At 42.2% G+C, this 72,089-nt stretch overlaps 1 protein-coding gene across 1 annotated transcript; it reads right to left on the reverse strand.

Annotated features, from left to right (window-relative positions):
- Positions 1–8,837: 8,837 nt before the first annotated feature.
- On the reverse strand, positions 8,838–55,349 carry Emb (embigin). Its single transcript, XM_041646704.1, has 9 exons — positions 54,975–55,349; positions 44,148–44,237; positions 30,401–30,593; positions 30,106–30,194; positions 22,333–22,460; positions 19,243–19,522; positions 16,757–16,790; positions 14,364–14,418; positions 8,838–13,862 (listed from the first exon to the last, which is right to left on the reverse strand). The coding sequence occupies exons 1-9, from the start codon at positions 55,081–55,083 to the stop codon at positions 13,845–13,847; spliced, it is 996 nt and encodes a 331-aa protein (XP_041502638.1). The 5' UTR covers positions 55,084–55,349; the 3' UTR covers positions 8,838–13,844.
- Between the last annotated feature and the right edge of the window lie 16,740 nt (positions 55,350–72,089).

Raw genomic sequence — 72,089 nt, forward strand, 5'->3', positions numbered from 1 at the left:
AGAGACCCACAGCCAGACAACGCATGGAGAATGAGAGACTTTGGAGCGCTCTGTCTTAAATGGGATGTCTCCATCAAATCCCTCCCCTCACTGTTTGGGAACTCTGCATATCCGAAGGTAGAAAGATTGAAAGAGCCAACAAGGAAGGAAAACGTCAAGGAAACTGTCTTCCAGATGCAACAGCACTAATGCACCTCTTCAATTGCAAAGACCATGCACAGGGCCTGCACAGGTCTAAACCAGATGGGGTCCCAGTGCTTGATCTGGGGGTCAAGTCATAGTGAGAGATCATCTAGATTTACATTGGTACGGATGCACCTCTATGGGCAATTTTCTTGATTACTTGCCTGATGTGGGTGGTACCATTCCCTAGACAGGGCATCCTAAGCTGTTTAAGAGTAAGAAGAGTTAAATGAGCACTCCCATGCAAGTATGCATGCATGCACATTTAGCACTCTGTGACTGATTACAGACGTAAGAGGGGCAACTTCCTCATTGTCCTGCTGCTCTGACTTCCTGCTATGATGGATTGGAACCTGGAACTGTCTGCTACAACAAGCCCTTTCTCCCTGAATTACTTCTGTCAGGGCATGTTACCACAGTAACTTGAAAGGAAACAAAGACAAACATGCAAGAAATTCTGACATGCAGGAACATGGGTGAATCTGGGGACCACATGTTAAGTGAGGCAGTCACAGAAAGGCAAGTTCCAGGAGTCCTGTTTGATTCACTTATATGAAATACCCAACACAAACAATTTCTTAGCAACAGAGCTGGAGTGGAAGATAATGAGTTGCTGTTCAAAAGCTATAAATCTTCTGTTTCATAAGATGGCTAAATCACAAAGCTAGGGCACATATTGTATCTACACTGAACACTGCAATGTGCACTTGCAAATGTCTTCCACAGGACAAGATCAAGCTCAGGTCTTCTATCATCCCAAACTGAGGAGGAAAAATTGAAGCAAACCCATGAACTTTGGGTTCTCTTCACATACATAAGCATGCCAACACTGCATTTTACTCTTCAGATAAAGGCTCTTTTACTAATTCAGGACTCTCGAGAACATACTCACGAGCAGAACTAGAGTATAATTTAGTAATTCTTTTCAGAATCTTGGGGAATTTTTAAAGCATTGAACAGATTTATTGTATAGAACTGAAATGATTGCTATAGTAGTCATCATAAAATAGTCACAACCTCATCAAGTATATGTGTGCCCCCTCTCAAGCATACTGTGGGATGCTGTGGGTACCCACAAAGTGCCTCTTGCCTCTGCAAGCCACTGTGAGCCCACAGTGTCCCTGTCTCCTGTTCCACACTCTCCCTACATAATAGTTACAGAATCATGTTTAAGAAGCAAGCATGAATAGATGCAATTATGATGCGGGAGTGACATGGACGTGTATATGGATACCTATATCCTGTTGCTTTTTATGTGCAGATATATTTTTGTAGATGTGCACAGCTTGAATTCACCCGTAAGAGTTCTTTTATTTCTGAAATAAAGTAACATTTTTCTTCATTGTCAAGAGTCTATTGCAGCTGTGGCAAAGTGTGAGAAACCTAAATTATGTTATCTTCTTCTTGTATATAACTACAATAGCAGAGAATAAAAATCCTTTGCCCAGATTATTTTTACTAAATTGATACTGTCAATTATTCAATGATAAGGCGAACATTTAATGTGTTGTTTTCTTTTGCGAAGGCTAACTGGTAAGACCTCATACTCTTAATGTTTGGGACTTGCTGCTAATCCTATATTTTGCTTTCACCAATGTTTCTAGCTAATTTTTGAGGCTGATCTTCTGCCTGAAACATTAAGAAGCAAAAATTTGTATCACATTTTTCCAGTCCAGTGCTAGTTATCCAGTGCTTTAGTTACTCAGATATTTTTTAAACAGTTAGTTTTGAAATGTTACAGAATTGCAGAGATCATTCTTCTAGGTACCATGTCCTTCAGTTTGCTTTCCTATGTGGTGCTAATTTTTTTGTGCTATAAAAAAATAAAGCTTGCCTGGAGATCAGAGTGAAGAGCTAGCCACACTAGTTAGCTACAGAGGCCAGGCAGTGGGGGCACACACCTTTTAATGTCAGCACTCAGGAGACAGAGGCAGTCGGATCTCTGTGTGTTCAAGGTCATGCTGAGCTGCATTAAATTGAATCAGTCTAAAAGAGAAACAGAGCCAAGTGGTGGCAGCTCACACCTTTAATCCCAGCGCTAGGGAAGTGGAGATGGGAAGTGATCTGGCTGGGCAGAGAGAGGAACATAAGGCAGGAGGAGACAGGAGTTCAGGATTCAGACTGAGATTTTGCAGAGACGGCCTTCAGTCTGAGGACTTGTAGAGACAGGATACCCCATTCGGTCTCAGGAATTTATATAGATAAGAACTAATGGCTGCTGCTCTGTTTCTCTGATCTTTCAGCTTTCACCCATAATATCTGTCTCCGGGTTTGTTTTTTTTTTTAGTAAGACCAATTAGATTCGTGTGACATTTCTGCTTCAGTAATTATAGTTCAATATCAAAAGAAGGAAATTGGTAGAGCATTGATATAACACATGTACATAATTCTTGTGTCACACAGATTCACAAAAATCACCCAAATCTGCCACTACTCCATCAGCATAAAGATGTCCCTGTAGCTACTGTGCTGGGGTTTACGTCTGCCTCATTGCCCCGGCTTTCTTAGCCCTGGAAATCTCCTGTGGTTACAGTCTTGTCATTTTGAGAACCTCGTGTAAATACAACTGTGGCCTCTGGGATGGGCTTTCAATATTCTTGACATTTAATGTCATGTGTGTCTAAGCAATCTGTTCCCTCTCGTTGGGCAGTACACGCCGTGGGTATGCAAGTCAGGTTTCTAATAAGCACCTGAGATAACCTATTGAAAAAGGGTTCATTTTTTCCACGTAGTTTCGAAAGCTTTAGTCTTTGATTAGCTGGTCCAGCCACCTTGGGCCTGTGGCTAAATAATACAACATGGCAAAGAGGACATGATTAAACTGTTTTGTTCATGGCTATGAATGAAGAAGAAAGAAGCAGAGAATGGACTCTCACTATTGCCTTCAGGACATGGCTGTGATGAGACAGTATCCCACAAGGTACCACCTCTCAAGTCTCCGTCACCCTCAATAGGGCCAAAAGAATGAGGATCGTGCTCTTTAACATATGAGCCTTTGGGGAACATTTATATTTTAAACTCTGGCCATGTACTAGAATTTGTTTACAAGTCACCTATTTTAAGACAGTTTATTGGGGTTCTATGAACAGTCCCAAACAGCTTTTTGTGGGGGGCATGATTTCCTTTCTCTGAAAGAAATGCCCGGAAATGAGACTGCTCAGTCATCCATTGTGTTTACTGTCTTAAGAACCAGTCAGCCCACCATCCACCGTGGCCCCATCTTCCCACAAGCAGTGCGATAGAGACATAATTTCAGGGAACCCTCACTCCGTATTGATTTTTCAGTGTGTTTTCCTTGCCTTTCTGTTGTGTGTGCAATGGCTGTGATTGCTGAGATTTTAATTTTCTTTTCCTTAACAACTAGAAGGCAGAATGGCTTCACTGTATTTACACATCCTCTCCAAGTGCTTGATTACAACAGGACGATGCCAAACTCATGGCCAGGTGAAGAAAATGCATAAAACAGCTCTAACCCGCCGCTCATCAGGGTTAAGCTTAACTGACTTGAAATGTGACAGAGCACTGGCATAAGCCTAGCTGGGCAAAACCACCTACAGCAAAGTTAATACTGTGTTCTGCATGCGTGTCTGCCTGCAGGCCAGAAGAAGGCACCAGATCTCATTACAAACGGTTGTGAGCCACCATGTGGTTGCTGGAATTGAACTAAGGACCTCTGGAAGAGCACCCAGTGCTCTTAACCACTGAATTATCTCTCCAGTCCCCACGAAGCTAATTTTATAAGACCATATGACTTAATGGGCTTGCTACGCACAGTACAAAGCGTCCACTCTGGGTAGCAGAGTTGCGGCTCACTGCCCATGCTCAGTGTGGGCTGAGCACAACGCACCCTGCACCCATAGCCCCAGGAAAGAACACATCACAAAACTGCACATGCACTTTTAGACGGATGTAACCAGTTTGAGCATCACTGACAAGCATAAAAAAAAAAACAAAACTTTGACCTCAGGAATAGGGGTTTAGCTCTTGCCTGCACACGTGAGGTGCTAAATGCCAATTCCAGCATCCTGAGTGGAGACCACCTGAAGTGGTACAGCTTTCCAGTTACTTTTCGCGTGCTGTTGGGCCCTCGGTAGTCAGGCTGTGTGGTAGCTGTAAGGTTCCTATCATCTAAGTTGCTAATTTATGTTTAGGAGTTGTTTTGTAAACAACTGAGGAAAGCTGGGAGTGGGGAAGGCAGTCTTCCTCAGAAAGCTGCTTGTCAGTACCCAATGGTCAGTCCTGAAGATAAAGGCACATTATACGGACTGAGATGGCTATATTTAGGATATTTATACATATACATACATATACACACACATACCATAACAACTAGAAGTAAAAAGCAGACCATGGATTTGAAAGAGAGTGGGAGGGTAGATGGGACAGTTTAGAGGAAGGAAATGATATATTATAATCTTAAATTTTTTTTTAAAGACTTAGTTGTACTCTCTATTGTCTTTTACAACAGTATTGCCTGGTTCATCTTTGAGACATTTCTTTTATTTCATTTTTTCCTTTTCAGTCTTACTGATAGTTCTCCAATTTTATTCATCTTTATTTTTAAAATGGATTTTTATGTCATTGATTTTCTGAATGGCCTGTGTTCTCAGCTTCATTGATTTCTCTCCTTGTCTTCGTTATCTGCGTTCTTCTGCTGACTGGGACTGCCCGGCAATAGGAGAGTGTGGCCATGCCTGTCACTAGCTGGGAAAGTAAAACCAACTGTGTTGGAATATATTATTCTTTTTTAGCTTCCTAAAGGTTGATCTGAGACTTTTCCTCTTTTCTAATGAAAGACTCTAAGGCCACAAATGCCTCTCTTGATGTGGCCTTTGATGAACCTTTACAAGTTTTCCTGTCAAATGTATTTTTAAAAAATTTCCATTTAAAGTTTCTCTGTAGCTTACAGCTTTGTGTGTGTGAACACACACGTGTGGGGCTTCATATAGTCTCCCCGTTGTTTCTTTTGCTGTGTTTGTTGTTTTGAAATAGTCCTGTTCCGTAGGTCAGAATAAACTCAATTTTACAGTAATCCTCCTGTCTCAGTCTCCTGAGCTGCTGGCATTACAGGCAGCTAACTGCTGCTGTTCTCTCAATTTGTATTGAGGTTCTTGACTGAAATTGTAGATTTCCTTCAGTCCTATCAGTGACTACTGGGTCTCCGGTGTGCTTTGCACCTCCCTCATTTGGCCCGCATTTCTGGGTGCGCCGATTCTTTTTACTAGTGCCTAGTGTCCCTCCTATCTCTGGCAACTGTCTTCACAGAACACCCAGTACATTGAATATCAACATAGCTTCTCCTGCTTCCTTTCAGTTAGGTTTTTTACACATGACATACATTTCTAGGCCTTCACTTTCAGATTCTCACTGCAGAGAGTTGGGTTCTTAATTATCTATGTTCTGCAAATGTCCGTGTTGTTGATATAAAAGTCTACTGAGATTTACAGTGTTATTGATATTATTAAGGCCTGGGCTTGCAAGTTTTCTTGTCTTATGTTTCTTCTTGATGGTATTTTTTTTTTTTTCACTTGCATTACAGGGGAATAGCTAGGACATCTAGAATTGATCATTTTGTTGGTTTGGCAATTTTATCCATGTACGTTATGCATCCTGCTTATTCTCTCGCACACATCTTGCCTTATCTCCCCCATCCCATCCCCTAATAGTTTCACTGTATCTGTAAGAATTTGCCACAGGCTTTAAACAGCTTCCTGTAGCAGGTGCTCTATGGGCTATATAAGTCATCACAGGTTACATGATTTCAATCTACTATTGACATTTTACTAGCTGAAGTGCGTTATGGGAATTCTGACTTCTCGGATGTCCTTTTTCTGCTGGTAAGAACACCAAGTATTCCCTTTCCATTTGTATTGCACTGACAAGCAGGGCAAGCCTGCAATTTGTGCTTCCCCAGGCAAGCACAACAGAAACACGGAACTGTTGGTTTTATCCACGGCCACTGTTCCTGTCTACTGCTCTCCCCCTCTCCTGTTGTTCCAAGATTCCCTGTCATTCCTTTTCCCCCCAAGAGAACTTTCTCTAGACATTCTTCCCAGGCTGGCCTACTAGTGATGTAGGTGCTTAGCTGATCCTTGTTGAGCTTCAGTTGTTTCTCCTGTAGAGCTGAGGACTGAGTCCAGGGATTTTACAGCTGGCAAGTGCCCCACCGCTGAGCGTCACCCCTGTGGACTTCCACTAGAATGTCCTGCTTGCCTTGGATGGTTGAAGGATCATTTCCAGACATACAGAATTCTGAATCGACAGTGTGAACCTGATTACAACATGGTGACAATTCTGCTCGCAGGCCATGGCCTCTGACCACAAACCTGCTGTTGATCAATCTGTCCTTTCCCAAGAGCTACCAGAGAAGGCCTTGGTCCAAATGATTGTCTTGGGGCTGGAGACACGCTCGGCAGTTAAAAGTGCCTGAGGCTCTTCCCCCAAATCAGAGTTCACACGCCTTGGACAGTCCACACTCACTTGTAACTCTGGCTCCAGGGGATTCAATGTCCTGTTGGGACCATTTGGAGTCCTGGCCTCCAGCTGCTCTTCCCTGCTAGCGATCTTTACTTTCCTTCTGATTTGAGTTTCTGAAAGCTGTGTCAAAATTGTTTACCGGTTCTGCTTCAAGAACCTTGCCTTGAGGATCAGAGGGTAAGGTTTTCACCTGTCGGCCCGCCTGACTGTTGAGTATATAAGCCTCCGTGGTGCTACTGAATATAGGGCTTCTTATCAGTGACTAGAGGTCCATGTCTCTGTCTCTCTGTCTGATTATCTCTGAATTTGTGTGTTTCAACCTCCAGCCCCTTGCCCGAAGCTCGCGAACTGTATGGTAGCACAAAGAGCGCAGACTGGCGTGGTGTGCGTTGCAATGTCCACTTCTGGCCTCTGCAGGAACGTGAAAGCTCGTGCACTTACAGAATATAGACATAATAAAAAATAAGTTGTTTTGAGAGATTATGTAGATTCCATGATTTTGATTACCATGTATCCTGCTGTCTATTTCACTTATTCTGTTTGAGGTTTCCTTGTTTTGGTGAATATGTAAATCAAGACCATTGGCCGAATATGTTCAGTTTACTCACTTAAGTTGGCTTCGTTCTGTTTTGGGGAACCGGGTCTCACTGGTAGTCAAGACTGGCTTCAAACTCCCTGTTTTCTACGTCAGCTTCCTGACAGCTGGATTACAGGCACATGTTACAACTTCCAGCTTGAGAAATTATTTTAGTAGTAGCATTTGAATAAAGTGAGAATCATTTTCTTTGTTTTATAAAGCCTAAGATTATCAACTGCAATTACCAGAATAAGTAAGATATAAGTAAATATGTAATAACTAAAATATAATAGTAAAATAATAAAAATAAGCAAAATAAAAAATAGGTAAAATAAGTAAAAATATGCCTGTTCTGTATGTCTACAAGTTGACCACCAGCCATTAGCTTTTAAATTCATCATAATTTTAAATTAATCATAATTAGTCATATCCAGTAAATTGTCCCTTGTTAATTAGCTATTAATCATGCTGATATGTAGCTATTTTGATAAAGATAGGAGTCAAGTATAATATGTACTAAGCTAATTAGTGTATTGCTTAATAATCTTTTCTGTAACTATTAGTCATTAGCTTGCCCTACTTGAGATTCTCTTTCATCACATTAGATGTTTCCATAGAATGATGGTTTGAAAATTTTTAGGGAGGCAGAGGCAGGCAGATCTCTGTGAGTTCGAGACCAGCCTGGTCTACAGAGCAAGTTCCAGGACAGGCTCCAAAGCCACAGAGAAACCCTATCTCGAAAAAAACCAAAAAAAAAAAAAAAAAAAAAAAAAGAAAAGAAAGAAAAAGAAAAAAAGAAAAATGAAAATTTTTAGTTTAAAATAAAAACCTGAAGCATTTTACAATAATTTTCACTAAATCAATCTAACTTGATAATGAAAAGCTAAAAGGAAATGACTCAGGAAAACAAGCAAATTTAACCTAGTCACCAATTTCATTTTAAATGTTTTTTTAAAAATCATGCTCATAGCCGGGCGGTGGTGGCGCACGCCTTTAATCCCAGCACTCGGGAGGCAGAGGTAGGCGGATCTCTGTGAGTTCGAGACCAGCCTGGTCTACAGAGCTAGTTCCAGGAGAGGCTCCAAAGCCACAGAGAAACCCTGTCTCGAAAAAACAAAACAAAACAAAACAAAAAAAATGCTCATAGTTGTCATTGAAACTTTCAAAACATGTTTTAGTGTTTTGAAAATCGCTTTCTGGTTGACTTTCAATTTAGTGTGCTAAAACACAGACTCAGCTAAGTCTTTTTGTGTGTTAGGCTTGAGAACAATGAGTTGTTTAGTAAAACTTTTTAGGTACACAAAAATAATCAGTGTTTTCTATTCTCTAGTGCCTTTATAACCACCTTTAAATCATTAAAAATAAAAAAATATTGGGCTGGAGAAGTAGCTTGGTGTACCTAGAACTGCTTAATGCTCTCGCAGAGAACTAGAATTCAGTCTTCAGCACCCACACTGGTGGTGGCAGCTCTCAACATCCTGTAACTACTACAGCTGCAAGAGTTCCCAGGTCCTCTTCTGGTCTGCAGGCATGCGCGCGCGCACACACACAGGATTTAATCAAGTGGAAACTTTGAAAACACATTCCCCAATACTTAAAGTTTAAATCCTTAGAATACATTTTATTGAGTTTAATTGTCTATTAAATTCATAAACAACATGGAAATTTTCACAATGTTCTTGTATTGTCATTTCTGGTGTTACTTGATATAGAAAGTTGGCGATGAGAATCTAAACACACATGCAAAAGAAACACAGCTATTAAAAAAATATAATCAATGGTCCTTGATTTAAGCAAAGCTAAACATTTATTATTAAATATCTATTCTAAAAGTTAAAAATATAAGTAGCTATTCTTTTGTAACATTAAATAGCATCACAGTTAATCACATATGTAATAAATCTATTACCTTCATATCAATAAACTTTAGAAAAATAATGTGATAATTCTTCACAAATTACATATTTGTTTTAATAAAATGCTTTAAAACATTAAACACACCAGACAAAAACACTATCTTTAACCAAGACCCTAAACAGGTTTCCATAACATGCTCCCATTGAGCTGTAAAGGAACAAGGAATGCAAACCATAAATCGTTCTTGGAACTGAAAGTACTGTCTGTTCCATTCATGTGAAATTTTCAATCATTTTACGGGCAAATTTGGTTCTAAAGGATCTGCCATTCTTTGCTCACTGGATTCACACAAACATGGCTACTACCACACAGGAACCAAGGGATGCACAAATCCAAGGAACTGGCCAGTTCATCGACCCAGCAGCGCAAGCAAGATGTTCTTTGCCAACTTCTCTTACGACTCGCGCATCCATCTTCCAAATGCCAACAGACCACAGTCATCCTAAGATACTTAAAGCAATACAACTTTAAGCTGAGTAAATGATGTCATTATAGGCACTTCTCCACAGCGGCACTCACCTGACACCTACTGAAAATGGTGATTTCCCTGCATTAGCTAAAATTGGCTATTTCCTTGAAAGTTCATTTCTGTCAATCATTCCAGCTTGCTGTTGCCTCTGTGACAGAACCCACACAGAGCAGCCGCCTCCTCCCTAGGGGCTGAAGGTGAAACCAGAGGGCCTGCTTTCTCAGTGAAGTTACACATAGCATCTTTCTCGTTTTATGTCTGGTCGATACATTTCATGGTCATTCTCATGACTGACAATACAACCAGAAAAAAAAGTCTTAAGTATGTGTTGATTCCCCAGCACCTGTGTGGGGACACAGACTGACACAAAGTGGGTCCCAACTACAGTAAGATTATGGATCTTGTGCTATGACTGACCACCTAAAAGAGTGAAATTAAAAAACAAACAAAACAAAACAAGGTCACTGATAATGACCTCAATTTTTAGGACGTATACATCTAGTCATTCAGTGCTGTTGAACTGGTCAGCTAAGGCTAAATCTAGATTTCAGTTGTGATCATGTACATCATGGGTTTGTGTGGTTTTCTTACGGTCTCTGAGCTTGAGATTGTGCACTGAGGAAAATAGAGGACCATTTTTACGACATGAGTAAAATAAACAGAGAACTTCAAGGCAGATGTTAAAGTGAGTGCCTAGCACGCAATGCATTGAACAAATCAGTTAAGTACCTAAGTGTGTGTGACTTAAAGTTGCAAACCAATCAAGTCTTCCTTCCACTTTCACTCATGCCGTCAATATTTTTCTGAGTGTGGACAGCACGCAGGTCGCCATGTTGATCGATTAATACTGGAGCACTTGGACACCTTCCCGAGAGCTGAACCACTGAGCAGGGATTCCCTCATTTTTCCCCTAGATTTACTTAATTACCAAAGCTTCACTTTCCTATAGAAAGTTTAACAGAAAGCAAATAATCGAAACTGTCTCAAAGATGAGGATCAGAAAGAAAAAGGTTGAAATGAAAGGTTTTTTTCCCCCTTCTTTTGATCAATTCGACGAAAAGTATGCTTTCAGTGTTCAAAATGTAATAATAAATCTTTCTGTCACATGCTGCTGTTGATATTAAATTCTGAAGTGAATTCTGAGATGTACAAAGATGTACAAAACTTGGGGAAGTGGAACGGGTATGTTAGTGTGGTGAGCCCAAGTGCCAGCTCTCTGTGCCATACAAAGGAATCTAATTAAAATCCTGCATATTTAGGGCCAATGTGTTACCTTATTAAAGGTTTCTGTGCATACTGACCATGGGATTCTAAGTGTGACAGGAATTAACCCCATCAGAATGGGTGTAATGTACCCTATACAACTGGAGGATTTGCATAACTTGGGTTCTTCTGTAAAATATTTGCTTTGCAATTTTAACTGTCATACTTAAAATTAGTTTTCTAAACATAGGTACACACATTTTACATCACCTATAACTTTTTCCTTGTACGAAATACCGGGCACACAACTAAAGCAGGAAAACTACCCTGACAACAACATGGAGTCGTTAGCACATGGGATCGTTCCTACCTCATGGATATGTGAATTTCCTCTAAACCTTAACATACTGTAGGTTAATCTTGAGTTAGTAGGACGGGGTAAACATCAGAGACACATTCTGGGCTAATCCAAGACACTGGGAGGAGACAGGAAACTAGGTGACGTGCAGAAATGGCAACAATGTGCTGCCTAAGGTTTGGACTGAAACCTGACACATCACGTGAGTTCTTTGTGTTTAAGAAGAAAGACTGAGAAGCACTGTGAAAAATGGAGGAATGGACAATGAGGCCAAGGTAGGGAAACCTACACCATAACCTTGCAGCTGGTGAAGGTGAAGTGGAAGAGGTTCTGAGAGGATTAACGACAGTTTAAGAAAATCAAAGGAAACCAGGCGGTGGGTGGCACACACCTTTTAATTTCAGGAGGCAGCTCTGTGTGAGCTTGAGGCCAGCCTGGTCTACAAAGTTCCAGGACAGCCACCTCCAAAAAAACAATTTTAGATTCAAGCCTGAAGGACTCGCTAGCTGGGGGGAGGGATAAAAAAGATTGCAAAAGGAAATTTATATTTCAATGCAAAATTTAAGATTATCTGGACATTTTTATGGCATCATTACATCTAATTATTATATTGAAAACCCATCAACTGAAAAGATTGGTAGAGTTTTCCAGATGTCTATGACATAGTCAGGGTAGTTTTCCTGCTTTCATCTTTGGTTTTGCAGTCAGTTTACAATGGGTCCTTAGACAATCCATTCATCGTCTCTGTGAGGCGAGTTGATAGAAGCAGCCCATTTTAATCTAATAGGGATGGGACAATTTTCCAGAAGTACTCCAGAGAGACCCTGGAAGGCCAAAAGCTACTTAAAGTTACTTAGATAACTTATCTTTTATAAAAATAAATAACACATATTACCCATTAGCATTTCAAATGTATCACATAAGTATTTCAGATTATTTTACCTTTGGGTAGCTTTTTTTTCCACGTAAACTATTTCAACTTAAATACTTAGTGGTGGCAAAGCAAATGAATGAATCTTGTAAGTAAAGTTACTTGGGGTTTTGTGTGTATCCAGTCACAGTTATACTGTTGAGTGGGACTTGCTCTCTGAATTTGATGTTTAGACTAATTATATTGATTGCCATGAGCTCATTAAGAGGATCTTGTCAAATTAAGCATGAATTAAAGCAAAACAAAAGTATCACTCATGAGACTAAGGAAGAAAACAGGACATCTACTACCAAGAGGTGCATTCTAATTCAATAAAATCTACACGTACAGTTAAAATGTATTAGAAAATACTGAAATTTGTTGCATCAACAAAACAGGAAGCAGCTGCCATAATATTTTATATGTACTATTCTAGCTAGCGATACTGGTAAACATTAGCTGAGATATTACAGAATTTTCCCTATCAGAATTTGATACTTTCCTTAGCTAGTGTGCAAGGCATACACTTCGAGTTTTCAATACTAAATCAGTGGATTTAAACTGTCAATCCCCAAGAACCATGGATTTCTTTTACTACCATCCCAAGTTGTTGTCATTGTCCTTAATTCTGTTTTCAGGAAACAGTGTGTCACAAAAACCGGGCAGCACCAGGGACACCTAATCTACTACCCAAGGCACCACCCTATTATTTTATTTATTTATTTATTTATTTAATTTAAAGTCAGCGACAACTGGCTATGCCCATTCAAAGTTGAATTGATTTGGCTTTACTGAGTTTATATAAAATATCTCAGTCACGTATGTAATGAAATCCTTCCATTTCAAAAGTTAAGTCTAAGGCATTTGCAGCAACATAAATGTAGTGCACTAGCGCTCCTGCTTATCAGTCAAAGGAATTATTATTGGAAAGCAGTAATAAAGCATTTTTGTACATTTGGACAGCAATGGCATGAGAAACCAGACAGCACATCAAGGTCCCCAGGATCCACGAGCCACAATGCCATGCAAGCAGCAGTGTCGGACTGTGACCACATGGATCTGGACCCTGAAACGTCAACACCAGGAGGACAGATGAGGCCCAAATGCCGTGGCAAATAATGAGGAAAATGTCCTACTGAAGACTAAGAGACCCTTTTTCTTAGCATAGACGGTTTGTACTCCCTTAGTCGACACCATCACTCACGGAGCAAAAGTATACCTTAGCGTAGAGCCTACAGAATAGCCACCATTACCGAAAGTATAGTTCCTGTTTCCTAGGGAAAAGACTTTCAATACCACGGCAGAATACACGTCACAGAAAAGCTGTTATCAATACTTCTGTAGGTAGTCATGCATAAGCGGGGGCAACACTTGTAAGACAACAGGCAAAAGCTTTCTCTTTAATAATTCTTTGGTAATAAACACATCTTTAGTGATATTTCTTTGTGACTAGCCACTGATTTTGCTGCTGTCTGTCCCGTGCCCCTGATCTCCCAGACCAGGACGAAATTTATTATCTAGCTTACAACAGGCAGAACACACCTGAAACAATTCATCTTGCTTTAATGAAAAGCAATTACAAAATGAAAACACATCTTTAGGTAGGAGATGGCCTATATTGTTTATAAAGCTACTGCTGTGGGTGCTGAGGAAGTTTTCTGTCTTCTAAAAATCTAAAATTCACACGTTCTTGAGAGGAAGCAGGAATACAAACTCTTTGTACGTCTTCTCAAGGCGGAATACTCTTCGCTCACTGTTCCACCGACTCCTGTGTTAAACAAAGCAGAAGGCAACAGTTACTGCCGCGCGATTCTATAATAACTTCCAATTGTTTTAGCAAAGCAGAGGAGTGCACAGAAAGTGAGCTTGCCATCTACTGGCAGAGCAAGTCCTAACACTGACGAACTAAGACAGTTAAGAATTAATTAAGGAAATTATCTGTGACGGACGAATTCATCACGTCAACCATATGGAAGTCAAAGAGAATAAAATCAAAGAGTACAGAAAGTCTGAACTGAGAAATTAAAAATTACACAAAAGCTTTAATCCCAGCACCCAGGGGGATGAGAAAAGAGAAATACCACCTATTCTCTGGTAGAAAAGGATACCATTAATTTTTGCATAAGTCCATATTTTCTCCTATTACTGTGTAAATAAGTGTATTCAAGCACAGTGAACTAGGTCTTCTATAAATCTGAAAGGAGTAAAGTTTAATAGCCTGGTATATTGAATTTCGCCTTTTCCTATGGTTTAGAAGTAAGTAACTTACATTTTTTCTGAGCCTGGGGGCATTGTTTTCTATACCGTTGCTGTCATCTGATTTCCTGTGTGAAAAACGAAAAGGAGAATCACCAGAAGTCCACAATGCATAAAATTAAGTCAGTTTAAACTCTAAAATGTCAGTGCACACTCAGTTCATTCTTCCTAACAGTGTTCTATTTGCAATGTAGATTTTTCTCATGCCATTACTTAGGGAGAACCTACTGCCATGGGCTTAATAACAAAGACTTGCGTGATCTAAGCAGAGGGAAAACTGCAAGAGTAGGGTCGTGGGCATGTATACAACTGTGATCTCTCACAGTGTTCTGAAACATGCAAGGTTACAGTCAATAGGGAGCTCAGCCAATTTGTTTGAGAGAACTCACAATTTGACGGCTATTACATCAAATTAGAAGCTGCATATGACCTTTTGTTTCCAAACAAGACTATTAAGGATAGCCTTGGATTCTTCAGCACAGCTGCATGAGAAAACCATTGAGCACAGTGAATATCAGTAGAGATGTTGTGGGCAGACCCACGCTCATGAGGCTGTTTCATGAAGTAAAATCAGCCAACCAACCATGCATGTCAAAACTGAAGTGTAGAAGTCTTGGATGGTAGAACAATGATCAAATAAATGAGTCTATTCTTCATTGAGTTCCTTGAGAGAAGTCATTGCTTTTGATGGTATATACTTATTGTTATTTTTTAAATCATTTTTACCAAGAAACTACAAAAGACCAGGGTTACCAAAGCACATAAATATATGTAAAAATATACCAGTTACATAACACACGAAAATATTTTTTGTGAAAAAAATTAGTTACTAACTAAATTAACTATGCTACCTAAAATGAACTGCAACAAGGGCTGATCTGAAAGAGCTTAAAATACCATGGTTAATTTATACCTAAAATAAAACATTTTCATTGTGATGGCTGCAATGGAGCAAAAGATGGAGAACATGTATATTATTCCAATTTAAAGTAAAAGGTATAAAATAACTTTATATTATAAATTGAATAATGTTGACATTGCTTTTAAGATGTTTGGGGGGGGGGGGGCTGGAGAGATGGCTCAGAGGTTAAGAGCACTGACTGTTCTTCCGGAGGTCCTGAGTTCAATTCCCAGCACCCACATGGTGGCTCACAGCCATCTATAATGAGATCTGGTGCCCTCTTCTGGCCTGCAAGCACACATGGAAGGAATGTTGTATACATAATAAATAAATAAATCTTTAAAAATAATAAGAAAGAGGACCAATAAATAAATAAGAATTGGGGTGATTTAGACTTCAACTTATAATTCTATGTCCTTAACTTGGAAGCACATATCCTGTTGGTTTATTTTTACCTACGATGTATGAACTGGGTCCAAAAGCCTCTTTGACTATGGCTACAAGTATATGAAGGACCACACTTCCACCATCTTGTTGGGCATGGGGACTCCTTTCAAGGGCAAATTCTCAGTTGTCTTAGTCTGGTCTCTTATTCTAGTTCTCAGATTTTAGTTCCTTCCCTGGCAGGCTTTATTCTCCAGTTTGGAAGAAGCAGTCCACCATCCCCAAACCAAACTAGACCAATTGCCCTTTTATTTATCAATTGCCCAGCTATACTCAGAGTTATTCCCAGCTCTCTCTAAAGAGATCTGTAAGAGAAAAAAACATGAGTTCTCTCAAAAGTAATTCTCATAGAATCCTAGGTGAGTGATCTTTGTTGTGATAAAATCAGAACCACTGGAAAATGTTTTTAGAAAATCCAGGTTCCATACCCAACCTAAGTGGTTCTTTCTGATCTGGGGGGTCTAGTGAGGCCTGAACACTGAACTAACTATCTGTCTCTCCTCTATGGATGCTTTGCCATGGGACATGTGTGTGCACATGTCTCCAGAAGAGAACACAACAGATATCCTAGAATTGTTGCTAGAGACTGTGGTGAGCTGTCATGCAGCTGCCAGGAATTGAACCCATGTCTTCTAGAAGAGCATCAAATTCTCCTAACCACCAAGCCATCTCTCTAGCCTCAAGAACATTGTATTAAAAAGCTTCAGTAATCAAAACTACAACCAAGGTAAAGACTCATTTAAATAATAAAACATTCTGGTTACTGTGCTCCAAAGTCTGTCCCAAGTATTCATACATAAGTTATCACTAATTCAACAAATGTGTGTAGGAGCACCATCATGAACCCATCGTGCAGAGATGAAACCAGAAGCAAAGAGCAGCTATTGATGGAGGGGTAGCCTCTGGGTATCACTTCAATATCACAAAGATGTATACAGAAACAGCATGCACACCAGCATGCACGTTCTTGTTGTTCTGTTTCTAACTGTAAGCATTTTACCTAATTTCTTATTTATCTTTATTTTACCCAAGTGAGAAAAAAAATCAAAAAAACTACTTACAACTGTTCAATTTGTTCAAATTCTTTCCCATCATCTGTATAAAGACAAAGAAAAAGGATATGATATTTAAGCACGCAATGCTATGTTACATGTTCAATTCAACCTGCTCCTAACAACTTTTCCATGGAAAGGAGAGAAGTGCCACCTTTGATAGCTGTGTCTCCCTCAGTTCTCTTGTAACAGGACACCAGATGCTATCTGAATCTCTGGCACCCTGAGATTTTTTTTCCCAAAAACTATACAATAAAAATCATATATGTGTATGTATACATGCACATATATATACACACACACATACATAAACATATATATTTAAATGTCATCATATATGAAAACCATACATATATGTATGAAAATCGGAAAAGAATACAGAATACATGTTTACTGGCAGGTTTTGTGTATCAACTTGATACAAGCTAGAGTCATCAGAGAGAAAGGAACCTCGGTTGAGGCAATGCCGCCATGAGATCCAGCTGTAAGACATTTTCTCAATTATTGAACAATGCAGGAGGGCCCAGCCCCATGGTGTGTGGTGCCATCCCTGGGCTGGTGGTCCTGGGTTCTATGAGAAAGCAGGCTGAGCAAGCCAGGGGAAGCAAGTCAGTGAGTAGCACCCTCCATGACCTCTGCATCATCAGCTCCTGCCTCCAGGATCCTGCCCTGCTTGAGCTCCTGTCCTGACTTCCTCCAGTGATGGACCAGGATCTGGAAGTGTGAGCCAAATAAACCTTTTCCTCCCCAACTTGCTTTTGGTCGCAGTGTTTTTCTCATGGCAAAAGAAGCCCGAACTAACACAACGTGACAAATTCTATCACGGGTTTCTCATCCAATAGTCCAACAGACATGGGTTTAAAACAGCAACCCTAATGCCACCTGGAATTTAGGCATTGAGAATCTAAGGACTGGATAAAATACTTTTTAAATGGAGATGGGGAGAGAGCTTAGTCACAAAGTGTTTGCTGTAGAAGAATAAGGCCAGGAGCTCAATTCCCAGAATTGTAGTGGTGGGAGCGGCGGGCGGAATATGCATAAAAAGCCAGGTGTGGTGTTGTACACTTAAAAGGGAGAGGGAAACAAGACAACCCGTGGAGCTCAGTGGCTGCCGCTCATAGGTAGGCACCAGGGTAATGAAAGCCTGTTGGTCAAAAAGGAGTGGAGAGCATTCCTAAGTAAGTTTATGCTCCGACCTCCAAATACACACACACATATGAGCACCCCCACACAAAAGCAATCCCCCTTGATGCAAATGATCAAAATAAATTATCTAAATGGAAAAAAAAATCTGAGACCATTTACGTGAAAAACCCCAGTTGTTCCCTAATATTCCAATGTCAACAGACATTCTTGAACTGCCACACAGCGGCACCAAGAGAGGAAATACTTTAATTTTAACACTAATATTTTTGGGGCAGATGAAACAAAGGCTAAGAAACCAAGCTCATAGACCATAACCATCATAGTTACAAGCATAGATATTGGCCCAAATAAGAATTTTTTTACAGACCCTTTTTACTTATTTTGTGTGTGTGCATGTGTGTATGTGCATATTTATATAGCGTGGATACACGTGTGTACACTGTAGTCTGACTGTGAAGGTCACAGCATGACCTCAGGTATCTGTCAGTCTTTGGCTTCTGCGCTGATTGGGCCTTCCTGCTGGGTTCCACTGAGTATACCAGGCTAGTTGGCCTACAAGCTGCCAGGGGTCTACAGTCTTTACTTGCCTTCTCTGCACAGGGGCACTAAGATTCTAGCTGCTCATGTTATGTATCTCGCTTTACACATAGGCTCTGGAGGTTCTCACACCTGTGCAACAAATGCTTTTTCCTCAGTGAGCCGTCTCCCCAGCCCATCCCCAGAACTTGTAAGTGACTGTGTGTTAGGTCATAATACACATCCTAATGAGGTGATAATGTGGAAACAGAGGCAGAGATCCACACCTAAGCACTGGGCCGAGCTTCCGGAGATCAGGAGGAGAGGGAAGAGCAATAGTATGAACAAAGGGGTCAAGACCATGATGGGGAAACCCACAGAAACAGCTGGCCTGAGCTAGTGGGAGCTCACCGATTCCAGATTGACAGCCGGGGAACCTGCATAGGACCGACCTAGGCCTCTGATGTAGGTGAGAGTTGTGTGGCTGAGGAAGTCTGTAGGGCCACTTGCAGTGAATCAGGATTTATCCTTGCTGCTTAAACTGGTTTTTTGGAGCCCATTCTTTTTGGAGGGATACCTTGCTCAGAATAAATATGGGGGGGGGGGAAGGGGGGCTTAGTCCTGCTTCAAAGCCATGTGCCAGACTGTTGACTCCCCCATGGGAAGCCTTACCCCCTCTGAGGAGTGGATCGGGGAAGGGATGGGGGGAAGGTGAGGGAGTGGGAACTGGGTTAGGTATGTAAAATGCAAAAAGATCGTTTAAAGAAAATAAATTAATTAAAATATAAAAAATAATGAAGCGATAATGTAATAGAAAAAGTGAGACATCTTACCTGGGTCATTCTTCTTTTTCTGCGTGTACACTTCACAAAGCAGAATGATAGCCACTAGCAGAATAACTTCTGCGATTATTGCGAGGAACGGCTTGAGGGGCACCATGAAGCTCAGCACAACCAGCTCAATGTGTTCTTCGCTCTCACCTAACTGGAAGGCTGCCCGGCACCAGTAGGAGCCTCCATCTTCCTCCAAAAGATGCTTTACCTTGAGTCGTGTCTCATTAGCATAGGATCCATTTATAACATACTTATCATTCTTGTGAACATCAATAGGAACCTAATGCAAGGAGACATTAAAATCCTTACATAATGCAAAAAAGAGATACATGTCCCAAGAGATCTCATTCTGGGCAAAGCTATAAGTCAGAGTCAAGGAAGCCACTTACTGGAAAGGAGTATATTAAAATTTATGAGTCTTTGCAGGAGGTTGGTGTTCCAGCAGCAAGGGAAAAAGTCTGCTCTGCTATGTGGACTCAGCCCTGAAGGTCTGAACCTACAAATATATGTCTAGGTTGTCATTAGTAAATATTAGGTGAAAATCCAAGGCAGAAAATTTCCAACCATCCTGGCTTCCCTTTCTCATATATCACTAGCTCTTCACAAGCAGAGGCAAGCACATAAGGAAACAAAACACTTACTTCTAAAGGTATTATTCTGGTCAGTCCTCTGATAGTTGACTACCACCCTGACCACCAGAGTGCCCTACACTGAAACTACAGCTGAAATCTTCAAGGCTTCTTAGCTGATGCCCTCCAGGGATCAGCTCTCAGGTCCCAGACCCCTGTTCTTTCCTTTCATGTCCCTGTTTCTTTCTCTTAGGTAGACTGGCTTCTGGAAGCTGCTGAGTTTTCCTCCCGCTCACAAAGTCATACTGGGAAGCTGTTATACTTAATCTAAATTAAATTTTATTCTCAGGACATTTGATGTCTTCACTGTTCTATCATTCAACTGAGATGCTCAATAAATGCTAATCTGCATACAAACGTTCTCAGATGATCCAAGGACGAAGTCTCTGCAAATGTATTTGCAGGAAGGAAGGAAGGAAGGAAGGAAGGAAGGAAGGAGAATGACCATGACCTATCAATTATGTACACAGGCAGCAAGCACAGTCTGTAAAACGACACAAACCACCATGTGAATCAGAGACAATAAATCAAAGGGCTGAATTTTAAGAAAGTACAGAGCTAATTGTGATGCAGATGGTAACTTGACCTAAAATGATGACCTGTGACCCCCTCCCTGCCCCTGTCTTACAGCTGATCATGATCAGACCCAATGCTAAATGAAGAGGATAATGATTCATACAGCAAACCCAGGAAACAACTTTAATATAAAATGACTCAGGATCTAGCTTGTTTGCTAACACACATGCATGAATAAATTAGGCTACATATTCCAAACATCACAACTGGTATTTGATTTTACAATTAATATTTTAAAAACATGTGTAGATACCTGTCCTGATCACCAATAAGACAAAGGGCAGAGGAGTCACTGTTTACGCTGACAACTGCATGATCTAGAGCTCTTTTCTTGAAACATTAAAGCAACGTTAGCACAGAAATAGACGCGCTCCTTCCAAAGCCCTTCTTCCATCGTCCACAGCCCCAAATTTGTTTCAGTGGGAATCCAATCCCTCATTGAAAGACTGGTTCTGTTTCCTGTGTCCCATCTAGAATTGCAGCTTTTCTCTAATAGGACTTTAATTCAAATACTCATTAGCAGCATGGCAAGAAAGGGGCACCCCCAAGCACCATGCCCTGAGTTTCAAGCTCTTTGAAGCTCTCTGGGAAAGGACAGGACATCAGCGATAATTTATTCATTGAATACTCTTGTTTTCTTCAGATCAGCTCTGCGAAGCCAATTGTCTTAGATGTATAAGCCTTGAAATCCACTTCTTTCCAATGTGTGAAGTACAAAGGGCTGAGGACACTTAACAACTAAGACCTCAGTTTAAGGGACCAAATTTCCATTCATTGTTTCCAAATGGTGCCGAGGCATTGCCTCCCATGTCAGATATTTCAAGAGACAAACGGGAGAAAGAGCCTGGGATGTTTTCCCCCCCCTAGTTATTGACAAGAAGTAGAAGCGGGACTTTTCTGATGAAATTACTTCTAGCCTGGTCAATTAAAAATGTTTTGGTTTTGCCTCATTATGGAGTCTGGGATAACAGGGAAACCTTTATGCATGGCCTTGAAAACACAATGATCGCCAAGCTTCAGCTTCCCATCAGTCTGGGATTCCAGGCACAGGCCATTAAACCAGGTAAAAATTCTCTCTCCTTTCACTTTTACTTGTGTTGTAGCACGGCCTTGCCGTGTAACCTTGACTCTTCTGGCTTTACCTGGCACCATCTCTTTGGTGCAGGTTTACCTCAAACACATGGCAATCCTCCTCCCTCAGTTTCCTTGGTACTGGGATTACAAGCACGCACCACTATACCCATCCTGAAAGCAAATTTTGATTTTCTTTTAAAGACTTTAAATAAATTTCAAAACCTCAAAAGAAAACAATGTAGGATCCAATAAAACACTAAGATCTTCTTCACGCGTATAATGCCATGCGCCGAAAGCATCCAAGGATAACTCCATTCATCACTGTGTGTTCCTGCGAACTATAAACGCGAACAGGAGTGCTTGTCTCCCTGGAACTGAGTCCGCTAGAATCCTCTTCATGAACTAAATGGCTTGTTTTCTTTTCTTCAACCCCGAGAAAAAGATCTTCCGTGTGTGTGTGTGTGTGTGTGTGTGTGTGTGTGTGTCTATGTATATCACACACACGTGTGTATACATGTCTGTATGTCTGTGCGGGTGTTTTGAGCACATTTACATGTGATGAATGTGGAGGCCGGAAATAAACGTCAAGTGCCCTTCCTCAATTGTCTTCCACTAAATCTGGAGTTCACCAGCAAGACTACCCTGGCTCAGCAAGCCAGGAATCGTCCTGTCTCCATCTCCCTCAATCACAACTGAAATACCCCATTTCTTATATGGATACAGGAGATCCATACTCTTGTCCCTCCTGCTTAAAGAACAAGCACTGTGACCAACTGAACAGCCTTCCCAGCTCCAGCAAACACGATCTTACCTGTACACTTCCATTACTCCTGTACCAAGTCCAATTTAAAGGATGACCATCGTGGCATTCACACTTCAGGACGGTAGAATCCCCCACGTAAGTGATCAATGGCTTATTTTTCCCATGAACGCTGGGTACTAAGAAGAAGGGAGAAAAGTGTTTATTACTGAGACTGTTTAATCAAAAGAAATGTACTAAACTTGACTTTCCCTACTTCATTTTCTAACCAATGCACAGTTTTCGTCACACAGTTCTGATTGTACATACAATGAAACCACGGTGTAGCCATCGGAGACAGCAGCAGTAGAAGTGGTTGGATAACCCGAATGGGATTATACAACTGAAGGAACAGCCTCCAGTGATTAAAATTAGAACCATTCCAAGCTTGCAACAAACAATGACATGCTTGAGATAAGAAAGAAACTTCCTGTTTCCAAGGCCGCCCTTTCTTCTCACTTACTACGATAGTGGGACCCCTCTTCGTAGCTTTACCCTCACCTTGCTAGAGTAAAAAGGCAAAAGGTGCAGGCTAGGAAATTTTTTTTTTTAATATTTTTGTTTGTTTGTTTTTTACGAGACAGGGTTTCTCTGTGGCTTTGGAGCCTGTCCTGGAACTAGCTCTGTAGACCAGGCTGGTCTCGAACTCACAGAGATCCGCCTGCCTCTGCCTCCCGAGTTCTGGGATTAAAGGCGTGTGCCACCACCGCCCGGCTTAATATTTATTTATTATGTATACAATATTCTGTCTGTGTATATGTCTGCAGGCCAGAAAAGGGCACCAGACCTCATTACAGATGGTTGTGAGCCACCATGTGGTTGCCGGGAATTGAACTCAGGACCCTTGGAAGAGCAGGCAATGCACTTAACCACTGAGCCATCCTCCAGCCCCTAGGAAATCTTTTAATTGATGCAAATTTGTAAACAGCCAGCAGAGCTAGAGAAGTGATAATGCAAAGGAACAAAGGAAAGTCAAGGGGAAAAGGATAGGGCTCTGTGCTGGCCTAGTGTGCCTTGCAGAGCAGCAGGGTCAAGGGGAAAATTAAAGAAGAGTGTTAAAAACAATGAGATTTAGATACATATTTATATCATGTCAAAAGGACACATACCAACATTATTATGGTAAATTCCTTAGTCAAGAAAGTTTGAAGCATATACAATTAGGAACAGGAGCATTCAATGAAAAGTCACGAGGTGAAAGTTGTCCCTCATCATTTCCACACTGACGGTGAAGATGGATCAATAAAGATACTTTGTTGATTTTCCTTTTTCCTAGTTTCTCTAATTTTAAGTTCTTTTTAATTTTGTGTTTCCCAGCAGTTCATTAAACTAATCAGCAAGGATAGATAAAACTAACTCAGCTAGATATAATTAATCAGCAACAGATAAAACTACAATGTCTAAATGTCATATTCGACACCATATTATGGTGTGAAAATTTCTAGATAATTTTAACTTTCAGTGCAGAGATTAGAAAGATTTCAGCTGCCATAGCGACATTTCTAGATTAAACATGTCCAAGCGGTCTTAAATTTTCTCCTACTGATGTAACTGAGCGTTTGCATGACGCATGAACTGTGAAGATGGAAAAGGGGGAAAAATCAGTAATGATTGGAAAAGAAATTATGATGTTAATTAACCAGACAAGGAGCAAGAGTCAAAACCAGTTTCTTTTCTGGGTTCTGTCCTCAGGTAAGCAATGCACTAGTGACAGAGACCAGCCTTCTGTAGTTTACTGTTTAAAGAGAACCAAAATTGTTGGTTTTGATACAAATATATATCATCCTTGTCCTCTTTTAGGGCTACTGAGCAGCAATGTGACATAAGGCAATGTCAACACTAAATAAAGAATGGTGTGGATGATGAAGGAGGCCACCCATGAAGATATAAGTGCTTCCATAACCAAATAATGTCAGACACAGCAATGTCTTAGGGCAATCTCTAAATCAGAGGGTGTGAAGGTTTGAATCTCTGGCATTTACATAGCCTCTGGCATTTGAATTCTTAGTCCCCAATTGGTGGCTGTTTGGGGAGGATCAGGGTTGCCTGGCTGCAGGCAGTCGTCACTGGAGGCAGGTTTAGAGAGCTTAAAGCCTTTCACCTGGAGGTTTGCTTTTTTTTTTTTTTCCTGCTTCCTGCTTGAGGTTTAAGGTGAGAGCCCTCACCTTCTGCTCCAGCCGCCACACCTGCTGCTCCAGGCTCGATGCCACACTTCCCTGCCGTGATGGACTCTTTCTTACACCTCTAAAGACACCAGCACAGATAAACTCTTTTGTGTATAAGTTGTCCTGGTCACGGTGTTGCCACACTGATAGGAGGAAACGAAGGCACTGACTTTTTACTCACTACGGGGGTGGGGGGTGGGGGGGGTATTTTTACTTATCACTAACTATGGGACGTGATTAGAGATGGGTGTGTGTAACCAGACTAAGGAGCTGGGATTCCAATTATCCCACCCAGAAGGAACAGAGCTGACCCCCTGGAGGAGCTCAGCATTCCTTTGGCTAACTCACTCCCTGGCACATCTTACTGACTCCTGCTCAGCAGTAAATCCTTAAGACAGTCTTCAAAGATCAGGTATACATGTTGGAAGGAAGCCAACACAATGTTCCAATATCGTGATGAAGAGATTTAGGGCCAGGAAATAAATATCTGACACATAATGACAGCTTTGAAATAAAGGTATCTGATGGGTAGTGCATTATACGCTTGCTATGTTGTTGTACAGGGTTAAATAAGAGTTCCTCAAATGGAAAGGGCTTGGTACATATTGGGATTATGCCATGGTACAGCTCCCTTAAGTCAAGCTTTCCATTATTAATGGTTATGCCCTTTATATGTAATGTCATTAGCCAACTTAATAAGAATAATTACTATCCTGTGCGATATTTAGGTCAGTTAGCATTTTTTGGAGCAGAGGAGAGATAAGTTCTACAGGGGAAATTCATCTATTTATGTCTTAGAACTGTGACAATGTCTGAAATCACCCAAGAACAGGGAGAACTTTAAACTGAGTCTCTCCATGAATCACCCGCACCATCTGGAACAGGCGATGACGAAGACAAATCAAGATGAGTAAACAGGAGAAAGAGAAGAGTGGAAAATATTAGCTCCGGACCCCAGTGAGAGCCCTAGTCCATTCAAATATCACAAAGGAGACAACCCCTCGGTGAAGCCATGGGACAAGTTTTCCTACTGTTCTGGCCACACAGTGATGTGGGAGTGTCATATATCAATCTGTTGATTTCATTGGTTAAGCAATGAAGAAACTGCTTGGCCCTGATAGGTTAAAACATAGGTGGGAGGAGTAAACAGAACAGAATGCTGGGAAGAAGAGGAAGTGAGCTCAGAGAGACGCCATGCTCCCCTCTCCCGGGCGGACGTGATAGCTCAGCTCTCTGAGGCACACGCGATGAAGCTCCGACCCAGGATGGACATAGGCTAGAATCTTTCCCGGTAAGACTGATGCTACACAGATTATTAGAGATGGGTTGATCGGGATATGAGAATTAGCCTGTAAAGGCTAGAGTTAATGGGCCAAGCAGTGTTTAAAAGAATACAGTGTCCATGTAAGTTAGCCAGGCGGCCGGGGTGCTGGGGATGCAGCCCCGCCGCACCTATTACAACAACACAGCAAGTGCTAGGTAAGATTATGTATGCATGTTGTAGTCTAGCATAAATTATAACAAGTTAAACCAGGATGCCAGCTAGGTTCTGACTGATAACAAGAAATCAAACTGGATAAAAAGATCAAAACAAGCTTCCTTCTAGACATATGCAATATGTGGCACTGATAGGATACAAGGAAAAAAAATCACTTTACATATGATTATGAAACCTAAAAGTAAAACAGAAATACCCCACTTACAACATACTGTTTATAATGAGAAAGAGACAGGGGAAAAAGTTGATAGCAATTTGATAAAACCAAGAACTAAAATTTTAAGAAAATAATTTCAATCTAAATATACTTAAATGCAAAGGGGGTGTTTAAGAGGCATCTCTCCTGTAGGTGTTCTAACCTAAGTTAGGCTACTATATGCCAACATCATCAGTCTACTGCCTCAGAACTCGTTTATAAATCCAGATGGTTCAGAAGCTGAGGAAAACAAGCACTGTGAGAAATTGGAAGCAGTTCTCAGATCAAGGGAATAGCAGAGCGTCTGTCTTGATGCTGATGTAATAAGGACATTTTAAGTTATTGAGGAAAAGAAAATGATTAAATGTCAAAATGTTAAAGGCTCAGTTGGGTGGAATCCCAGAACATTTTATTTTGATTTATTTCATATGGCAGGGTCACTTTCTTCACTAAAAACTGATGCTGAGAGCTGCTAAGGCTGGGCAATGGTCTGTGGACCAAGGTCTCCATTAAATTCTATAATTCTTTCCTTTCATTTAACACTCCTCTGGTTTCTAGCCTTAGAGAGCAGAACTGGCAAGACTTACTCATACTGCAGCACACGGACTTATCTGTTTTCTAGAACTGGGCACTGAGAGACATAAATAATTCCATCCATGTTGACTCTTGTTTTTTCCCAGTTCGGATGAATGCACTCCCTTCTCCATAGTCGTAAACACTAAACTGAGTTTGGGTTGTAGTATTTTACTTTGATTGAAGCTAGTAAGCCATAGCTGGGAAGAAAGGAAGGAAGGAAGGAGGGAAGGAAGGAAGGAGGGAAGGAGGGAAGGAAGGAAGGAGGGAAGGAAGGAGGAAGGGAGGGAGGGAGGGAGGGAGGGAGGGAAGGAAGGAAGGAGGGAAGGAAGGAGGAAGGGAGGGAGGGAGGGAGGGAGGGAAGGAAGGAGGGAGGAAAGGAAAGAAGGAAAGAAGGAAAGAAAAGAGCTACACATGCTGTAAAGTCTTCCCAAGAATTGAAACAAGCATGGTTTATATTCCTGGCTAGCCAATAATCACATGATCTGGCTCCCTTTTTAAGCATGGTTCCCTATCTGTGGTTTTTGCTATGAAGAAGGAAGACTGGAAAGTAAGAAACTCAGCTGTTCCAAGATGTCCAGACAAAGCACCCTCAACCTCCCGGCTCCACACCACCTTCTCATAGGGCTTCTTTACAAATTATCCAGCATCTGGTGAGCTCTATAACTGATGTGAAATATGGTAACACCTCAGTGTTTGAGTGCTGGTGGTTCATCTTAGGGAGCAGAGGGCTCACCATTGTTTTCGAAGGTTTCGGTTAAAGAGCTACAGACCAGAACTTGCCTATCCTTTTCTGAAACCACAAGGTCCCCTCCAAACCTGAAATAGAGTTGAGCCACACCTCTCAAGGCCCACGTGGAGACGCAGAAAGGGTACTTTGAAAGCCTTGGTTCATTGACTTCCTGTGCCAGGCTCAGCTCACCAGTAGGGAAACACTGCTCCAGAGCCTAGCTTCTAAAGCCAGCACTAGTCAGGGCCACAGTTCTGCTATCCCCAGCTCTCTACCTTCTAGACACTCTATTTCTCAAACTCGGCATGGGTCTTAGTTAGGGTTTCTAGGGCTGTATGGGATGGAATTATATATTAATTATATATTTGTAATGCAGATAGATAGATAGATAGATAGATAGATAGATAGATAGATAGATGTGTTTGTGATAGAGGTTGTGACTGGGTAGCCTTGGTTGGCCTAGAATTTGACACAAAAACAGGCTGGCCTTGAAGAGATCCACCTGCCTCTGCCTCCAGAGTGAGGAGATTAAAGGTGTGTGCCGCCCCTCCTGACTCAGAAGTATTTTATTTTCAGCTGTATTGAGGGTCACAGTTTGTTCTGGGCCACGCTCTCATTTAGAAACCTTTGCTGATATAAGGACAGGGTGATAGTATACCGAGACTTTATTTTAGTGCTTTGAAACTGAACAAAGTGGGGTGCATGGGAGTCTAGGACAGGAGGGTGAAATGTCTAACTCAAAACTACTGAAAGAGGGGCTCAGATTACCCAGTGAAAGTAGCAGCTCTCTATTTGCAAACGTGAAGCTCTGTATTTGTTCACTCACAGGCTAGAACGCTGGTCCAAATGCCATGCTCATTTCAAGGGCAATTAAAAATGATCCTACAAAGCAAAGGCAGCAAAGACACCGTGAGGCAAAAGGCTACTTTCCCACACTTCACATGGGAAGAATTCTTAGGGAAGGCAGCTATCTGATGCCGGACCAGTTACAACACATGCTATATGACCAAAATCATTCGACTTCGGCCTTTTTCTGTCGGGTTTGCTTTGGTTTCTGTCAAGACAGGATTTCTCTGTGTATCCCTCATTGTCCTGGAACTAGCTCTGGAGACCAGGCTGACATCAAACTCAGAGATCCACTGCCTCTGTCTCTTTTTTTTAAAAAAAATATTTATTTATTATGTATACAATATTCTGTCTACATGTATGCCTGCAGGCCAGAAGAGGGCACCAGACCTCTTTACTGATGGTTGTGAGCCACCATGTGGTTGCTGGGAATTGAACTCAGGACCTTTGGAAGAGCAGGCAATGCTCTTAACCTCTGAGCCATCTCTCCAGGCCTGCCTCTGTCTCTTGAATGCTGGGATAAAAGGCGTAGGCCACCACCACTAGGCATATTTGAGATTTTCAATACTAATGAATATTACAGAAGTTTTCTCTCTCTCATAACATTTGACTTCCCACTAAGAAACATTCATGCCATCATTCGTGGGTGGGACATGATCACCAGCATATTAGCAGCTCTGCTTTCTTGCTCCAGCTAGCATCAATAAACACAGAATCAGCAGAATATATATATATATAGTTTGGTCATGCTCATCAGTAACATTGTTGTAGAATATTTGTACACTGTGTAAAAGTGAACTGCTTTAATTGGTGTAATGAAAGGCTTAAATTGTTAATCTAAAAAGATGTTTTAAGGTCTAAAAAGATAAAGTTTTTTAGGATGGTAATACAAGTTATGATAAAAAGTGGTTTAGGTATAAAAACATCTGAACTCCCTAAGGTAGGATAGATAATACAGTACTTTCTCCAACTTTCCCAAATGCCAATGGACTGGACACAATAAACCCTGTTTCCAAAGACAAAAACAAATAAAAAGAATAATCTGACTCAATTTACAGCAGAGGATGAAACTAGCTTTTTATCCATATTTATTCGTAATAGGGATAAGCAATGATCATTCTCCCTAGGGAAAACCATAAGCAAGTCATGGAGATAATATTTATAAAAATATTCACTACTATATATGCTTAATAGACCTAATAAAATAATAACTATGACTTAAACTGTTGTATAGATGTCTTTAAATTCTACTCAAATAAAATTATTTCTCAAAACAGTAATCAATTTTAAATAAATTACACAGAGTTATTATTTTTATCAAGGAATCTCTGAAAGGACCCAAATTACTGATTTTACAAATGTCTTCAGGATATAGTACATACTTAAAAGCTACATTAATGGTAAGCAGGCATTAAAATAAATGAGTTGAATTAAACTCTTCAAGCAAATTTTAAAAGTAGACATACAATAGCTTTTTCCAGCCCTGAAAGAGATGATGAAAACTTGCAATGGAGTTAACCGTGGTGGCGCATGCCGGTCATTGCTGGGAAGCTGAAGAAGGAAGATCAGAAGCTAAACAGTCTGGGCTACATGAGACCCTGTCTCAGAAACAGATAAAAATAAAAAACCTGTGGCTGGGAGGTCAGAGGCCCTGGAGGAGCCTATACAAAGTAAATAATTTTCTTTCGATGTAACTACATTTATTACTATAGCAATTACTTAAAACTGAAGGGACATAGAAATCTAAGAACGTAATGTCGTAGTTATAAATACTGACCTTTGATATTAAATGTTCCTCTGAGATTCTTTTCTCCATCAAAGAAGCAAGAATAATTTCCCATTTGCTTGCTATTAAAAATGATGAACCTAGTGATAATAAGAATTATTAATACAAGCTTGCTTCTTATAAATATTTAATACAAATGAAGTCATCAATCAAACTTTTAAAACAGAAATAATTCTGTTAACAGGAAAATTGAAATGCTAGCATAACATTCAAAGGACCTCAAAAGGGACAAATGCTTTCAGTAGAAACGTATTTGAACTGGCTATGTAGACCCTCATGTACATACCTATACTGACTGAACAAGGTGTTTCCCACTCTGGTTGTATTGAAAACATCAATATTCTCCAGAAGTTCATCATCCTTTTTCCAAGTCACGTTCACTGAGTTCAAATCCCCAGATGGCGTGAACTGGCAGAAGAGCTCCAGGTCAGAAGGCTTTTCCAAAGTAATGTTTTTTTCTACTGGTGAACTGGACTCGTCTGTTCATTACAAAAAAAAGACAAGAAAATGTGTTATGAAAAGTTATCTTTGTGGGCGAATTCAATATATGGCTCTGTATATATGAATGCCTTTTATAAACAATATGCATACAAATTATATAAATTTTCAGCAGTGGTCTACCGACAAAACACTTAACGCCCTTCATGCGTCTGAAGGCTAGCTCTACCACAACGCAGCTCTGCTGCCCTTTTTTACTGTCCTTTATCAGCAAAGCTGAAGAAATGATCCCTTGTGACATTAATAGACGCACAAAAGCCTAAGGCTGTCATATCTGTCTCCTGAATGAGACAGAGGAAAGAGCTCTGAGAAACGTCCTGCACATGAGGTGACACGCACTGGCAGGGGCAGACCCGAGCCTTGATTTCCCTTCACTCAGGAAGTGTACACCCTTGGCAGTTACTGTAAGATTTGAAGACTGAACTGATGTGCTAGCTTCCCTCACTCTCCATTTTCATAAGACACGGAGAACTGTTTCGGCTATCCTGGGTCTTTGGAGCTTCTTTATAAAATTAAAGATGATTTTTTTTTTTTCAGCTGGGTACTAGTGGTACACTCCTTTAATCCCAGTGCTCGGGTAGCAGACGCAAGTAAAATCTCTGATTTCAAGGCTACCCTGGTCTACAATGAAAGTTCCAGGACAGCCAGGGTTACACAGAGAAACCCTATCTCAAAAAACCAAAAATAACACGCGCGCGCGCACACACACACACACACACACACACACACACACACACATTCACTTTCTGAATACCAGCACAGAAATTTTGAAGGAGATTTCCCTGAATCTGTAAGACCGCTTTTGGTAGGATGGCCATTTGCACAGAATACATCCTACTAAACCATGAGCATGGAAAGTCTTTCTGTCCTCTGGCATCTTCAATTTCTTCCTTCAATGCCTTCAAATTTTTATTATACAAGTTACTCACTTCCTTGGTTAGATTTATTCCAAGATACTTTAATTTTTGAGGTTAATATTAATGATAATGCTTCCCCAATGTTTTTCTCAGTGTGTTTATCGTATTATGATATATTTATCTTATATAATAATACATTTTTATTATATATAAAAATACAGATTTTTTTTGTTGTTGCTATTTGTTTAAATTTTGTATCCTGCTACTTTGCTGAATGTGTTTATCAAGGGTAGTTTTCTGGCAGAGTCTTTACAGTCCTTTATGTTTAAGAATCATATCATCTGTAAATAAAGATAATTTGACTTCTTTATTTTTGTATCTTTTCCATTTCTTTTACTTGACATCAAATACCATATTGAACAGGAGACGAGGGAGATTATGTCCTTGACTTATTCCTGATTTTGGTAGAAATGTTTTTTTTTTGTCTCTTTTTCTCTGTGGATAATATTGGCTCATGACAGGAACGGGTAACTTTATTGGATTGGTTGGCCAGTAAGGTCACACCGACCCTCAAATATCGCCATTGCTCTTGGTTATGCTCCAGAGCTCGACAGTAAAACCCTATTGCTGGGGACATCATATATTTGAGTCATGGAATAAAAAAAACCTGGCTCTGACCTGGAGCTTCACCATTACCGGCTCGCTTTCACAGTGCTGAAAGCTGTTATCCGTGCCACTGGAGGAGGAAAGAAATCAGTCTGGCCCAGCTGTGGAAGCCTGGCAAGCTATACCGACAGGAATAACAGCAGCATGAATGTGGTGGGAGTACCAGTTGCTTAGTGACGGTGTGGTGGGAGTACCAGTTGCTTAGTGACGGTGTGGTGGGAGTACCAGTTGCTTAGTGACGGTGTGGTGGGAGTACCAGTTGCTTAGTGACGGTGTGGTGGGAGTACCAGTTGCTTAGTGACGGTGTGGTGGGAGTACCAGTTGCTTAGTGACGGTGTGGTGGGAGTACCAGTTGCTTAGTGACGGACTTAGGGCCCATTCCTCAAATGAAACCAAACCTGGCAGCATTACCAGGTCCAAGCCTCTGTGGGGAGACAGATATAGGCTGTAGGTGAGAATCTACTACTGTGACTCCCAAACCTGCTCCCTGCGGAGTCTCATTATTTTGTGCTGGGCGGAATGATAAGTATCCCCTTATTTGGTCTCCAGCTGGCAGTGCTGTGTGGGCAGGTGTAGCCTTGCTGGAGTAAATGTCACCAAGGCTTTGAGAGAATGTCACTGCTCCCTGGAATTGTAAACTTTATTCTTGGTCCCATTTTATACCTCTGCTTCCTGACCACAAGGAAGTGAGCAACTTCATTCCCATAAGTTCTTCACCTATGACGTTCTGCCTGACCATGATCCAGAAACAATGGAACCAGCCTCTCAGATCATGACGCCAAATAATGCCTTCCTCCTGTTCTTATGTATTTATCACAGAAAACTCTTTCATATAGATAGATAGATATAGATATATGCAAATATATACACATGTACTTTTTGAAGACTATAATAATAAAATACAAAACTTATTTTGATCAAAAAATATGAGTTTCTGAAATCTTTTAAGTAAACCCTCAAAATGACTTGACTGTTGAAAGTCCTCTCCTCTGGGCAAAGGAACAGTCTGCAATAGAGAATTCTTACACCATGCCTGAGCCTACATGACCACAAACCTATCATTTGCCCTGTTGTTTCTCCTACAGATGATTGACTTTTACATCCCCATAAATGGCCTTTCGCTCCCTGTCCTTCCACTATTAAGATGTTAAACACATAAATGTAGAGAAAAAAAAGTATGTTAAAACAAAATGTCAAGCCCAAGAATTGAAATGCAAATTTAGATTGAAATGTAGTGATAGGAGTGGCGGGGCTGCGTACCCAGCACCCCAGCTGCCTGGCTAGCTTATGCCCCGAAATAACAACACACAAACTGTATTCATTTAAACACTGCTTGGCCCATTTCTATCTAGCCTCTTCTCGGCTAACTCTCGCACCTGGACTAGCCCATTTCTAATCATCTATGTAGCACTGGTCTTACCGGGAAGATTCTAGCCTACGTCCATCCTGGGTTGGAGCTTCATCGCGTGCATCTTCCTGGGTGCGGGGAGCATGGTGTCTCTCTGAGGCGTCTGCCCCCGAGAGGAGAGCTGTCGAGTCTGAGCTCACTTCCTCTTCCTCCCAGCATTCTGTTCTGTTTACTCCTCCCACCTATGTTTTAACCTATAAGGGCCAGCCAAGCAGTTTCTTTATTGCTTAACCAATGAAATCAACAGATTGATATATGACACCCCCACATCATTGAAACAGTTTATTTGTGTGAACTAAAGAAATGCTGACTTTATACAAGAACAGAGAAAAGAATCCTAGTTTGTCCGCTATGTTCAGCTAGTCCGGTTTTATCCCATGCTTTTTCAGACCCAGGCCAGCTGGCCTTGGTGAGATCTCGATAGAACATCCCCATTGTCTCAGTGTGTGGGTGCACCCCTCGCGGTCCTGAGTTCCTTGCTCATGCTCCCTCTCCTTCTGCTCCTGATTAGGACCTTGAGATTTCTGTCCGGTGCTCCAATGTGGGTAGCGGACAATGAGGACTACTGAGAACTCAAGAACAATGGCAGTGGGTTTTTGATCCTACTGCAGTACTGGCTTTGGGGGAGCCTAGGCAGTTTGGATGCTCACCTTACTGGACCTGGATGGAGGTGGGAGGTCCTTGGGCTTCCCACAGGTCCGGGAACCCTGATTGCTCTTCGAGCTGGTGGGGGAGGGGGACTTAATCGGGGGAGGGGGAGGGAAATGGGAGGCGGTGGCGGGGAGGAGGCAGAAATCCTTAATAAATGGATGAATTTTAAAAAAATAAATAAAAAGCAAACAAACAAACAAAAAAGAATCCTAGTTTGTTTTCTGTTGCTGGGATTAAACTTTCTGACCAAAGGCAATTTAGGAGAGAATGGGTTTATCTGGCTTATAGATTACATCCACCATCAGAGGAAGCCAAGGCAGGAGCCAGGCAAGAACTGACTCAAAGAGCACAGAGGGATGCTGCTTACTGGCTTTCTCTTCCCTGGGTTGATCAGCTTGTTTTCCTATAAAAACCTGGTAACATATACCCAGAGGTAACAACACCCATGTCAATGATCAAGGAAGAAAATGCCCCACAGATACACCCACTGGCCAATCCAAAGAAGGCAACTCCTCAACAGAGGATCCCCTATCTGATGACTCTAGTTTGTAACAAGTTGACAAAAATTCAACACAAATAGCATTATCAGAGACTGAGGAGGGTGGAGGCGAGGGGAGGGCAAAGGACAGTTAACATGCATTGGGGTATGGGTAGATATTCTAATGCTCTATTGCTCAGAATAACCAGAAAATACAATTAACTGTGACCTTCAAAACAGCTAGCAGATTTTGAATGCTACCAAAACATGATTTTTGTTTGAGGTGGGAATGGATTTGGCAATTACCCTGACTCAATTAACTGTACTGTGAAAAGGTCTCTTAAGCCATATTCAGACTGAAGAACATCAAGACCATTTGACTCTGGTGTTGAATATCATCTGTCCATTTGCACAGATAGAGTCTTGCAAACCAAAAAGCAAAGTTATTTGGGCCATCTCTATTTCCTTTGTAACCACTCACAGGCCACCACTGCATTTGACCTGATACCTCTGTGTCTGGATAAAAATCTTAGGTGTTCAGTGAATCCTGACTCAGTGCTAGTCTCTACTGACTTGAAGCCTAAGAACAGAATAACATGTGGGTCCTAGGGAAGATGCCCTCCTCACTCTGATGATCAGCTCTAGCTAATGGCTCCACCAAGGCACACAGGACATACACTGGCTCACGACTTTCTTTTGTTGTGTGAGTACACAAGTTTATGTGCCGTCTTCCACTATGGAGTTCTTCACCTAGGGTAACTTGAATCTGTATTCCGAGCCACCCTGGCCTCTCATAACTACCTCAAAAAATTCCTTTTAAGCAATATTATTTTAGATTGACAATATATGCACACTGAAATATCTCACTGTATCTGGTAAGCTATACGACTATTGTAGCAATTAAAATTTCTAATTTAAAAAAAAGTATTCATGATATAAACCTTAACTGCTCCCTCAAGTCACTTTTCTCCAATGACTATTATAATTATAACTAAACCTATCTCTTTCTTTGACAATCTGTCTTTGGTTGGGTTATTTCCAGGAACCTGTAAACAAAGATCTTCCTACCCATAAATCTGGCCACATAGAAGAGATTGATAAGACTCTTGATTAGTCCCGCTTATCCAGAGTCTGTAGCTAATAAAGTCAAGACCTCAGACCAAGGCAAGTCTTCTTTAGCGGCAGGAAAGCTCCATGGTGTAGCGGGTCAGTGTGTGGTACTTCCATATCTATGTCTTTGTTATCTTTTGCCAGGGCCAGGAGAATGATTCCACACTTCTGAAAATTTCTCTTCAGCCGATGTAGTGGTACAGGCACAACAGGCCTTTAATGCTGCACTCGGGAGGGGAAGCTAGGCGAAAAGCAGCCTCCTCCTCCAAGCCTTCTCCACCATGCGGGTCTGCACCCTCAAACCAAGAGCAAAGATAATGCTTCTTCAAGTTGCTTTTGTCAGAGATTTTGTTATAACAAACAAAAATATTCACTATCCAATTGATTAGACACCTTTCATTTGCGAAGCAAAGGATATTTGTAATGGATACCAATTGTGGTTTTGGGTTGTTCAGGGTGGTGTGTGTGTGTGTGCGTGTGTGTGTGTGTTACTGGAGAGCCATGTTTCATGTTTGTTTGGGGTTGTTGAGGGTGCTGTGTGGTGTGTGTGTGTTTGTTTTGCTGGAGAGCCATATTTGTTTGGGGTTGTTGAGGGTGCTGTTTGGTGTGTGTGTGTGTGTGTGTGTGTGTGTGTGCATTGTATGTTTTGCTGGAGAGCCATTTTGTTTGGGGTTGTTCAGGGTGCTCTGTGTGTGTGTGTGTGTTTTGCTGGAGAGCCATTTTGTTTGGGGTTGTTCAGGGTGCTCTGTGTCTGTGTGTGTTGATGGAGACTCAGTCCAGATCCTTGTGTATCCTAGGCTGCTAGTCAAAGGTTTTATATCAACTATATCCTGAGCACCCCTGCCCCCCAGTTCCCTTGCCTCGTGTCCTTATTTTGATATCAAAATGGGCTGATACACATGAAGTCTACAAAGGGCACTACGGCGGCAGGGGAGCCATGCTCAGTGAGCACTTTTCCTCTCACTGTCTCGGTTCAGAACGTAACAAACCCGGGCGTGGTATGAAAAGTTGCATGCTGACTGCATCACTTAGTCGTCATGACAACATCGATGAGGGAAGCAACCACTCCTATTTCACACATGAGGCAAAGAGGAAACTCCCTCACCCAGAGTGACACATCAAGATACAGGCAGCGCCGACCTTCAAAGGTAAGTGTGGCTAAGTCCAGATTCTCCCCTAACCAAGAGTCCATACAAATTCTCAAAGATCCAGAATTCTTATGAAATGACCATCAACTTCTTCACCATCAAACGGTTCAAACCCAAGATTTCAAACGTAATGACAGACGTCCAACGGAACTTAAATTACAGCAGCATACCCAAGTGAGCAAAATGAGAGCTGACCGTCGAGACAAACATATTAAAAGCACTTGCATTTTCAACTAAATGTTCTTCCACAGTGTTAAGTGTAGCATAGCCTCTCCATAGCATGGCCTTTCCCAACCGCCCTCCGCACCTGGTGCTTCACTGTTTCCGAGGACATTTCTACAGTTTGCTTTGCTTCCTGCCAAGGAATCAGAGCAGCAAATCTACACAGGAAATTCTATCCCTCCCCTGAAAATCTTTTGGGGTTAACCAAAAAACTGAATGTGAGCTTCAGAAAAACAACACTTCAACTTCCCTAGCATTGCACAAGAGTAACACCTCTCTGCCGTCTTGAAGTCTTGCAAAAACACACATGACGTCCGCAGCTCTAGGAGTGAAGAAATATGTTTAGTTTCTGAAATATCTGAAAATTTCTGTGATTTCTACAACTTTGGAGGCTGGGGCAGAAGGAACATAATCTTAAGGCTTGCCTAGGCTACATTCCAAGAATTTGTCTCCAGCAAGAATTATAAAATTCAGTTCTTAATAGTAATGCAACATAATAATTTATAGCTGCATAGATATTCTCTTGTAGTCATACATTCTTGGGAGAAACTTCTAGCAACTTGCCACCTTAAGAGGAAGGATGGATACATCTATTCTGACCCTTTAGAACCCAGTATTGACAGTATTTTCAAGAATATTACTGAAAATTTCTACATAAAATAGTGCTTTCGAATATGACTTAAAAGTTCATTAAATTGAAGCATCCTTTCCTGGAAGGAGCAAGGCAAGCTACAGAAGCCAAGTACAGAATGGTGGTGTACACCTTTAATCCCAGCACTCCAGAGGCAGAGGCAGGCAGATCTCTGAGAGTTCAAAGCCAGTCTGGACTATAGAGCAAATTCTAAGATAGCCAAGGTTACACAAAGAAACAATGTCTCAAAGAAACAAAAACAAAAAAGAAAAAAAAATAGGACTTCAATCACCAAAATTTAGAAAGTTCTAGAAACTCAGAACTTTTCGACACATCACAAATGTGGTAAACAATAGCTAGGTATGAGTTTGGTAAGCTTTTCCAAGTTGGGCAGAGAGCTCCAGGGGTTCTGCCTTCTACAGAGGAGGAGACTGGGGGGAGGGGGCAAGCAAGCTTCACCACCTCTCTCTTTACTGGAAGAAAGAGAGCCCAGGGGAGGGGACAAGGCAAGCTTTCTGGGAGAGAAAGCATGACAGGTGGATGGTCTGTAACCCAATAGGCTTCTATCCAGGGCTCAGAGCAGGACCTGTCCCTGGGCCTTGTGCCCCTGGGCCATCCCAGTATTTGTCCTGGAACTGGAAGTCATCTTTCTACACTTTCCCCTCTCTTTTACAAAACAAAAATCTCCAGGCCACTATCTTGTCTCCAATTTCTTATCTACTTCAACTTTCCCTACCTTGATGGCAAAGTTTCAAGTTTGCACGCTAGCTTGGATTGCTTTCTTTCTTTTCTTTTCTCTTCTTTTTTTTCCTTCTTTTTTTTAAAGATGACTTTAGTTATCTATTTGTTTATTTACTTTTCTTAAGTTGCTTTCTACTGCTGTGGTAGCCATGACAAAATGCAACCTGGGGAGGGAAGAGTTTATTTGGCTTTCACGTCCTTATTACAGTCTATCAGGAAAGTGAGGGCAGGTTTTCAAAGCAGGAACAAAAGTGGAGACCGAGGAGTGCTGCTAACAGGCTTGTTCCCCACGACTGGCTCAGCTCGCCCCGCCGGCCATTTTACAGCACGCAGAAACACTCCAGGTTGTCCTCTGACCACTGCGTGAACTCTATGGCACTCACGTGTGTACATGTATGCATGAACACACAGACATTAATAAACGTAAAATAAATTTAAAAGAAAAGGATCTTAAGGGAGGGGTAAAAACAAGGAAAGCAATAGGTGAAAGCTTTAAAGAAAGATCTACAAAAATTACTAGGTTGAGAGAAAAGCCTGAATCTGTGGAGAGTTTGCAGTATAAGGATGAAGACCTGAGCTTGAATTCATCCCACCCACACAAAGCAAAAAGGATGCAGTGGGACAAGCTTCTAATCTTTAGGCTGGGGAGTGAGAGGAGGATCCTGGGGCTTGATGTCCAGCCAGTCTAGACAATCAGCAAGATCCAGGCTCCGTAAGGAATCCAGGGAAAGAGGCTGGAGAGAGGGCTCAGTGGTTAAGATCACTTGTTGCTCTTCCAGTAGAACCAAGTGCAATTCCCAACACCCACATAGGGGCTCAACTGTCTGCAAGTCTTGTTCCAGGGGATCTGATGTGTTCCTCTGGCCTCCACTGGTACCAGGAGAGACATACATGCAGACAAATACCCATAAATATTAAAGACAGAGTACAATAAAAATAAGGTGGACAAAGTTTAAGGAAGCCAGTTAACATCGACCTCTGGCTTCCATATGCAAATCTGCACACACACACACAGAGAATACTATGTAATAGGAAAAAATACTTTAATTTTTATAAAAAGCATACACAGAAATATGTTCTGCATTCCTACCTCTTTTCTATCAAATTTAAAAAAATAGCAAAATTAATAAAAGATCTCAATACACAAATATACACAGACAAGAACAAAAGCTCACAGCACTAAGGGAGGACACGTTGGCTTCTTTATTTTAGTTTTGTTCAGTGTTAAAAGCACAAGGCTCCTATCACCGTCAATTAAAGAGAATAAAATATAAAAGTCCTCCAAAGCCGCCAACCTAGAGAGGTTTGGCTAAATCCAAACTGTTATGCCTAAATCCAAAATGCCAATGAAAACAGTGCTTCAGTTTTGCTACTCACAAAGAACAAAGTTCAAAGAGTCTGATAGTATCTTGTGTGAGTGAAGACACAGGGAAAACGAGGCTCCACCGTGGGTGTGGGAAGGAACAAGCTGTTCGGTTAAGCTGGAGGACAACTTCTCAGGAGCTATCAGAAGTGCACATAATGTCTAACTCAGTAATGCTGCTTCACAGTATTCATTCATTACACAACGCATCCAAAGCTACACCCCTGGAGTTATCTGTAGCGTGTTCATCGTTGTGTAAATTTATAACAGAAAAACATACACGAGCAAGCTCATTAAATACACAGCCAGGCGGTGGTGGCGGATGCCTTTAATCCCAGCCCTCGGGAGGCAAAGGCAGGTAGATCTCTGTGAGTTCGAGGCCAATCTGATCTACAAGAGCTAGTCCAGGAAAGCTAGGGCTATTACACAGAAAAACCCTGTCTCACAAACCACCCGCCCCAAGAAAAGAAGAAAGAAAAGGGGGGAAAAAAGGAAAATATCCTAGCCAACTAGGCCATTACTACTGTCCGTACAAGTAAAGATACTATCTAGCAGCATGTATGCACTATGGCTAGATCAAGAACTGATGTTGAACAATGAAAAGCATGCTCCTCACATTTTCAACAGTTCCCATCGTGTGTCTATACACAGTCTTTCTGCAGTGTAGTTCCGCAGTGGCTAAACCTGCTGCTCCTCGCTGGAGGACGTCAGAGGAGTCCCCAAGCCCCTTGAACGCCTTATGTCACATTCTCAACACTGACTGCACAGCTGGGTAGAGGTGCCGCCTTCCTGCAGTGCTCATGGCTGTCCTGGAGAAGAGACACCCGTAAGGGCTCCTTCCTGGGCTATTTCTCAGCTTGGAGGCACCTAGACAGTGCAACTGTTAGAAATTTGCACCCCAGATCTCTCTGAGGTGGGCTCATGTCTATGAATAACCAGGGGACTTTGGAGAACTTTCGTATTTTTATTCTTTGACAGTGATAGGAGTCTTGTGCTTTTAGCACTGAACGAAGCTAAAATGAAGAAGCCAGCCTGCCCTCCCTTTGTGCTGTCAGCCGGTGCTCGTCCCCTCAGGTCAAATCTTCCACTGTGTGTCACCAGGGATCACCAGCTACGGTGGAGCTGTGTCCTGTTTCCTCTTCCCCTCACTGTGGATGGTAAAGCCCACTCATGTTTTCCTTCCTTGTACATCACCAGTCTTTCTGTTGTCCTTAAAAGACTAGATCCAGAAAAGGTCATGAACAGCTTCCAGCCATTAAAGTAGTCTAGGATCTTCCCTGCAGCAAGCAGTCCGGGAGACCACAGGTGCAGGACCTCCCCCACCTTCCTCCACTCCTGACCCTACAACACGTGTGAGGTCCTGCCTGCCTGTGGCTAGGCAGCAAGGCTGTATTTCCTCATCTCTGGTAACATTAGCAAAACCTGACAGCACCTAAATTAGCATATGTGCACCTCCAACTTCTGCTTATGCTTCCTCCTTCCCTTCTGGGGGCCTTGCCAGGTCAGCTGGTAAACACGCCGTGGGTTGGGTCAACAATGTAAAAAGCTCACCTCAGCCGTCACCAGGCTGATGAAGAAAGCAGCCAGCTGATGTATGGATTTTCATGCCTTGTTTAAAGGACAACATTGATACACTAACCAGCACCATTTGCAGAGGAAAAGAGAAAACACTGAAAGTAACAATATAGAAACATTCTAAAGTGAAGTCGTGGAAGCAAGGACTGCCAAATAGGCCATTAGCAAAGACAGGTTTTAAAAGCCCAGGAATGACACAGAGAGGGGAAGAGACTTTTCTCTCCTTACTAACATCAATTATACTTCTACAAACTTGCTATTCAGGAAACACGGTCTCTAAAATTAACCTGGTCAGGGTTAACGCATTTACTATGGCCTTATTTCACAGATTTTTAATATATCACTTCAAAGCTTCTATATCATCCACCTTAAAGCAGGCATAGCTGTTTTAGCAATACTGCTAAAAGAAAGGAATAATCTGGCATGAAAGTTACTTGGCCCAGCAGAGAGTCTGGCGCCAGGCTGCCTGGGTTCAAAACCCAATTCCCACTTGGGATTTTGGTCAGTTCCCTCAATCTCTTTGTATGTCTCTGTATTCAACTACCAATTGAAATAACAACCGTGCTCACCTCCAAGAATTGTTATGAAAGGATAAAACCTATAAAGAAAAAAATGCACACAGCGCACACTCAACAGGATGAATTTCTCAAGTAAATAATGTCTTCTATTAAATAAGTGAACAACCAGCTTTTTCCTTGTTGCTCTGTTTTTAAACCAAAGGCCACGCATGTTTTCTCATTCTCCAGGCACAGGGCCCCTTTCTCACTAAATACATTTATTGAGTGCAGCCAAAGTTGTCCTTCTGATCCAGGATTTGTAACTAAGATATTCTGCTTGATTCAACAACAACAAAACACACACACACACACACACACACACACACTAATAGAAGTATCATTTTCTAAATGTCCAGAAAGAAAGAAAAACAGGAAGCCAGCAATAGGAAGATGCCATAAGTACTATTTACAAACAAGGATGATGAAGAAATCATTGTTGGAAGAATGGACCATTCATGGAAAACATGAAGTCTGGTCAGTAATTAGCAATGGTGACCCACACCTCTAATGCCAGCACTTGGGAGGCAAGACAGGTAAAGTTTAAGATCAACCAATTTTCGTGAGGCATACTCTTAGAAGGAAGGAAGGAAGGAAGGAAGGAAGGAAGGAAGGAAGGAAAGAAGTCAGGACAGTCCTGGCAGTAAGAAAATGCCTATGGTTCCTATTTCAATTCCATGAACCAGCAAACGTAGCTCCCAACATGAGAATTTTTGACAGGATGGCAACCAAAGCAAAAAGCCTACATGAAAACATAACCACAGCTCGGAAGAGTCAGAATTCCAAAACTGCTGTCAGATCTTTGCTTTTCTTAAACAAACATCATCCAGACCTTTATAAAGGCTTTATTTCGTAAGAACTATGGCAACAGAAGAAAGCTTCAGAGTCAAAGTCTTCAAGTGTCTCCATGTCAAACAAGGCTTTCTTTCATGGGGACGACAGGCAGACTGTGAAACGGTAAGGGGGAGAGTAGACGAACAACTGAGTACACAGAAGTCATGAACAAGCCTCGGCGCCAGCTCTTAAGATGCATTTTGGTGCTTGTTCAGGCTTGGACAAAGTGAAGTGCGGCGGGTACAAGGAAGGGAGAAGCCAGGAGGACATGTGCACAAATCAGGGCAACAAACAAACCCTGGGGGACTGCGAACAATGAGCTCTTTCATGAGAGGAGGAATCTGGCTTCAGGTGAACTGTCAGATAGAGCAGCTAAGAGTTAAATCAAGAAAAGCTAAGTGGTAAACCTTCGGTAGCTTAGGTAAATACCTAGAACAATTTAGTTAATAAAGTATTCCCTGCTGTGGCCCTGAGCATTAATCCTTGATTTCCTGGCACCAGGCTGTGCTGAGTGAGACTTGTGTCCTGCAATCCACTCTGCCAGCCTGGCCAAAGAATTTGCAAACAAATGTTTCTCACCTGCGTCCCTCTTAAACAAACTGATTCATCGGCTCATACAGACAACCAACAATTAGAATACACACAAAACAAAAAGAGCGAGTCATGACGCAGGAATATGGGGCTGACTTTTGCAAGAATAAATTCCAAATGCTGAATCGAGAATATCTGGGGAGAAACAAGAGCTGATGAAGTTTTTTTTTTTTTGTTGTTGTTGTTGTTTAATGTTCTATCAAAAAAACTCAGCACACACATTTCACTGGCATTGGCTTGGAAAATTTGCCTCAAATTTTCGGGTCATATGAAACAAAGTAAGAAACAGTTCAAGACTGGTGAAATAGTAAAAAAAAAAAACTATCTGGAAAAAAAAAGCAGAATACTAGTAACTAATAAATAGGCAGAAAGAGTTTAGATTCCAATTGTGCTGTTTTGATGTTTCTGGAACAAACCACTCTTATTAATTTAAAAATTCTGTAATCATTTCACATATTGAAAACCAAAGCTGGGCCAGGTAGTTGTAGAACACGCCTTTAATGCCAGCACTTAGGAAGTAGAGACAGGAGGATCTCCATGAGTTCGAGGCCAGGCTGGTCTGCAAAGCAAGTTCCAGGACAGCCAGGGCTGTTACACAGAGAAACCCTGTCTCAAAAAACCAAAGCTGGGAAATAGCAAAGCAGTGACTTAACACATTTTAAAAACTTATTTTGGCATTTTACTATTTGAGACGTGATCCTCTTACCTATCAGTGATATATTATGGCTCTCCAAGGAAAGGTTTGAGTATTTTGCCATCATTTCTTCTCGAACAGGTAGACTTGTAAAAGACGAATCTGTAAGACAAATTACATGTGGTTACATTTACGATATCCTTGCCAAGACTAGATGATTATTTAAAAACCAGCTTGGAGCTAACCCAGATAGTTTAGTGGATAAAGGTGCTTGCTGCCGAGCCTGGTGACCTGAGTTTGGGTGTGTGTGGGTATGCACACATGTACATGGATGCTATACATATGCATGCTAAAAAAGTCTGTCCAACGTTCTTTTTCTAATAAAAATGACTTACCACTCTTGGGCACGACTCATGTAGAGATTATAGTAAAGAAATAATACGGTAAGTCCGAGACAGACGCCACTCACCCGGTGCTAGTTAGGAAGAAGTGGGTCAGAAAGAGCTATGGTGACTGCCATCTGATCTGGAACGTTGCAAAGCATACATCCCCTCATTTGACAGCCCTCTTTTCCTGGCCTCCCGGTCTACTGTGACATTTCTCATTGCATGTTTTAGTCCTCAAACGAGCATGGGACCCTTTCAGATGGCCACCACCACTCATTCTGGTGGTGGTGACTGTCATTCACACTGTCGGTTATAGGAAAGTGACAGCAGTCGGGAAAAATGCCGTGTGTCACTTTTATCCTGACTCCACTTAAGCAAGGATAAAAGTACCTGGTGTGCAGTGTGTGCTGGCAAAGAGCAGGACGTGGGGTAAACTGGATCCCTAAAAGCTAATGGATGATAAAGTAACTGTTTGGGCCCCGAGTGATTGAGTCATTAATATTTCAGAAGCACTTATCCCTGGTATTAGTGTCATGAGCTTGCGTCTTTCATACAAGTTAGCACAGGATCTACAGAAGGTAAGCTTGACCTTGGAGATGGCATGAAGGTCAAGGAGATCAGGCCTGGGAGGGTTTTCCCCTCTTCACCTCCAGGTATCAACTCTGGAAAAACCTACCTAGATCTACAAGAAAACAAAGAGAGGAAGGGGCTTCAAAGGCTGAAGTTCACCAAAATCTCAGCTCACCACAGCTGAAAGAATAAGAGAAGGGAAAACAAGACACCTGACGCAAGAGAATCTGGAGCATTCCAGAATATACTAGCTGCTGTGGCCATTTCTAACTAACAATTCACATATTAAAAGATATACTCAGAGAGCTGCAAACCTGTCACTAGCTGAAACTAACATCACATCTTCGTTAAAATGTCAATCTTTTTATTATTTTATTCTGCTTTTTGAAGGCAGGGTTTTTCCGTGTAGCCCTGGCTAACCTGGAACGCGCTCTGTAGACCAGGCTGGTCTTGAACTCACAGAGATCTGCCAGCCTCTGCCCTCCCAAGTGTTAGATCAAAGGCGTGTGCCACCACCTCCTGGCTAAGCATCGGCCTTTATCAGGTTCTACCTTCCACTGAACGTGCAAAAGGATTCCTTCAAGAAGCAGCATGAGCAATTGCTATGAGTATAAAAAGCAGGCAAGCGGGGCTGGAGAGATGGCTCAGTGGTTAAGAGCATTGCCTGCTCTTCCAAAGGTCCTGAGTTCAATTCCCGGCAACCACATGGTGGCTCACAACCATCTGGAATGAGGTCTGGTGCCCTCTTCTGGCCTGCAGACATATACACAGACAGAATATTGTATACATAATAAATAAATAAATAAATATTAAAAAAATAAAAAGCAGGCAAGGAGGCTAGGACGGGTGAGTTCTTGGTTTGGACAAGATATTCTGTAATCCTCATGGCTGTAAACCTCATGGCTTCTACACCAGGACAGGTGGCAGTGAGGGGCAGATTTAGCAAGCATGTGTATGTAAAAGTAACTGGGGAGGGCTCAGACAGATGTGGTCCAGATGCATCCCTGAAAGGGTTAGGCTGATTCACAAAAGGAAATAAAAATGAAGAGGTAGGAACTGCATGTCCCAAGCTGAGTTGGGCCAGTAGCTGGTGACCTAAAGTATCAAAATGCAATTGATAATAGCTCAGCACTTTGATGACAATGTCTCCACCATAAACCTCAGTTCTTAGAGAAAGCGGCGGGGAGGGGAATTAGGAAAAGTCACACAAATCCTGAGTGATGGTGCCAAGTTCAAAACATGCATTCTTCAGGGTATTACAATCACTTTTTTTCTTAATCATTTCTGGACCCTTTCCACCTGGCTTTCTCTTCCAGGTAACTGATGAAACGCCAGCCTAAAAGAATCACAATGAGTGGTTGTTGCAGAGATTAGAGGACTATTCTTCCTCCCTCTGAGGGGAGATGATGTGTAAAGATACTGCATCAAAGAACTGAGTGGCAACCTAATTTTCAACCCATTGTTACTTGATGCAAAAAAATATGGTTTTATATTACGTTTTTAAAACAAGTCTTGTGTCGGGCAGTGGTGGCGAACGCCTTTAATCCCATCCCAGCACCCTGGTGGGATCTCTGTGAGTTCAAGGCCAGCCTGGCCTACAAGAGCTAGTTCCAGGACAGGCTCCAAAGCTACAGAGAAACCCTGCCTTGAAACAAAGAAAAACAGGTCTTGCTAGAGGGGCTTAAAATTTACAGTAGTACCACCATGGAGTGGAATAAAGGTTACAAGTGTCTCACATCTTTAACTGTGTGCTTTGTTTAAAAGAAGCAGTCTGGAGAGGGTGTAACAAGGAAGAAATGCTAGAAAACCGGGAGGAGTCTTAAGAACTGTTTGTTTCTGGAAGGAAATCTTCAAGTGCATCTTCTATAATAACTACTTCCTCTAAGCCAGGCTTGCTAGTGCAGGCCTGTAATCTTTGCCGTTGCTCACAAGGCTGAGGCAGGAGGACTGCCAATTCTGGGCAACTCCATGAGTTACGGCTTCAAGATAGTCAATGAAAAGAGGGCTGAGACACCAGAGGTAGATATCACTTCCCATGCATGTGCGAAACCCTGGCTTTCACCCCCACTACTAAAAAAAAAAATTTAAAGATTGTACTCTCTAATATTTCTCTATCGCATCTTCTCTAGATTTTTTTTAAAAGTTGATTTGCATGCATGTGTGCTTGTGTGACTATGTGTATCGCATGCGTGCAGGAGCCTGTGTAGAGCAGAAGGAGGCACCAGGCCCTACTGAGCGTATAGATTCATGAGCTGCTGGGTGGGTGCTGGGAACAAAGCCAGTTCCTCTGCAAGAGCAGTACTTGTCTCTTAACCACAGAGCCTCTCTCTAGGTCCTCCTCATTACAGTTTAATATTTTGGATTTAATACTTTTTGTTTTAAATGGCATAACTCAGGGGTTGCCTAGCATGTACTGTTCAATCTACAGGACTGCAAAAAAGAAGTTCTAAGTTATTATTAAATTAAATATATTATTCTGTATGCTTGATTTGCATATTTATTATTATAAATACTTAAGATTTTGATAAATCTTTATTTTAAAATTCTGACACACAATAGTATAAATACACAATTATAAGAACTACAACTTAGGAGCAGGTAAAATATACTACTGAAAAATCTAAAATATGAAAAATCAGTATATTTTTTAATGGAGGCAACAATCTATGCAAGAATAGAACTGCAATATTATGGCTTACCTACAGCTTTAAAACATCGTATTACCAGGTAAAATCCTGCTCACGAACAATGCATTTGGAATTACATTTCTAGGCATCTAGTATTTCTATCCTCTTTCCTAACTGTAGTACGAGGGAAAGAAGCAGGGGTGGTGTGTCAGGATACTCGGAGTTGTGGGCATATTCCAGAGTCTGTTGAGGAAATTATGAGCTGCCAAGGATACAAGTCAACCTTTAACAGTCCCAGACAAAGAACATTCCAGGCAGGTAACTAGTATGGTTCAGATAATAAGAGAATTACTGGACAGAAAGGCCATTTATCATTGAGCTTTAAAGAATAAAACTCTGACAGCACAATGTGTACTTTTACATGACCTCCTAAAGCATTCCATAATAACACCAACAACCAAGCGTTACTCAGACCAAAAAGTAAATGGCGCAAAGACTGATAAAGCTTGGCTCTGAGTAGCTACATACTCAACCCCCCCCCCCCCCACCCCGGTTCCCGATTCAGTCTGACTGCTTTTTAGAATCTACAAACATTCCTGTAACCCCGAGGTCCTGTTCTGCAGAGTTTACACATAAATATTTTAAAGCATAGATATCAAGTCTGCATTCACAGATAACTAACAGCCTCCTGCCCCTGCCCCGGGTCTACTCTGAGGATCACTTTAGGAAGAAACCTCACTGCTGGGTGGGCGACTGAAGTGTGAAACAAGAAACCAGCTATGGCTTGCTCCTTGCCCCTGGATATATGACAGAGGCACTTGGAGTATTTAGATCAATCAAAACTCCCTTTCGGGTTCTTAACTTGTGTAACTCAAAGGCCAAAAAAGATTTTATCTTGGCCTGGATGTGATGGTACACGCCTATAATCTCAGCACTTGGGAGGTGGTGGCAAGGAGATGAGGAATTCAAATTCATTCTTGGCTACCCAGTGAGTCTAAGGTGAACCACAGATAAAACCCTCCCCGCCAAAAAACAAAACCAAAACAGAGAAGACTCTGTTTGGGGATTAAGAGGGATACATTAGTTACGCTAACCTCAATAACTTTAAAAACAGAAAAAAAAATATTCAATAAAACAAACAGCACCATCTTTAAAGACAATGTCTCTCATTTCCTATAATAACATTACAGAGGTATCCCACTATGCCTGAATGATGATGGTACCTTGAGGAGTTTATTTTTAACAAAATGTTGTAAAGGAGTCTTTTCTTTCCCGTCTATGTTAGTGTATGTGTGCAAAGTGGTTTAGTCACAAGGTTGTCCTTATTATTGCGAAATATGAGAATATGAGATGCCGGCAACCAAGAGTAGCTCCTAGGAATTGCAAGGGAAAAGGTGGGGAGAGGGAGAGAAGGAGAAGGAAGGAAGGCAGGCAGGCAGGCTCAGGACACAACTAACTGTTTCTGTTTAAGGGCATGTTCTTTTTTTTTAAAAAAAAAGATTTATTTATTATGTATACAACATTCTGCCTGCATGTATGCCCACATGCTAGAAGAGGGCATGTTGTTTGTGAGCCACCATATGGTTGCTGGGAATTGAACTCAGGACCTCTGGAAGAGCAGCCAGTGCTCTTAACCACTGAGCCATCTCTCCAGCCCCTAAGGGCATGTTCTCTAGAAAATAGTACCAAGAGTTGGAGGGACAGGTCAGCAGTTAAGGTCACTTACAGTTCCTATAGAGGACCTGGGCTCAGCTGCCAGCATGCACACCCACCAAGTGGCTCACAAACACCTGTAACTCGAGTTCCAAGAAATACAATGCAGACTTCTGGCTTCCCCCAACACCTAACCGTACATATAAACACACACAGGTACATACTTACACATAAATTTAAAAATGGAATCAAACACACGTGTGACCAGTTCTCAACTACTGTTTGAATGGAATGCCTGTGGTCAGTCAAGCTTCCTCCAAAAAAGCTGAGCAAATTTTGTTTCTCTTCAAACAAGCTCAGGTTTCTATGAAATGTCAAAAACTGGCATTTCTCCCCCGATCTTTGTGAAAGGAACGTTGCTGACATGATGAAATGGGCCTCTCTTAGATATTACTTGAGGGTTTCCTGCATCAGAGATTCCGCATCATCGCAGGCTGCACTGAAGTAGGGAAGCTGCCATGCCTGCATGGCCAGCTCATGCCAAACCCCTGCTAGGTCTCTCTCCAGTGGGCATTTCTGCAGACGGCTCAGCACACGCTGCCATCCGCTTCCCGTCCCTTCATTCCCCTTCCCGGCAACAGCTCTCATCTTGACATCTTCAACCTTGACCCTCAGGAAAATCCAGGCTATTGTAACAGGATTAGATTTGGGATAGGCACTCTTGGCAGCAATGTCAAAGATAATGCTGTGTTGTTTCTTACCATGTCCTATCAGACCAGATGACAAAAGGAAACAAAAAAAGAAAAAAAAACTTTTTAAAAGATTTATTTATTATTTTATGTATATGAATACCTTATTGACTTTATGCCAGAAAAGGGCATCAGATCCCACTATAGATGGTTATGAGCCACCATGTGGTTGGTAGGAATAGAACTCAGGACCCCTGGAAGAACAGCCAGTGCTTTTAACCTCTAAGCCATCTCTCCAGCCCCTAAAAGAAAACTTCTTAATAAAATATTGTAGCGACTTTCACTTTGTTTGATTAAAGTAGTACTGCCACAGTTCCCTAATATAAAGTTATTCTTTCAACATTTGCTATTTGTGAGATTTTTAAATAATTTAAATATATATATTAAGGAAGTATTTTTTTTAAGTATACACTGTTTGGACATCATGTATACCTGCAGACCAGACCAGAAGGGGCACCAGATCTCATTACAGATGGTTGTGAGCCATCATGTGGTTGCTGGGAATTGAACTCAGAACCTCTAGAAGAGAAGCCAGTCTTCTTTACCACTTTGCCATCTATCCAGCCCTACTTGTAAGATTTTTATAGGAAATTACTTTAAAACTAGGAAATCCTTTGTCCTTCAGGAAATAGTTGACTAATTTAATTAATTTTTATCAGTCTGTACTCATGAATTTCTATAGTATTTAGCTATAATCCATTAATAGCATACTCAGGAGATTAATGCAAGAAGATTATAAACACAAGGCTAGCCTAGGCTACACAGCAAGCTCTTCTCAGCGAATTGCCATCATCATTTAGTACCCTTACTTATTTGGATGTGCAGTTTTTCCCAGATCAGTTCTGTGTGAACCCCTTAAACTGGCTCCTGACTCTTTCAGACATGGCTAATCAATCTTCAAATACGTTCCTGCTTCCTGGTGGAGGATGTCCCAGGTTTACACACTGCTCCACACGTTGGAGAAAGCACCAATTTCTCCAATATTATTAAAAAGAATAGGGCTGGACGCCAACACCTAGGTGTTAAAATACACTTACTGCTTAGAAGTCAGTGGGCAGAGCTACCAACATCTGTATGTAAACTCAAACACACAACATACTTGTAACATGAAATATACACATATATAACATGTGCATTATACATGATACATAAATTTGTGACAGGAAGAGACAAATTTGTAGTCATGAGTTCTTACTGATAAACAAAGGTTTCCCTCTCCCACTCCTCTTTATTTCCTCCTTCCCTAATTGAAAACCTGCATCCTGCTTTCCCTGATAGATTTCCATATTTGATCACAAAATCCCCCTGCAACTGCCAGAGTCACTCTCCTTCCTCTCTCAGACTCGACCTTCTGGGCTGGTCTGCTTTGGAGCATGGGTCAGATATTACCGGTCACCTTGCCCCTGCTCAGTAGCCCTTGTCACTTTGTTCAACTCTGAGACCAGGGGTGAGCTAAACTTTGTGGGAGCATCTCTTTCCCTGGAAGTCATCCTCACCAGGATCTCTGTGCTGCTAGCTCCACCTACCAGACCAGGTAAAGATCCCTCCTGCTCCTGCTCTTCCAATGGCTATAGGCCCACTCAGAAAACCCTGAAGACAAAGGAGCTGAGGCGGGGTGATGGGAATACCAGGATGAAAGTTGGTTGAACATGTTTTTAACAAACATTTACATGACCAAAATTTGGAAATATTCCAATTAAAGATGTGCCTATAAAAGATGGGCTTATAATAAATCTGTTCATTTAAACAGTTTAAATGCCTTTTTAAGAGCATTTTTTAAAAATTATTTTTATACTTTTCTGCGCATTGGTGTTTTTGCTTAAATAAGGGTGTTGGGGTCCCCTGGAACTATGTAGTTCCAGACAGTTGGAAGCTATCACTCTAGAAGAGTTGTCAGTGCTCTTAACTGCTGAGCCATCTCTCCAGACCAAGTTTAAATACTTTTAAAGACAAAAACTGCTAGTGTTTTCTGCAAACGTGTTATCAAGCAAATGTGGGCATTTAAATATGATTCATTCCCACAAATATTTATTAGCAGAAAATATAGGGACTAATAGGGAAGGGAGCAAATCAAAACAGCATATAAGCTGTTTCTTTGGAAGAAGCTCGTTCCAAATTATAGCATTGAAAAGGTTTCAAAAATAACCCATTCCCTTAGTTTGTTCCATGTGATAATACTAATAATGATGGCAAAATATTTCTGTTTTTATAATGTTTCTTTCACAAAGGTATTTTTATATCAATTATTTAATTTAAAAGGGGGGTAGGCTGCTGAGATAACTCAGCAGACCAGGGCACCCCAATGTCTAGCTTGACAACCTGGGTTCAATTCCTAGAGGCCACATGGTAGAAGAAAGACGACTCTCAAGTTGTCCTCTGATGCTCAGGAGCAGACTGTAGTATCCATGCATGAGCACACATGTATGTACGTACATACACAAAATAAATAAAACAATAAAAAATTAAGAAAACTTGAAAAAGCCAGTAACCCACTCTCTGTGCCTTACCCCTGACTTCATTCCAGAACTCAAAACTGCATGTGTCCCTCAGCTCCTAACATGCATGCAGACTCTTGGTCAATGCTTCCAGTTATCTCCGAAAAAAACCTGTGTTTAAAAACACAGGCTGTGGAGTCAGACTAGCTTTAAACTTTCTGCTCAACCACCAAACTAACTATGAGTACTCGGGCAATTGCTTAACGGAAGCCCCAACTTCCTCTTTTGAAAATCAGAGAAAATAAAATCTAACTCATCAGGCTACCCAGGGCATAGTACAGGGGCTGGTGCACATCTTTTACAGAGTGTAAGTAGAGGGACTTGTACCCAGTTTGTTAATGAAATTTGCCCTAAAGTCTTCTTTTAGCAGAACACCTATCTCTAAGTAGTTCAAAGTATAAATACAAAAAGCATCCATTAAAACTTGCAGTAGTTTTCAGCAAAGAAGACAAATCTCATTAAAATACTGAATCTAGAAAGCTTTGTAGACCTATTTATTTTTGTGTGTATGTGTGATCTATGTCTGTGTGTGTGTGATCTATGTCTTTGCCCCAGAAAGGCCAGAAGAGGGCATCAAATAGGATCCCCTGGGACTACAGTTACAAATGGCTATGCCCTACCATGTGGGTATTGGAAAATTGAACCTGGGTCCTCTGGAAGAGTAGTCAGTGCTCTTCATCGCTGAAAGTGTAACCACTTTGAAGGTCAGCTTCAAAGTAGACACAGATGCCATGCTTTTCAAATTCCCCATTGTTTCCGAACTTTTGCCTGAGTGGAGACTGTAAGGAAGTCCCATGGTCCCCTCTGTCACCGGCACATGTATTAACAGCTTCAACCTGTGCATTAAGTTCAAGGCAATGCCAGCAGAGTATATAACAATACACCCTCAGGGTCCTCTCGTGTGATTTTGCCTGCTTTACCTCATACATGGAGTTTTCAAAGATACTAAGGCAGACTGCCATCTATGCTAAATAAATCAGGTTTTTCTAAGGCAAGACCTGGGTATCAATCTTTTTGAAAGCTCTCATATAATTCTCACACACTGTCAAGTGGAATACCAAACTTCTAGGGCTAACCCAAAATACTCTGATTCTCAAAACAACAGTTGAGGCTGAATTTATGGTCCCATGATGGAGCTGCTTCCTTCCGTGAAGGAGGCCCAGAGTTACACACTCACAACTGAGGAAAAGGAGAGGGAAGTGGAGAAGGAAGAAAGGGGAAGGGAGAAGGGAAAGGAGGGAAAAGAGAGGAAGGAGGGAAGGTGAGAAAACGGGAAGAGGGAAGGGAAGTGGGCTGGAAAAAAGGAAACAGTATTTAGAATGGATGAAGACAGAGGAATCAGGTGTACCCGAGGAGGGGCGCAGGGAAGCGGGTCAAGCCCTGGACAATTATTTTTAAGTCTTATGATGGAAAACAGATGTGAAGGAAGAAAATCCAGAAACTGGAGGAATCCAAAAGGTTTGAAGCAAGTTGTGTGTGTCCCTTTGATCATTTTTAATAGTATATTGAACCAATCTACAGGTTATAAGCTCATGAAAACAATCTATAATAGCTGGAACCTTTCTGTAGAAGAATGTCTGGACTTAGTTCCCAGTGGGCCAGTCTCAATTGCTTGAGCGGTTAGCGGTGATTTAAATGGGAGCTAACCCTTCACTGACACAGAACTTGCACTGAAAATCAGGTTACAAGGACCGCTTGCGACACAGAAAGTATAAACAGGTGAGCTAATTCGGCAAACTCGATCTTGACTTTAGGTAATGTTTTTCAGATAAATCCTTCTGTTGGCATGCCTTAAGCACGAAACCCAACACCCTACGGGGGAAAAAGTTTTGTTTTGATAAAGACCATGATGTAAAGACAAGATACACACAGATAATTTTCTTATCTGGGCTTGATTGAGTTGGCTGGGTGTGGTGATTTTTTTTTTTTTTTAAACCATCTGCTCTAAAAAACATCCTCAAAGCCAACACCTGCCAGGAGGAAAGGTGATACGAGGGCCTCGATGTGGCCTCTAGTGAAGGGAGTTGGCCTCGGGGAATGTGGACTCCTAAAGCCACAGTAGCAGAAGCCAAGCCCCCAGCATCCCCTGCACGAACCCACGCACTCTATTAGCTCACTTCGTCGGAAAAACCCGATCCTGTCCCAGTACCAGCCCCCGGGATCAAACTGGGATATATTGGAACCGGAATCACCCCCAGAGCGGGCGGACTTGGAGCCGCCCCTTCTCCCACGTTTCCTCCTAGGGTAACCCGCACCCAGCCAATGAGAGGCCACCTTCGCTCCGCTGCCGCCAGCGCCCGCATCCCCGCGGCCCCTGCGCGGGCGGCAAGGGATGTCCTCCCGCTGGAGGGTCACGACCACTGCGCCCCTACTCGTGCGCCCAGAGCCCTCCCCGGTCCGGTCCCTGTACCCCAGGCACCTGCGGGATCGCCTTCTGCCCGATGTGGGCACGTCGCCACCAGAAGGCACAGAAGCACCAGCGGGCAGCCGGGCGCCACAAACGCCCTCGAGCCAGTGAGCGAGCGCATGGCGCGGGCGGGTCTGTCCTGGTCGCTGTTGCGCCCTCGGCTTGCTGCGGTCCGTCTCCCGTTTATTCCTACGCACACTTGCTGGTAACCGGGCGCCCACTGCCAGTCCCAGGGACAGGACACGCGAGAAAAAGCGGAGTGGGAGGGGCCGGCCGCCCTGGCCTCCTCCCCCGAGAAGCTCCCGACGCACCCGAGGCCAGCCCAGCCTTGCGCCGGCCCTCATCAATTATGCAGCCCGCAGCCCGCTGCTGGCTCGCCCGGATGTGCTGTGCAACCGGGCGCCGCATCCTCTCCCGCCCCCACTCTCTCGACTTGCCCAGGTTGGGGTGGCAGCTAGCTAATCGAGTCAGCCAGGTGATGTCTAGCCCATCACCTCCGGGACGTGTTGCAACTCCCTACAGACTGTATTTTGCGTCCATTGGATGGGTTCACTTATTTACTTTGAGGAGGCAGGTGAAAGAGTGGATACTTCTGCTCCTGTGCATCTTAAATCTACAAAGGTTTGTTTTTACCAGACCAGAGGCGCTATCCAGTGGCCCTGAGCCCGGTACTTAGCGTTCCGCTGAGCTTCCTATCAGTCGTGCACACCCTCCCCCAACCCAGTCTCCGAAGGTTTAGATAGTTCCCTCCGGATTAAGGTTTCAGAGTCCCAAGGCCCCCATAGTGTGTCTCCTTTTGTTTGCTTGCCGCAACAGTTTTCCTGGCGCCAAAGAGCTCAAAAACAAAAAACTAAGTAAAGGGAATACTAGGTAAACGGCAGAAGGCCACTCTCACCTTTGTCGAACTTTGTGGAATACAATGCTATCTCTTATCCATGAGGGGCCTGAGGTTGGAATTTTTTGCTCTCACACCAAATAAATTAAGATAATTAAAAAAGATTGTTTTGCTGGCCAGGAGAAAAGGAACCTATATTCTAACGCAGCAGCGTTACTTAGCAGGCCTTTGTCCTTTAGGGACCTCCACTGGGGAACACTGCAGGAAGGAATTTGATAATGAGCCGGTGTTCATGAAGCACCGGTGGAGTGTATTAAAAAGGCATTTTTCTCAAGACAGATTTAAATATGAGGATTAATTCAAAACCGTGTGTGTGTGTGTGTGTGTGTGTGTGTGTGTGTGTGTTTCAGAGCTGTTAAATAAAGGGCAGGAGGATGTTAGACACCATTTTGGTGGCTAACAAGTTACAGCTCAAAGGACTGGTAAGAAACTTTTTTGTTCTTTTATCCTGCTTTTTTGTTAGATGAAATTATAGGATGATTCCACTGGCGCCTTGGGTAGAATGACAATGTGATATCCAGCAATCAAAAGCCTCCATCTAATTGGCATGTCCAATCAAAGTATACCATCCTAGCCCATCCTAACACTGACCTCCCTTTATCTCTTCTTAAAAATTATGCCTTTGTGGGATATTATGACACAGAAAACAAAACAAAACAGAAAACCATTGTTTTTGGAGGTTTTTTTTTTGTTTTTTTTTTTTTTTTGGTTTGTTTTTTGAACATCACCTGCCTGTATAGCTGAGGTTTTCCTCCAGTCCCTGGCCTCAAGCAATCCCTCTACCTCAGCCTCCCACCACAGCAAGGCAACCCTAACAAGTGTGTGTGTGTGTGTGTGTGTGTGTGTGTGTATGTGTGTGTGTGTGTTTAAGATAGTTCTCAGGTAGCTGGGTAATAGTGGCTCACAACTTTAATTCTAGCACTCGGGAGGCAGAGGCAAAGGGATATCTGTGAGTTCGAGGTCAGCCTGGTCTACAGAGTGAGTTCCAGGACAGCCAGAGGTACAATGAAAAATCCTGTCTCAGAAACAATGTGTGTGTGTGTGTGTGTGTGTGTGTAACTGTGTTCTTCCCCTCTTTGATCTTTTTGTTTTATTATTTTTATTTTGTGTATGGGTGTTTTGCCTGAATGTATGTCTGAACCATGTGTGTTCCCAGTGCCCATGGAGGTCAGAAGAGTGGAATGGATCCCCTGGAACTAGTGTTACAGACAGTTGTAACTATCATGTGGATCCTGAGACTCAAGCCCTAGTCCTCCGGAAGAGCAGCCAGTCATCTTAACCGCTGAGCCATCTCTCCAGAGCCACACCCCCTTATTCTTCAAAAATAAAGCTAGGTTTGATCATCATAAATTCAAGGCAGATTAAAATGAAAGATTTCCCAAGAAGGACAGACACTTTTTGCAGAAAGAAGCTTATCTCAAAGCTTATCTCACTACTGAACAAGAGACTATGCTTACTCTAGGGAGCCACGGTTAATTTTTAATTGGTAATCCGCATAAAATAGCCATATTTCTGGGTTAATATTACTTAAGAAAAACACAGGAAAGAATATGACTTCCAGTCGTGCGGTGGTGGCACACACCTTTAACCCCAGTGCTTAGATGGCAGAGAAGGCGGATCTCTGTGAGTTCGAGACCAGCCTGGTCTACAAGAGCTAGTTCCAGGACAGGCTCCAAAGCCACAGAGAAACCCTGTCTCGAAAAAGAAAAAAAAGAACATGAATGAAACAGCTCATTTAGCAATATTAACAATATTAAGACAGATCTGCTGAGTACCAGGGGCTGTGTTTAAAAGGACTGCACATAAAATACATAACACACAATAGCTGACTTACACAGCCATTTGCCTGTGCACACAAATGCATGAACTCTTCCTGTCATTGGAGTAACAGTCAGAACCTGGGCCCTGGTGGCCCCAATAAAGGCAGCCCCAACCTCCTGCCCTCCATAGGTCATAGAATAGAGAAAGGCTATTTAGTCAATGGGATTGCACTATGAAGAGAAACAAAGAGGTCCAGTGACCCACCCATCTTCATCTTCAGGTTCTGATTTGAGATTTAGGGTTATGTAAAGGGCAGGAGGTATGCATAATTAAGCAGACCCTTTAAGGGACTTAAGTCGCAGTCTTTTTGACTCAGCTACAGTATCTTCTGTAAGATGGTCTGACCCGCTGTCAAAATGGAGTAAAATCTCTTTCCAGGAGACAAGTTTCTTCTCCTAGCATGAGAATCCCAGGAAAATTCCAATTACTTGATGACATTTTCCGTAGGCTGTTAGCCCAAGGGAGGGACACAAGGGTATTCATTCTTTCCTGAAAGGACGAATAGATTTACAGTCAGAAAAGGTACATTTATAATTACTAGGCCTTCCTCTTCAAGTCTTATGAAGACCCCTAGGCCTGTATCTTACACACTGCGACCTTCCCAGGGCTTGGGGTGGACTAGCTAAACCCAAATTTCCTGAGCAGCAACGACCAATTCACACCAATCAGCTGCCCAGCGGTACTAACTGCAGGCGCTTCCCTGCACCTGGGGAGAGGTTAATTGCAAGCCCTTCTCAGCCCTGACCTCATCCGACCTCTCTCAATTAGTCCTACAAAACTCGTCTCAAATTCACCCTCCTTCACAGGAGCTGACCCTAGCGAAGAGAACATCTTTGTTTCAGTCGAATCTGTCCGTTTATCAACAACAGCAGTGACTTGCAAAACCCAAGGTTAATGCCTGTTGGTCCTTTTCTGTCCTTTGAGCAAAAGGAGTGGAGAAAGACACATAATTCTTGTTTCACCAAGCGTTTGGAGACTCTGCGCACCTTTGTTACACTGTTATAATTAAGTATATTCTGGTTTGGCTTTGTCTCCATTACACGTTTTCAAACGTTTGGTATCTTTTACAGCCTGATAATGGACTAATTTCCCCGTATGCTTTTCTGGCCTTTCCATTTAGACTTGGCCTTTCCCTGCCTGATAAAAGAAATGTAGCCACAAATGCTTTAGTGCTCTCTTGGTGTGGTGAATCGGAGGATGGTGGGCGGGTCTTCTCTTTTGAGCTGAACCCCTGACTGACTTCACACACTGGAACCTTCGGATCTAGGTCACAAGTACTTGCACTTCCATTCTCTTTGAGGAGAGCTGCCAGGTGAGGAGGAGTTACCCTGAGACCCTCCCTGCAGTGAGAAAGGCACCATTGAAAAGCCACATCAGGCCTAAAGGAGACAAGAATGCGCTGTACACACAGGACAGTTTGTGACGAGGAGAAGCAAAGTTTGACTCTCAAGAGTTTCTGCGCAGTTTATAAGGCTTAAATGAAGCAATTCGCGGATGTCTCTTGGGACTGGCCCAAAAAATCTGTATCTTTTTGAAGCAAGTGGAACTTTACAAACTCATCTTTCCAAACCTAGCTGTTTCAAATTGTCATGGTGGCAAGAAGAAGAAGATTAAGTATGTTTCATTAGAGCTCACAGTTCAAGGAAATTAAGATGGCTCAGTTTCTGTTCTGCGCCTCTCCTGGGGGTTGGCATGGCCTAGGGGTGTACCAAACTGTGGCCCCCATTGTTACTATATTCTAAAGTCCCTGCTCTGGGCTGATCTGAGAATGTGACCAGATTATTACCAGTTCTGTCACCACCACGTGCTTCAGGCAGATAACAAAGGGGAATTTTAATAGGCCTTTCCAAACTGCTACTCCCTGTAGCTTTCTTTGTCAGTGCTCAGGGGCATCCTTTGCTGAGTCAATGGCTACTGGCCAGCATTTAAGACTCTTCAGAGATAGCCCTTGGTGCTCAACAAACGTTATCACTAGAACCAAGAGCTAGATAGGACCAAGAGTCTGATGGTATCGCAAACCAAGATCCCAAAGCCAATATTTAGCCAACCGAAGAGATACGTGATTGTGCCTTCCTGGCTCCACGGAAGACTAGCATCTGATCCTTTAGATCTCTCAGATGTGAGGCTGGGTGTGTCTCCTGGGTGTGTTTGCTTCATTCACAGGCAGAACAAAGGAGTTAGAGTTGGGGGGTCCTAACCCAGGAGGACTTTGCAATGCTCTTTTAAATTTATCAAGGACCTTCCCGTGTCTTGTTTCCTGAAGAGAAGCTGACTGTGTGTTCTCTTTAGTTTGTGGACTGGTCAGTACAAACTTGGGTACAGAAGACCCTCAATACACTGCATGGAAGTCCAAGGAATCTTCTGTGCTGCCTTCCGTCGCAGTCTGAAGAGAAAGTTGGAAGATATTCATATTTTTCTGAAGACAGAAAGGCTTCCTTGGTTGATGTCAAGGCCTAGATAGGCCCCATTTCTCCTCAGAAGTAAAGCTCATCATGGTTAGTCTTAAACCCTGAACAGAATCAAATGCTGAGGCCTTCTTAGATGCCATGTAAAGATATGAAGTAGCATTGGTTAATTTCTGAGGAATTGCTGTCCAAACAATATATATATGTATATATGTATATATATATATATATATATATATATATAGAGAGAGAGAGAGAGAGAGAGAGAGCAATATATTAAGTAATACATAGTGCACATATTATAAATATATATGTTATTTGGGAAGTATATATATTAGAGAGAGACTCACTATATAACCCTGCTGGCCTCTCTATCCAGCATGCATGTTTTATATTTTCAGTTACAATCAGTAAGTGGTCTTATCTACAGGAATGCTTGAAGAAGGAAAACATCCTTCCACTCCTGTCAACGATTGACTGGGCTGCTGCCATTTCCAGCAAAACATTTGGTTTTCTACCCTGAGAATCTTGGTATTCTAATTTTGTTGATGGCTCACAGAACCTGTGCAGAACTCCACGCATACCCCTCCTTGCTTTGTGGACAGAAGTGTGAAGAAGCTCACGGATTAGCACATACAGTTATTTGTTTTTGTTTAGATTCTTTTAGCAGAGTGGAGCTTACATTGTTTCAGGGATCAAAAGCTACTGAAGCAAGTTAGGAAGCTGTTTAAAGGTTCAATCAGAGCTGCAGAGGTTTTGGTGTTTCTGATGTTTCCCACGTCGTTACAACAAGAAGCCTTCTTTCGAGGAGCACCAGGAATTTCAGAATGGTGTGTGTCTGTGCATCTGTGCGACTTAATAGTCTCCTGTAGACAAGTCCAGTGTCGGTAGCAGATGGATCTTAAAGTGCTAAGCTCCTTTCTCCAGAGGAGCGTGTTATTTAGCCTCCATTAGGAAAACAGAAGTCTCTTCTGGAGATTGGCAGGGACAGATCACATAGTAGGAATTTGTTAATGCTCAAAACCAGGGCAATGATGACAGTCACGTGTTCCCGTAACAAAAAGCCTTTGCCTTGCTTAAAACCCAACCACTGAGGTATTTTTTACTTCTCTGAACGCTTCTTAATGTGCTATGGTAATGTTAAAGAGGAAAAACAAAAACGCTGTGTTATCTCTGAAATCAGTACAATTCCATTTATCAAATCAGTACAGTTTTCTTCGTTTGCATTTATTTCCTCCTCGCCGATGTACTGGAATGGTTGGAAGGAGCTTACTAAGAAGGTCCTTGTAGCCTAATTAACATAGACTTTTTAAAGTGAAGGCTATTCCAGCTGCCTCTTATTCAGCAAACACCACCCCTCCCCACCCCAAATGCCTACCTATCCTGATTACAATAACCATAGGCATCTCTATCAATAGGGCAACTTTGGGAATAGGTTTGAAAAGTTAGTCAAGGTCCCAGCAAAACTCTATAATTATTGGGCCATCACATCCTTGTCTGACGGTTTCTTCTGGAAGCCATTTCTTTAATGAATGTTCTATTAGCTGTTGCTGTCTGGTCACCTCCCATTCTGACTCAGGATTTCTCCTGAAGTCACTTATTCCTGTGCCCCATCCATTAGCAAGAGAGGCGGGTCATCCTTTCCTTTAAGATGACTGTGTTTTTCCTGCAGGCAGTCCACCTCTGATTTATTCTGTGTACTTTTTCAGGATCAGGTTAGGATCCAGTCAGTGCTCCTGGAGAACAGTTGGGTGGAAGTTCTTGGTGGCCGTTGACCCATCTCTCTGGCCCATCTTATCCTTTCTTTCTTTTCTTTTTTTAGATTTATTTATTCATTATGTATACAGTATTCTGCAGGCCAGAAGAGGGCACCAGATCTTACTACAGATGGTTGTGAGCCACCATGTGATTGCTGGGAATTGAACTCAGGACCTCTGGAACAGTAGGCAGTGCTCTCAACCACTGAGCCATCTCTCCAGCCCCATCTTATCCTTTCTTAAAAGCTTGCTTGGTAACCTGGTAATTCTGCCACGCTCTGCTCTCGTCCTACAGAAATATAAGTATTATTTTCTAGACAAAGAGGCATCTTACCAAGACCTTTTTACTGAAGAACACGTACAGTATACACAAGGAAGTTGGGAGCTGGAGCTGTGGAGTGCCCAAGACACTTGCCCTTGAACTTAATATCTGCAGGAAAGCGTGAGGAGAAGGGTCTCTGGTTACCGGCATCCACCCAGTCATCCTCTGGAGCCTTAGGGCTTAATTGAGGCCGCTTTGGATCTCACCTCTGACACTAGACACTGAAGAATCAGATCAGATGAGGTAGAGGGGACTAGAAGACTACAATTGTGCACGCAAAGGAACAATCTGGGAGCTGGGGGACATTAGTTGTGGTAAGAATAAAGCACGCATAGCTCACAAGAGTCACAGAACAATGAGGAAGTACACCGACCGGGTGCCAAGACTGACTCTAAAAACCACATTCCTTTCAAGACAAGAGGAGCTGTAGAAAACCGTTCGCCTGCCACTGACTCTTTCAATCTTGTCGCATTGACAAAAAGAGAAATGTCAGTTCTGTTTATGGTTAGAGCTTGCATTTTTTGAGCCGTGATGGGTTAAGCATTGGTGAGAAAATGACCAACGTAGGCCTCTGCTTTGACTTTTGAAATAGCCCTAAATGATAAACTGCCATCTGGAGAGGCAGAGGCAGACAGCAGTGAGCTGCCAGCTTTGTGAGGGACCCTCACAGAAAGCCTGCTCTCAGCTGAGCGCTGTGGAGTTAATGTGCCTTCCAATGGGAGAACCGCTAGCTGAACCCTAACCACAAGCCCATCCCAGAGCACAGCGAGGCGCTCGCCGCGTTTTGAAGTAGTTGTATCGTCACAATAAATAACCTGAGCCCTCTCTTCCTAACTCATAGTGTCTGTAAGATTAATTTGATGATAAATAATTTACAGCCTTGTGACTGGAGCTTTATTATTGCCTTGAATTTCAATTTAAATATTTCATTATTACTCAGGTTATTGTGATTTTATCTTGTTTCACAAGTAATATAGAACTCTTTATAGTAACAGCAAATGTTCTAAAAATAATATTCTTGGCTTATTATGTTGTCTTTTTTTAACTTACTAGAAAAATCATGTAGGGAAAACATTTATTTTATTTTATTTTTATACTTCCCTTACCATGTGCACTGGCTGGTGTTATGTTAACTTGATACAAGCTGGAGCCCTCACAGAGTAAGAACACTAAATTGATATAGCTCTAACTGGGCGGTGGTGGCACACGGCTTTAATACCAGCACTTGAGAGGCAGAGACTCTGTGGATGGATCTCTGCGAGTTCGAGGCCAGCCTGTTCTAAAGAGCAAGTTCCAGGGCAGGTTCCAAAACTACAGAGAAAACTTGTCTAGCAAAACAAAAACAAAACAAAACAAAAAAACCCAGCTTAAGGCATTTTTAAAATTAATGATCAATGGAAGAAGGCCCAGTCTATTGTGGGTGGTGCCATCCTTAGGCTGGTGGCCCTGGGTTCTATAAAAATGTAGGCTGAGCATGTCATGGGGAGCAAGCCAACAAGCAGCGTTATTCCATGGCCTCTGAATCATCTCCTGCTTCCAGGTTCCTGCCCTGTTTGAGTTCCTATCTTAACTTAATTTGGTGATGAACACAGCTGTGAAAGCTTATGCCAAATAATCCCTTTCCTCCCCAACTTGTGTTTTGGTCACGGTGTTTCATTGGAGCAACAGAAACAAAGTAAAACGCCGTGTAAATCTGGTTGGCCTGGAACTCACTCTGTAGACTGAACTGGCCTTAAACTCACAGAGATCTGCCTGCCTCTGCCTCCCAAGAACACCGATTAAAAGGCATATGCCTCCATGTCCTGTTCATGGGTTTTGCTTATCTCTTTATTGTTTATGTGTGTTTGTTTGGAGACAGAGTTTTTCTGTGTCCGGAAGGTTTTGGCTATCCCAGACCTCATTCTGCAGAAAAGGCTGGCTTTAAACTCCAAGATCCGCCTGCCTCTGTTTCCTGAGTGTCCAGATTAAAGGCGTGCACCACCACCGCCAGGTGCCTCTTTTCTTTTTCCTATAATTCTTTGCTGTGCTTGGAAAATAATGTCATCACATTTGCTTTGTTTTTCCTTTTATCATATAAGCTGTCAGTGAAAGATGTGTGTGACAGAGTCTCAAGAAGACAAGAAAATGATAGTGGAAATGGGAATTAACTATTATGTAAAATAAAGTTAGAATTTATTTTAAAAGATGTATTTATTTATATTTATTTATTATATATTATGTGTGCCTGAGCACCAGATTTCATTACAGATGGTTATGAGCCATCATGTGGTTGCTGGGAATAGAACTCAGGATGTCTGGAAGAGCAATAAGTGCTCTTAGCTGAGCTATCTCTCAGCCCCTAAAATTTTTAATTATTGGAGAAAATACCAGATAGTAAGTATGTATCTATAAAGTATGAAGACTTTACCACTGGCCATTAGTAAAACAGCAAACACGCCAAGAGTAAACAATATTAAGAAAATCAAGTTTCCATGCTAAGACCCAAAATGTGCCCATGGCTATGTGACTTGTCAAATCCCACTCTGTAAATGTAGGCAGGTTGAAGAATGTTTTAAAATTGACAGCCAATCAATAAGGTGACATTTGATACCTTCTTTTAAAAGACTGGAGAGAGATTCCTTAAGAAAGCTGTCCCTGTGTTTGCCTCAAATAGAAAAACAGTCACACTGTGAGCATGTCATGGGAAGGGGCTGCCCCTACAGCCTGGATTAATGCCTTGGTCCTGAAAGCCCCAGGAACTGAATTCAGCAGTGAACTGGGCTGAGATCCCAAAGCCTCTGGTTAGATTACAACCCTGGGACACGTTGAGGAGAAACCTAGAAACTGTCTGAACTGCGGACCTATGGAATCTGCCAGATCATGGTTTTGTGCCGTTCTTAGCCTCCTAAGCTTATGAAAAGCTACTATACTAATGCAGCAAAGGACACTAACAGGGTTACCCATGTGGTGATACTCCAATTGCATTGTAGAAAATGGCTCTATACCTGAACGTCCAGGAGTAGGCGTTGGAGGAGGGTATCTACTCTGCTCAGCTCTCAGGATGTCAAAAATCAATGACAAGTTTTAGGACCACTTGGCAAATATGCTAAGTTGAGACCCATGCTTTGTAACCTCTGTTAAGATATTTTGAGTTATACACAGAATGTTTGAGGCTCCTCGATCTCACAGATGAAAACCGAGCATACCCCCAGAGATAAACCACAGCTGGTCTCCATGCTGGACTGTGCCGGGGGGTGGGGCTGGGGCAGCTAATGAAATACAATAAAAGATCTCAGTTCTCATTATGAAGAGGAAAAGCCCAAATGGGGGAAACTGCTCCCTGCCCAATTTGCCTCCTCTTCCTGCCCTGAATATAGCCACGATGCCAGACTACACAGGTAGATCTGCACTCACCTGGTGCTGAGGCAATGTGTTCACGAGCAGTAGAGGAACAAGTGGGAAGAAATCTGCATCTTCACCTGTCCTTGCGCCCGAGATGCCTCCGTCCAGACCTAATATAAAATGGCAGCAGTAAGTCTGGACAAAGAACTGTTTGTGGTCTGTTAACAGTCGCTGAATACATTTCCATGTGTTTCTGAGTTCCCAAAGCTTCTCTTAGTCTACATATAAAACCTTGACCTCCTGTGCCTTAGAATTCTCAAAAATCTTCTACCTCCTACCCTCAAACCTTTGCTCTCCAAACTCACCCAGGATGACTAGGCGACAGGAAATCATCAAATGGAGAGCTGAAATCAACAAAACAGAAAAAAGAAAACAATACAAAGAATCAATGAGACCAAGATTTGGCTTTTTAAGAAAATTAACAAAATAGACAAACATGTATCCAAACTAACCAAAAGGCAGAGAGAGAGAATATCCAAATTAACAAAATCAGAAATGAAAAGGGAACATAACAACAGACACACAGGAAATCCAGAGAATCATCAGGTCATACTTCGAAAACCTGTACTCCACAAAATGGAAAATTTTCTGCATAAATATCACTTACCATAATTAAATCAAGACCTGATAAGCAAATTAAATAGAGCTCCTGATGCCAGTACTTCATCTCTCTTCTTGGTTCTACTTTTGTAAGGCCTTTGCTTCAGAGAATATCACTGACTCTCCCCTTCCACAAGCTCCCCTGGCTTCCACAGCGTCATATACATACCCCTTTGTTGTTGCTTATGCTGCAGTTTGTATCTAGAACGTCCTAAAAGGCCATGCACTGGTGACTTGGTAGTTACTAGAAAACGGTAGAACATCCTGGAAGTGAGTGCCGATGGAAGGAACGTAGGTTGCAGTGGGTCCTTTAAAACAGAGTTGGTACTTCAGCCCCTCATCTATGCCCCTCTCTGCTTTAAAACAGAGTTGGTACTTCAGCCCCTCATCTATGCCCCTCTCTGCTTTAAAACAGAGTTGGTACTTCAGCCCCTCATCTATGCCCCTCTCCGCTTTGCAGCCACCATGAGATAAACATGTCCTCCACGGCATGCTTCTGCCAGGATATTCTGCCACCACTCAGGACCAAAGCAGCAGAGCCTCATGGCTTTGGATGAAAACTGCTGAAGCCACGTCATAAACCAATCCTCTCTTCCCTTTAAGTTCATTTCCCTTCCGTATTTGTTACGATAAGAGAAAGCTAATATAACTAGTTCTTAACCCACAAGGGTTGCAACGGTCCACTTTTTCTGTCATTTAGCTCCCTGAATGCTGAGATCGGATCTGGCTAGCCTTGGTGTGCCACGTTCCGTGACAAAGAGAATGGAAGAAAGCTAAAAGCTATAGACACATGTTCTTCAGAAGCTACCATGTCCCAAAACACGTCCCCTGCACAGTGCTCACACCCTAGACTAGAAGGGTCCGCTGCCCACCCGCTTTCCTCCAAGTCAGTGCAAACACTGCTGTGTGTGTGTCTCTTTCCCAAGGGCAATGGCAAGCCCTGCTTCATGTCCCGAACTTGTGTTTCCCCTTTAACAATATGGTTACTGATTCCTGCAGAGACCTTTGCCTTTTCAGACAACTAAATATCACTCCATTCTGTGATTGTTCAGTGTCTGTTTCCCAGTTCCCAACCGACAGCATTTACATTGATTTTTTTTTATGTTCTTTAATTTAGAAACAATTCAAAACTAAACCATTGTACATCTACTTAGTGGGCCATATGAATATGCGTATAGAATATAATCATAGGAATAATCCTTTTCCAAAAGATGATTATATTTTGAATTCAGAAGGATATTGCCACACTAACTTCCATCAAACTTGTCTCATTTTGCATTCTTGCCAACACTAAGCACGCTTGCTTCCGGGAGCTGGAGAGACAGCTCAGCCATCAAGAGCACTGGCTACTTTTCCAGAGGAGCCGGGTTCAATTCCCAGCCCCCACATGGAGACTCACAACCATCCATTACAACCTGAGTTCCGTGGAATCTAACAGACACTCATGTGGTGCACGTACCTGCACACAGACAAAAGATGCATACTCTGAAATAAAGTAAATAAATCTATGAAAATTAAAAAAAAAAGAATGCCTGCTTCCTTATGTTGATGCCTACAGATCAGATTCTTGGTCTTGGTCAATATTATAAATGAAATAATGGCATGATTTGCTTGTCTGCTATGATTAGTCAGGGTAAGCACCTTTTGTATGGTATAATACTATGTGCAAACCTTGGGGCAGACAAGATCTAGTCTGGCTAGTTCTACCAGAACTAGAGCCTCTTAGAGCTGATTAGGCATCACTTGATATTGTTAAGAAACTAATACAAAAATAAACTTCCAGTCACGCCAGAAATCACACAGTAGTATACTGAAAGGGATAACCTTGGTGCCTCTTCCATCAGACATGGCGTGCAGAGAGACTGGTGGCCAGCATCACAGCTGTCTCTGTTTCAGATGCTGCTTGTTGGCTGCAACACCTGGTTCTTCATGCTACCACCTACACCAGTAAGATGGGAACAGAGCTTCGTTCATCTCTAAAGCAGTCTCACTAGGGTGTGCCTGTGGGCCTAGACCTAGGTCACATGCTTGACTCCTAGCTGCAAGAGAGGCTGATCAGCAAGTAGTGATCCCCATGGGGGAAAGCAGGATTCACAATGTGAAAATTTCCTCAAAAATAGGAAGATATTCCAAATATGAAGAATCTGCCTTAGTATCTACACTGTCAGTAGTAACTCTCCTTGTCTTCAATTCTGAAACAGCAGCAGATACTTCCCTAGCCCGTAACATTTTCCATTCACATCTAATACAAGTTTCTCCTTAGATCCAGGAAATAATTAGAAAAGGAGACCATGGCTTGTATAGGTGCATCCTGAATTAGCAATGCATTCTTTTGCTAGTTGCTTTTGCAAAATTTGCTAACATCAGCCATTTAGCTAAATTATTTATGTCTATTGCACCTGCCCTAGTTTCTTTCTGTGACTGTAATAAAACACCCTGACAGAAAGCAATTTAAGGAAAAAAGAGTTTATTTTAGCTTATAATTCTAGATGTTAGTCTGTTGTGGGGAAGTCAAGGCAGGAATCTGAAGCAACTAGTCACACCCACAGTAAAAGCAGAGGGAGCATGCACCCATACATAGTTGCTCAACTCACTTTTTCCACTCTTAGGCAGTTCAGGACCCAGCCTATGAAGTAATACTGCCCACATTCAGGGTGAGTCCTTCCATCTCATTTAGCCCAGGTTCAAAAATCCCTGCTTGGCACAGTGGCTCACACCTTCAATTCCAGCACTCAGGAAACTGAGGCAGATGGATTTCTGTGAGTTTGAGGCCAGCCTGTTCTACCTGGAGAGTTACAGGACAGAGAATACACACCCAAACTTTATCAGAAACAAACAAACAAACAAATCAAAATGCCTACCTAATAAGAATGCTCTGAAATCAACCTAATTTGGTAAATTCCTGAGTGAGATGCTCTTCCAGGGTGATCCTGGGCTGTGCCAACTTGACAGTTAAAAACAACCATCCCACCAAGCTACTCTTCCTTGTGTTTCACCACATGTTAGGTCTCATGGGAGTTAAGGATAAAGCTAGTAGTTTATTATAATAGAACTTGCGTTCTGCAGTCACTTTTTGCAGAGGGAACTTGTTCCAGTGCAGCGATGGCTAGTACACATAGAACTTCTGCTGAGATATACCCAACATTGTGAGTAGGCATTCTACCCACAGGTGACATGCCAAACACAAGGGCTTGATGCTAGTGTCACTGGGCACCAAGAGTAAGTGCACAGCATGAACATATCCCAAGTATATAGACCCAAATATACTCACAAATGTATAGACCCACTATCTAGCCTATGAAAGTATTCTAATCATTAGAGCAATTAAGGGATGCTGTCAACTCTCATCGCCATGCACAGATCACAAAGTTCATCCAGGTTATATTTTATTACACAGCATATTTAATTACACATACTCTACAACCTTTTCGTGGTATTTATGTAAAATAGAATGTATTGGAAGCAGAGAGCACTGTTTTGGCAGCATCCTTGACACTTGTATTCTCCATTTTCTGTGATCTGACTTCCTCTGGTCATCAGCTGACATCTGTTGTTATTCCTAAAGTGCACAACACAAACCGTCTGAGAGGAGGCCTTACTGCTATACTGTCCTTAGGACCCATGACTTCTCAGTCCATTGGTCATGAGTGGATCACTTGAGTGTCACTCTTGCCAACGTGGTGACTGTTTCCTTGCCTTCCAGTTTCTCATCATGATAAAGGCAGAGTGTCCAGTGGACAGCAATGCCTCAGAGTTAATGACGCTCTTTGTGGGAACTCTGGGTTAGTCTTTCCTTTAGATTCACAGAGGTGCAAGAATTAGAACCACAAACTCCCTAGTTTCTACTGTCTTATGGTAACTTGGCTCATCAAAAGAGGCTGGTTAAAGTGTACACAGATGCAAGACAGCCTCCTGCCTTCTCAAGGGACCATTTCTCAAACTGTCAGTTCCAGCCATGTCAAAGTTGACAGATTTGGAAGATGTGGTTCTGGTACCGCCAGAGGATCTATGGCCACATGTCCATTTCTGCATCCCATCTGTCCGTCACAGCATTGCTTGTTCTCAGCCAGTGGGTCAAATGGCTATAAGCCTAAGAATAGATATCTAGGCTGGACTGTGTCAGTTAGAAAGACAAAGCCACATTCAAATATTAGTGTGCTTAAAAGTGACCAACATAATCCATTTGGTTGGCCGTGTCACGTGATCATGCCACATCAGAAACATATCACTTGCCTTTGCCTTGACAGGTGGAAAATTTGGTGTCAGCATCCATGTCTACCACCTTCATGTGGGGTTTCTCAAAGTCTCTATGCTAAAGAACTGACCTCTAGTACCCTTGTCTGTGATTTTCAAGACTGGTCATTACATATTACTCAGGATGATGTGATACTAGCGCTGGGTGTGGGGGCTAAGATTCCCATGGGAGCTTTATTACCAATATCTCAAAATGTAACTATTTTTGGAGATGGGTCCTTTAAAAGATAATTAAGGTAAAATGAGGTGATGAGACTGAGTCCTAACCCAATATGAATTCTCTGCTTCCTGTGTGTCCACAATAACTTCTTCTCCTGCCCACTCATCCTTAATGTCTTTACAAGAAGAGAAAGAACAAGCGGGATGAGTCAGTGTATAAGACCGCTTGTTATAAAACATGAGTGTCATCCCAGGACTCACATGGTGAAGAGAGAAAACCAAATGACACAAATTGTCCTCTGACCTCTACACATGAGCTGTACACACACACACACGCACACACGCACGCACATACACACAGCCATATTAAATAAAATGTAATTGAAAGGGGGTGGGGAAGGAAGAGACACCGAGAAGGATGGACACTCATGGAGAAATCAGTGAGACAGCACAGGGAGACGATCGCCATCTGCTGGACAAGGAGAGAGATAGCAGGCAGAAGCAAACACCAGGATTGGGGATTTTCAGGCCCCAGAACTCTGAACCACACTCTTGTTTAAAAGACCCAGTCTGGGGGGCTGGAGAGGTGGCTCAGTGGTTAAGAGCATTGCCTGCTCTTCCAAAGGTCCTGAGTTCAATTCCCAGCAACCACATGGTGGCTCACACCCATCTGTAATGAGGTCTGGTGCCCTCTCCTGGCCTGCAAGGATACACACAGACAGAACATTGTATACATAATAAATAAATAAATAAATAAATAAATAAATATTAAAAAAAAAAAAAAAGACCCAGTCTGTGCTGTTTTGGTATCTCCATCTGTCTCACATAAACAGCTACATGGCATGGCATGAGACTCGCCTGATTCTGTTAATCTGTTCTAGCGTGGGAAACAGTAGCTGCAATTAAGATTATCTCTACAGCTATGTCACGATACACTGTCACCCTGCAGGTATCACACGTTTGTTTGATGTTGAGGGTGCCGGGAATCCTGGTGAAGTAAGTGGAATCCAGTGACAGTGGTGCCTGTCGCATGCTTTGATTTAGGAATCAAATGTTAGGAATTTTTACATTATCCTAGGAAGTGATACAAGCTAGATATACCGTTCTGGCTGGCTTCTCCCAGGCCTTCCCTTTTATGTTTTCATATTCCAAAGCCTGGGAATCTAGCACAGGCATTATGTCAAAGCAAAATAAGGTTATTCCAGTTATGCATTCAGAGACTGATTGCCAGCTGGGTCTCCAGACTCTAGCAGTCAGGCAAATCTGGACTAGAAATCATCTGTCGCAGATACTCGAGGATAATTCCTACGCAAAGATTCTTGAACTTTATTGTGATAACTTCCTCAGCTTCCTGGTCATCCAACTTTGACTTTTTGATTCCATACTTGAACGTCCTTCTCACTATTTCACCCTAACAGTACTATGTTCTAACTACTCCTATACATTCCTACAGACCCAAGAGCCTTGACTGACTTCCTGATGTTTCCTTTAGTTACAGGAGGTCGGTCCACATAGCTTCTGATGGCTACCCAT

Source organism: Microtus oregoni, unplaced genomic scaffold (assembly GCF_018167655.1).
Source record: "Microtus oregoni isolate MIOR12 unplaced genomic scaffold, Mior012 000141F_ref0000236, whole genome shotgun sequence".
Lineage (NCBI taxonomy): Eukaryota > Metazoa > Chordata > Mammalia > Rodentia > Cricetidae > Microtus > Microtus oregoni.

Excerpts from the sequence above, each read along its gene's own strand:
- Emb (XM_041646704.1), bottom strand. The coding sequence starts at position 55,083 with ATGCGCTCGCTCACTGGCTCGAGGGCGTTTGTGGCGCCCGGCTGCCCG. Across the intron at positions 22,461-30,105 it reads AGGAACATTTAATATCAAAG|TACCCAGCGTTCATGGGAAA; the intron begins GTCAGTATTTAT and ends CCTTCTTCTTAG. Across the intron at positions 14,419-16,756 it reads TTTGAACAAATTGAACAGTT|GAAATCAGATGACAGCAACG; the intron begins GTAAGTAGTTTT and ends TTTTTCACACAG.